The 72,089-nt window shown below is 34.1% G+C and overlaps 3 protein-coding genes and 1 long non-coding RNA gene across 4 annotated transcripts; 2 read left to right on the top strand and 2 right to left on the bottom strand.

The window, feature by feature from the left end:
• Positions 1–31,471: 31,471 nt before the first annotated feature.
• Positions 31,472–32,583, bottom strand: LOC145002834 (uncharacterized). Its single transcript, XM_078962024.1, has 4 exons — positions 32,103–32,583; positions 31,950–32,038; positions 31,620–31,701; positions 31,472–31,554 (listed from the first exon to the last, which is right to left on the bottom strand). Exons 1-4 carry the CDS (start codon positions 32,581–32,583, stop codon positions 31,472–31,474), a joined length of 735 nt encoding a protein of 244 aa, XP_078818150.1.
• A 3,348-nt stretch (positions 32,584–35,931) lies between these two features.
• On the bottom strand, positions 35,932–39,136 carry PDK (pyruvate dehydrogenase kinase). The gene is made up of 6 exons (XM_078960219.1): positions 38,725–39,136; positions 37,898–38,156; positions 37,640–37,820; positions 37,408–37,555; positions 36,598–36,811; positions 35,932–36,282 (listed from the first exon to the last, which is right to left on the bottom strand). The coding sequence occupies exons 1-6, from the start codon at positions 38,971–38,973 to the stop codon at positions 36,224–36,226; spliced, it is 1,110 nt and encodes a 369-aa protein (XP_078816345.1). The 5' UTR covers positions 38,974–39,136; the 3' UTR covers positions 35,932–36,223.
• Positions 39,137–56,466: 17,330 nt separating this feature from the next.
• LOC145003406 (uncharacterized) lies at positions 56,467–58,163 on the top strand. Its single transcript, XR_013661955.1, has 3 exons — positions 56,467–56,798; positions 57,267–57,595; positions 57,879–58,163. It is a non-coding gene; the product is annotated as an uncharacterized LOC145003406 (long non-coding RNA).
• Positions 58,164–67,999: 9,836 nt separating this feature from the next.
• On the top strand, positions 68,000–70,264 carry LOC145000777 (S-adenosylmethionine synthase 2-like). The gene is made up of 3 exons (XM_078960054.1): positions 68,000–68,199; positions 68,446–69,315; positions 69,707–70,264. Exons 2-3 carry the CDS (start codon positions 68,456–68,458, stop codon positions 70,026–70,028), a joined length of 1,182 nt encoding a protein of 393 aa, XP_078816180.1. The 5' UTR covers positions 68,000–68,199; positions 68,446–68,455; the 3' UTR covers positions 70,029–70,264.
• The last annotated feature ends 1,825 nt before the right edge of the window (positions 70,265–72,089 follow it).

Raw genomic sequence — 72,089 nt, 5'->3', positions numbered from 1 at the left:
GATGACTTAATAACAACAAGAAAATGCAGCAACGTGTTCAGCATCAACTATGTTTCAACTCCGGAACGAAGTTAGGATATTCAACACACCTATAAACACGATCCCCATTTGTGATCCTTTCCTTTCTTCCTTCCCTCAAAGGAAACATGCTCTCAATTAAGGCTCTGAATGTAATGTAGTTAAGAGATGTCTCCTATCATGTGCCTGCAACAACAACTATCAACAAACCGAAGTCTGATGATATTCCTCCATAGCAGCCTAGACATATAGTGCGGGATTAGTTGGTATTTGGAACCCAGTCCATTTTGAAGCTGGGTTGACCATTATCATCTACACAAGGTACTCTCTCCCATGACATATCCTGTTTGTCACATACAGAAGATGAAGAAGTATTAGAATCATTAGATGATTTTTGGACTTTAGTACCCATCTATAGTCAGGTTTAACCCATTTCCTATTTGATCGGATGGATGCCTTATCACTTGCTTTAGAACTTAAAATTGATTGTCGAGATGACTTTGAACTAACCGATCTTTGTCTAACAGAACCATCTCTTGAATATGGCTTATTATCCGACATTTCATTCCTGTCCTTGGTAGTTTGATTCTTTCCCTTCTTAGCATTCCAGTTACCATTGCGCGATTGTGACCTCGAAGGATTTCTTTTGGAGGATCTCCCTCTTGGCGTGGTTTGCCAACCGTGTCTGTAGTAAGGAGCATATGCACGAAGTGGGAAATTTCTGGAAATGTGTCCATGTGTTCCACAGTGAAAACAAGTCTGTTTTTTCACATAGAAGTTGTTTCTGCATGTCCGTGCTAGCATGCCCATGCCTAGTCTCTGATTGTTCCCACAAGCACACTTACAACAAGCAATCTGTTTTGCTTGTTTTGGTGACCTATACTTACCAACAATAGGTTTATTTGAAGTAACTGAATTAGAATCAACAGATTCTGAGTTCAAGGAGGCACTGGTGTGACAATCAACAGAATTATAATTATTTATGTTCTCCATGTTCTCATCTTCCATAGCTTTACCTGCACATGAAGTAGAAGCATCAGTATCGTTCACCTCAATATTTTCAGTTAGGCCTGATTGTTCAATCTTAACTAAAGTTAGCACAGGGGGGGGCAAACTGAGAGGTGTCTTTTCCTCATTGATTTCCAAGGGTTGGGTATAGTTATCATTGAAGGGAGGTGGAACACTGTGATACCCTAGACCCTTATTCTGATTATCTTTAAATTTTAATTGTTTTTTATCATGGACTTAACTTTCTTACTTGCCACATCAAACTTTTTAAAATAAAAGTTTGGATTTTCAAACTTATTTTTCAATGTGTCAAGCTCGGCAGTTAGACTAGTAATCTCTACATGAGCCTAATTATATAGTTCATATTTAATATTATTATCTTCCTTAATCCTCTTCAGGTCTTTGGTTTAGGCTTCTAATTTTTGTTTTAAGGGTTTTTGAGCCTTCCTAAGAGTGTATCCTTCATATTTAAGGTCCTCAATTTCCCTAATTAATATATCAATTTGATCACGAAGAAATTTAATTGTATCTTCACAGAACTGAGAACAGGGAGTTTCATTAACCTTGGTGATTGAAGAACTCATTATTCACTAAAAAGAGTAATTTACCAAAGCCAAAAATGATTGTGAAACCAAGAAAAATGCCCTTTGACTTGAAACCTCAAAAGTTAAGCTTAAAAGTCAATCTTGAAAAGTCAAACTTAAAAGGTCAAACTTGAAAGTCAAAATTAAAAGTCAAAACTAAAGTCAAACTTAAAAACTTGAAAGTTAAACAAGAAAGTCAAAGTTAAAGGTCAAAGGTCAAACTTGAAAGTCAAAAGTCAACTTTGAAAGTCATAGGTGAAAGTCAAAATTCTTTGTCCAAAAAGAATAACCTTGACCAAAAAAAAAAGTTTCTAAATCGAAAACAAAATTTATAGACCAAAACGAGAGTATTTGACCAAACACGGTCCTTTTTTTACCAAAAACGAAGCTTTAATATAAAAAACGAGGCTTTAACACCGAAAACTTGATTTTTGGACCAAAAATGTCAAAATCCAAAATTAGCACCGCAATTGTGAGGGTTAAAGATTCAAATCTTAGAGTAGGAATGAGAAGTTGAAGATCCGAACCGAAGACACGAGGCCAAGAAGTCTCGCACAGAGAATCGCTCTGCCCGAACACGCGAGACCGAAAACCTGCTAGTCGAGGTCAGCGGACCGAGAACATGCGAGACCGAGTACTGCTGGAGCGAGAATCCTCACTGCTAACCCAGAACCTCGTACCAACCAAGAGTTGTTGCTGCTGACCGAAGAATGAAGCTAGCCGCCGAGAACCTCCTAGGGTTTGACTGAATGCGAGGATATCCACCTAGATTTCACAAATCTTGACCTAAACTGTCCAATACTTGACAAAAACATAGGATTTTCAAATCTTGAAGGCCAAACTCGATCAAAACTCCAAAATTACGAAGAACACGAAGAACAATGGCCAAAATTTCATAAAAAATAAATCAAAAACACCAAGAAACTCCAAGAAAAACGTTTGCAATGACCCGATTGATACCGATCCAAGCTCTGATACCACTTGTAGGTCCCGAATTCTCCTAGAAATCAATCGGATTCACTTTGATGGTGCGGAATCCCAATAAAAGTGTATAATGCAAGATATAAGATGAATAAAACAAGACAATTAATCTTCAATGCACATGATGTATTGATTAATCGTCCGGTACATAAGATTCCGATTACACACTATTTTCTCTCTAGATCTCTCCAACTCACGTCCCAAGCAATATGACAGCCCCTTGAACGTCCAACCCTCTATTTTAGGCTTAGATAACACTATTTATACCTGGATATAATAACCAAGCCCAAGCCCAAAGCTCAAACAAAACAATATAAGGCCTAACCGAAATCACATGTGATTTCGGTCCAATCAACACCAAAACATGGTGTTTTCTATCCTAGACCTAGATCTCTAATAGATTAAGAAAAGCGAAGTATAAACCACAATTTATGACCTAACAGACGCTCTGAGTCACAACTCAACTGGATCTTCTACTCCAGTGACATGTATGAGGATATCGGTGGATTCTCCACTTGTGGGTTTGATCTGAAGCTCAGGTTGAGGGTATGCGTTAGGAGAATTGGAAGCTTGAGAAGATTAAGGGTGAGAACACCCGATTTTTGCAAGATAGTCGGGGGCTTTGATCTCCTATGGTCAGGTCTAGGTTCTGATGTCTGGTAGGGTTAGACAGAATGTATTGGAGGAGGCTCATAAGTCTTGCTTCTCTATTCACCCGGGGGCACCAAGATGTACCGGAAATTACATTTGAGTTATTGGTGGCCAGGCATGAAGAGGGAGATTGCATGGTACATTGAGAGGTGATTGACCTGTCAGCTGGTCAAGACAAAGCATCAGAGACCACATGGTCAGCTATAGCCCCTAGAGATTCCCATATGGAAGTGGGAATAGGTCACGATGGATTTCATCACTAAGCTGTCGAGGATGGCAAGGGGCTTCGATGCTATTTGGGTCATCGTGGATCGATTGACTAAGAGCACCCACTTTTTAGCGATACAGGAGAGTTCATTGGCCGAGAAGCGGGGCGACTTATATATCCGCAAGATCGTTGCCCACCATGGGGTAACAGTCTCTATTGTTTCAGACCGTGACATTTGGTTCACCTCCCGTTTCTGGCAGAAGTTCCATGAGGAATTGGGCATGTGGTTGCACTTCAGTACAACCTAGCATCCATAGACAGATGGCCAAAGTGAGCGGACCATACAGACTCTCTAGGATATGCTGAGATCCTACGTTATTGACTTCGGTGGGATCTAGCACTATAACAAAAAGACCCTTTTACGACGCGCAAACCACGACACTCTTTGATTTATGTTACACAAAAGAGAGTGACATTAAAAATGTGTCATCTCTTCAAAAAATTTAAGGATTTAGGTCACGCATTGTTGCATGCAGTGGCTCATGTAAAAAAAATTAAAAACACGGAGTGCATTTTATCTAAAATGTGTGACATCTGTGAATGTTGCTCTGTATTTTTTTAAGAAACGTGTGTCGCTCTTCTTAGAGGGAAAATGAAATCCCTAAAAATTTTGAACCTCGCTTTTTCTCCTACATTTGTATCAATCTGTTCTCTAACATCTCCTCTCCTTCGTCTCAGCCCCCTCACCCACCTCCACTACCTCCAACCCATATCGAATCTTCAAGCCTGCATAACGTAGGCTAGAGCTTTTTTTGATTAGAGACTTACTCCCCATTTGCTTTGCTCTTGATTGCAATGTGGTTTAGTAACTTCTCCTCCACCACAATGGGGTTGTGACCCTCAGGCTACAACATCGGCGACTACATATCTATCAATTAATCTCTCTTATACTCGTCATAGAAGAACAACAATTAATATATCACCATTTGTACATAAGATATCAACTCCTTAGGCTCACCGTTCCACCTCTTCCCTACCCTACTGTATCTACTAAGATTCCCAGGTTTACAAGCCCAAGGTCTAATTGCATTAAGGTATGAAAATGATGCTTCTACCCTGCCCTGTTTCTTCAGTCGTTCAACAAATAAGGAGGCACACAATTTCTCATTCATATCTCGACTTCATCTTCTCAATCAAGAAAAAGGCTTATGATTTTTCCTTTCATGTGCGATTTCATCTAGTATCATCGATTTCTCCTTCATGGCTCTGATTTTTTCCTGCATCTACTTCTCATCTTTAAAACAATTGTATTTCACGTTTCAGCTTATAGCTATTGGCTTAGAACTAGCTGTTGTTTGGGAAGCTATCTATCAAGCACATGTAACAGGTATCCAATTATTAATATATACAGGGACTATTTCACATGTCTGCTCTGTTTTACCATTAACCAATTAATCGTATGTTTTCATCCTTCTCTTTTCTTTTGTTTTGAAGTTGTTTGAGTTTCTATTCACACCATTTTATGATGCTAGTAACCCTATCCTAGCTCAGGTAAAGATGTTTAAATTAAATCCCGTTATCTTTATTCCTAACATTAAAGAATCGGATAATCATAATCATACTGAAAACCCCTGTAATTTAGTGTTTACAATTTTAATTTGACTTTTTGGACTTAAATTTTTTTAGGCAGCTTTCCTTGCAACATTAACGAGAGTTGAGGTTGCAGAAGCAGCTGCTTCTGCAGCTGTAAAGGCTTTGACCGAAGTCACACTACTAGAAAAACAGCCTTTTACGACACTCATTGCGCGTCGTAAAACGCTCAAACGACGCGCAAATGCGCGTCAAGAAAGGCCCTGTCATAAAGAGAGACGACGCGTATTTATGACGCGCATTTACGACGCGCAGTTATGACACGCAATGCGTATCAAGGAAGGCCCTGTCATAAAGGAAGACGACACGCATGTGTGTGTCATAACCTTACGACGCGCGTGTTTATGACACGCAATGCGTATCAAGGAAGTCCCTGTGAAGAAAGGCCATGTCATAAATGAAGATGACACACAATTTTGCGTATCATAATTTTAAATGTTCTAAAAAATATATATATTTATATATTTTTAAAATTTTAAATTAAATTTGCATTTAGTGCCTCATAATAGAAATAAAATATCATATACAAAAAATACAATCCATTGCATAAAATTTAATGTCATATAATTCTATTTCTTACAATATCTAAATTTGCATCTAATCTACTCTGTACATCAAATTCCAACTAAGTAAAGTTGCATCTTGCTTTTCATAATTCTTTAAGACTAGTGCTCCAAGCAACTGATTATATGGATAAGCAGTTGTACATTGGCCCATCTCACTCAAGAATGACTTAGCCAAATTCAACTCCAAGTCTTTACTGTATGGAAAGATAAAACAAATCTATAAAAAACTTTATTTCATATTCATACATATGATTACATTATTCATTAAAATAACATATACCTATATATTCACCTAAAATGTTATTACATGATGCAAGTTGGCCACTTCATTGATGGATCACCAAGAGGAAGACCAACAACTACTGTTAAGTTTCACAGATATGATAATATTTAAGAAAACAGAAGGGCAGATTTGTAAATTGTAATTGAACCTTCTCTGTGGATTCAACTTTGTTCTTGGCTCCTAAAGTTTCAGTGGCGGTGCCTCTTGCTTGGCGCCATATACAAGCTTCATCTAGCGGCTCCACAAGCTCTGTATCTTGAGGGATTTCCACTTTCATCCGTATGTCTGTCCTGCCTATTTGTTTCATAACAACACACCATCATTTTACCTAATATTTTTTTACTAAAGAAAAATAGATACAATGGTGAAGTAAAAGAGCATGTAGATAGAGATAGTTAATTAATTACCTGGTAACAGGCTGAAATGTTGAATATGGTAACAAGCTGAAATGTTGAATATGATCCGCAGGAAGTCCCAAGACACCAAAATTTTAAGCAAACATTTACATCCTCCTATTAAAGATTCTATAAAACAAAATTTTATAAGAAAGAATGTTCAAAGAGAAGATGAAGATCAAATTCAACTCACTTTCCAAGATCTTTCTCATGTACAACAAGGCCAATTCCAGTTCCTTCCAACCCTATACAAAGTATTACATCCAATTAGTAAGTAAATATAAGCATATCTTGCAGGGGTAAAATGGTAATTTCTGTAATTATATAACCAAACACAAATTACCAGGCAAAGGCTAGGCAGGAGACAAATCTACCATTGAATATAGATGCATGACAAGAGTATAATGCTAACAATAATAGACACATCATGTCAAAGTTTATAAACCATGTCAAATTTATTTAGCAGTCAACTATGGCATTTCCAGTGAGTGACTCTGTATGGCCAAGGCAGTAACTTTGAATCTCATGAGCTCCATCTATAGGTTTCTTCGGGAGCATGGTGACCTATCATTTAGAAAGAAGATAAGAACACGCTTAAGAAAATAGTAATTGTAATAATAATAATAATAATAATAATAATAATAATAATAATAATAATAATAATAATAATAATAATAATAATAATAATATAATAATAATAATAATTATTATTATTATTATTATTATTATTATTATTATTATTATTATTATTATTTGGGTGTGAGAAGTTTATTATTACACGAATTTTGAAATCACGGTCAGCAGTAACAATGAACTTCCCATATGGTGAAAACTCCTGGAAGATTATAAATCTATTAGTAATATAACAAAAGAATAAAAAACTTGATGCTAGTCTTCTTCTTCAGCTGGCAAAGTCGGGCTGATTGCACAACTTTCCTTTTGATGAAGTTCCAACATTTTCTTTTCAAGATTACAAAGCCCTACAACATCAAATATTCATCACAATCATCAAATCTAAGTTGAATTTAAAGAAGATTGTTTAAGAGGAAAAAAATACTAACCTGAACACTTGGTTGTAAATTGTCTGTGGGCTATTCTCCAAGCTTGTGCACAACACATATTGCATCGTCTAACATAAAACAAATATAATAAACAAATATTCTTTTAATTAAATAAAACACAATTCAAATGAAATACTTACAACTAAGAATTTCATAGTGTGCAACGACACAACTCTATCATCATGATCATCTGTCAACAATAAAGTTGGTCGGTATTGTTGGGAATTATAGAAGATTGCTCCCATGGTCTTTTCACATTATGCAGTGGCGAATACCTGATGAAAATGTTTTTTTTTCTTAAAAAAAGTTATTATTAGTAAATAACTAATTAATATTTTGAATAAAAATTGAGAATTTAATCAGGATAAGATAATGTTAGTCTCACTTGATCAACCATTGGAACTCTTCTTCTTTGTCTGAACAACCATAGTCAGAAGTCCACACATGACCTACCAAAAAAAGAAAACAAAAACCATGAAACAAGGGTACAATTGTAATTTTAACTAAATAAAGTTACGTTGCAGTTTTAGAGAGGAAAGATCATACCTCTACTTTCATTCAACGACTATAATCTCATGACCAGACTCATTTTAGGTGTCACACCCCCGAACCAGACGGCGGAAACGTCCGAGGGCTATTGTGACTCATTGAATACCATCACAATGCATATACATGAAACATAACATAAAACATCACCAACATTTGGAATAATACAACCGATAGCGTTTACATTCGTTACATTGTTCAAACGTTACATTCTCAAAATAACTGTTCAACACCACTTAAACCACAGCAAACATCATAGAGTACAAATCATCCTTCACCTTATCTGTTACCTGAGAATACAAGTATTTTGAAAACGTCAACATATGAAATGTTGGTGAGTTTATAAGTAGTGTTTGAAATCCAATGTATTGTTTGAAACCCATCAGAAAATCCGATATTTTCTAAAAATAGAATAGTGTAAAAATATGTGTTGATCCATGAGTATGCTTGTTTGAATTCTATAGATGTAAGCGTAAGAGTTGTGAAAATTCGACCGGTAATTCATAATTGTAATTGTTGAAAACCCTAGGAAAACCCGACGTTTTCCTATCACTTTGCATTACTTAGTTTGTATACCGTTGTTTCGTTGCGTTACAGGAAATCGTTGAGCTCCGGAGGCATTGAGAATACAATGGGTGGTGAAGTGTTGTGACGTACGTTAATGAAAACGTCCAATCGACAACCTTACAAGCGATCCCTTAGGCGCCACTTGTAATTCTTCACATAACTCGATCCTCCCGGACTTGTGTAGTCCCACGACCGGAGGGAAGGAGAGAAGGTGCGAAACCCTCGGTATTTCCCCGCGTCGTTCAAGACTAATGCAATTGCGAAGGGCCCGAAGCCCAAACCGCAATCGTGAGTTACCGACTTTACTAGCAGCACTGAAGGACCCTTGGGGACCAGCAGCACGTTTGCCATTGAAAGTCCTTTTACGTTATGTCGGATCGGTAAAACCCAACACTTCGTAAGAGAGAGAGATCTTCGGGCCTTAAGATCAGGTCATTGAGCTAGCTAGGCTCAACGAACAAGATTTTACACTTTTGGGGCCCAAAGATGGTGCGTAGACGTCTGTGCACACTCGCATGTATAGTGAATTCTCCATCGTTATTAGTTATGAATCGTAATGTCGTAACGTCATCGTGTTAGTGGTTTCGGATTTTTATTGGTTCGAGACCGAACCAATTCGTTTAACAACGACTTTTGGTATTGTAATGTATTGTATTTCGTCGACAAGCGTGGTACCATCAATTTGTCAAATTGCATGTATTAACTAGCCTTGAAGATTTTCTGTTTTCAGCCCCTCCTTAATTGTAGAATTTACCCTTTTCACCCCTTTATTTAAAAACTTTCCGGTTTGGTCCTTAAATCAATTTTCTTGACATTTTTAACACCAAAAATTATTGAAATAAGTATTTTCCAGCATATTTATCATAGAAAACAGTTTAAGTCCTTGAAATTGCAGTTTTCTCGGTTATAACCCCTCTTTTTCGCAATTTTTACATTTTTGACCCAATTTGGAAAATTTTTGCAACTTTGGTCCTTTTTAAATTTGAAAAGCATTTTAAACCTTTGAAAAGTACATGGAACACTTATAGTCCACTGTTTTACAGAAAAATGCAGTTTTGGTCCTCCAAATTAGAAAATTTCGCATATTGGGCCTCATTGGGCCGAAAATGTCATATTTAGCCCAATAAGCTTGGAATTTATGTTTTTAACTCTCTAAATAGTATATTTTCAGAAAATACATTATGTAAATTGTTTTGACTCATCCCACCCATCAGATTTCGAAATATTTCATTTTAGGCCCTTTAACTTTGTATTTTCAACATTTTATGTCAAAAAAAATAAGTTTTTAGCCCAAATTAAGTGTTGTCAAGCCATTTGGCCATTTTTCTTAGTATCCTTTGCATGTAGTAGTATATTTTATGCTATAATAAAATACATGTCTCGGTTTTTAGCATTTCATACTAGATCTATCATCAAAATCATGCAAAACATACATATAAGCATAGAAATCAACCACAACATACACATAATGATGGATCTACACCTTTGCTTGTATTCTCCCCCACAAAAACTTATAAAAACCGAAAATAAGGGGGTATGAAACTCACCTTGGGTGTTGATTCGGTTTTTGAAGAAAGAATGGAAGAAATGAAGTGATTTTTGGCCTTTGCACTCCTTGATGAAGTTTTCGAGTTTATGGGGTTTTCTAGAGTGCAAGATCACGATTTTTGCATGGATTAGGAAGAGATTTTTGATAAAACAAGGAATACAAGTCATAGATCCAAGCAAAACCTTACCTTAGATGATGGTTTTTGTGGAAGAACTTCCTTGAATGCTTCCTAAATCCCGAGATTTTGGATGGAGAAGAAGAAAGAAGCCTTGAGTGATTTAGAGAGAGTTTGTGAGTGTTTTGTGTGTGTGTGGGTGTTGCTCTCGGCCGAGTTCAAGAAGAAGAGAAGAGAGAGAGTTGAGTTGACAATCCTAGATGCATGTTGGTCCATGCATGGAGATATGTGGGATATAAGTGAGGTGGCAAGGCTTTAAGTCAACTCTTCCTTCTTGGTTTTGGGCTTTTGGGCCGAGAATTTGAAATGGAAAGGAAAAAAAATTGGGCTTTAATGTCCTAACCCATGTAGATGTTAAGTTGGATAGTTTTTAGTCCCAAAAGAAATGTAGTATGATTTTTACACTTTGTTGGGCTAGTTTAGGTTAATCATGGTTCAAAATTTTGTGTTTATTTCATTCTAGGTCCAACATGGCCCAAAATGTTGAAATAAATAGATGTGGGTCCAATTAGAGCCCAATTAGGGTTCTAAGCCCATGATAGTCCAATTGGAAGCTTATTGGTCCATTTGGATCCAATAAGGAAGTTCTAGTCCAAAATGGACTTAACAAGAACTTCTAGGGTTTTCCAATTGTTTGATGTAGTGAATTGGGGTTTAGTTTCCCATTGAGTAAGCATCATACTTGTTTTTGAGTTTTTGATTTCAACATTTACTTGAGTATAGTGATTACAAGACATAGAATTTCTAGTTGTGACATCATCCCCCCGTTAGAGGGAATTTCGTCCCGAAATTCTGTTTGAAAGCTAGATTTGAGAAAGCTAGAATAGGTGAGGGTACTTTTGCTTCATTTGGTCTTCGCGTTCCCAAGTGAATTCTGGCCCACGCTTTGCGTTCCACCGTACTTTCACGATCGGGATGCGACTCTGCTTAGTACGCTTCACCTCCCTGTCCATGATTTCGATTGGTTCTTCAACGAACATGAGTTTCTCATTGATTTCGATTTCGTCAAGAGGAGTGATGAGTGTTTCATCTGAAAGACACTTCTTCAGATTAGATACGTGAAACACGGGGTGTACACCGTTTAGCTCTGCAGGTAGTTGCAGTCTGTATGCTACTGGACCAATTCGAGCGACGATTTCGAAAGGTCCAATGTATCGCGGGTTCAGCTTTCCCCGTTTTCCGAAACGTATAACCCCTTTCCAGGGCGAGACTTTTAACAGTACTCGATCACCGACCTGAAATTCTAAGGGCTTTCGCCGTTTGTCAGCGTAGCTCTTTTGTCGGTCACGGGATGCTTGCAATCGAGCTCTGATTTGAACGATCTTTTCCGTGGTTTCACGGATGATCTCCGGTCCCGTTAGTGCTTTGTCCGACGCATGTGTTTTTGCTAGTTGGGTGTCACCTACTTCAGCCCAACATAACGGTGATCTACATTTACGTCCGTAAAGTGCTTCGAAAGGAGCCACCTTGATGCTCGAATGGTAACTATTGTTGTATGAGAACTCGATTAAGGGTAGGTGGGTATCCCAAGACTTTCCAAAGTCTATCACGCACGCACGGAGCATATCTTCGAGCGTTTGGATAGTTCGCTCGCTTTGACCATCCGTTTGTGGATGATAAGCGGTGCTCATATCGAGGTTTGTTCCCATCGCCTTATGGAGTGATTGCCAAAATCGGGACGTAAACCTACTGTCCCTATCCGAGATAATAGATTTTGGCACTCCATGGAGTCTCACGATTTCTCGTAGGTACAACCGCGTCAGTCTCTCCATCTTGTACGATTCCTTGATTGGCAGGAAATGGGCAGATTTCGTCAGTCGATCGATGATTACCCATATGGTATCCAGTCCGTCCGACGTCTTGGGTAGCTTGGTAACGAAATCCATAGAAATCCCCTCCCATTTCCACTCGGGAATTTCCGGTTGCTGCAACAATCCTGAAGGTTTCTGGTATTCCACCTTTACTTTGGCGCATGTAAGGCACTTACTAACGTAGGTCGCGATTTCCGCCTTCATGTTAGGCCACCAATAGTGTTGTTTAATATCCAAATACATCTTATCAGAACCGGGGTGAATGCAGTATCGCGTCTTGTGGGCTTCCTTCATGACAACATCTCTAAACCCTCCAAATTTAGGGACCCAAATACGGTTCATGAAATAGTATACTCCATTCTCCTTTGCCTCCAGGTTCTTTTCCATTCCGCGCAATACTTCGCTTGCTCTATTTTCCGTCTTCATGGCCTCTGACTGGGCTACTGCAAGTTGAGTGGCCAGGTGTGACTGAATGGTTATCGAGAGAGTTTTTGTACAACGATTAGAGTACTCCTTCCGACTTAATGCATCAGCTACCACATTGGCCTTGCCTGGGTGGTACTTAATCTCGCACTCATAATCGTTTAGCAATTCAACCCATCTTCGTTGCCTCATGTTTAACTCCTTTTGGTTTAAGATGTGTTAGAGACTCTTGTGATCCGTGAAGACGGTGCACTTTGTATCGTAAAGGTAATGCCTCCAAATTTTTAGGGCAAAGACTACAGCTCCCAACTCTAGGTCATGGGTCGTGTAGTTTACTTCATGTGTCTTTAGCTGGCGGGATGCATAGGCTATCACTCTCCCACGTTGCATGAGAACGCAACCTAAACCCTGATTTGATGCGTCGCAGTAGACTACAAAGTCTTCCGTTCCTTCAGGCAGAGATAGTACAGGTGCGCTACAGAGAGCTTGCTTCAAGGTTCGAAATGCGATTTCTTGTTTGTCTGTCCATTTGAATGGTACGCCCTTTTGCGTAAGCGAGTTAAGTGGCTTGGCGATCTTAGAGAAGTTTTGAATGAACCTCCTATAGTAGCCTGCTAATCCCAAGAATTGACGAATTTCCGTGGGCGTTGTCGGGATTGCCCAACCTTCTACAGCTTTGACCTTAGAGGGATACACATGGATTCCATCTTGACTGACCACATGACCTAGGAAGTTCACGCTCCGCAGCCAGAACTCACACTTGGAGAGTTTGGCGTAAAGTTTTTCTGATCGTAGAGTTTCTAAGACTTGTCGGAGATGTTGGCCATGCTCTTCCTTGCTTCGAGAATAGACGAGGATGTCATCGATAAAAACAATGACAAAGTTGTCAAGAAACGGTCGGCAGATTCGATTCATTAGGTCCATAAATGCGGCAGGGGCATTCGTTAGACCGAAGGGCATTACGACAAATTCATAATGTCCGTAGCGAGTTCAGAAAGTGGTTTTTGGAATATCCTCTTCCTGGACTTTGAGTTGGTGGTATCCGGACCGTAGATCTATTTTAGAAAAATAACTAGCCCCTTGGAGCTGGTCAAATAGGTCATCGATTCGTGGGAGTGGGTAGCGGTTCTTGATTGTGAGTTTGTTTAACTCTCTGTAATCGATACACATTCTAAAAGATCCGTCTTTCTTTTTGACAAAGAGCACCGGAGCTCCCCATGGCGAGTAACTAGGTCGAATAAATCCCTTATCCAAAAGTTCGCTGAGTTGGCTGGATAATTCCTGCATCTCGGCAGGAGCCAACCGATAGGGTGATTTAGCAAGAGGAGTTGCTCCTGGGATAAGGTCAATTCGAAATTCAACCTGTCTCTCTAGGGGCACTCCCGGAAGATCTTCAGGAAACACATCCGAAAATTCACATACTATGGGAATGTCTCGAACGTTAATCTCCTCCTTGGTTTTGTCCACCACGTGAGCCAGGAACGCCAGATTGTTCCTTCGTAGATATTTTTGTGCCTTGACACACGAAACGAGGCGAAGGTTCATGCTAGATTTGTCTCCGTAAATTACTAGGGTTTCGTGATTTGGAAGGCGAAGACGGACGGCCTTCTCATGACACATAATTTCGGCATGGTGGGGGCTTAACCAGTCCATGCCGATGATCACGTCGAAGCTCCTAATTGACACTGGCATTAGGTCTATTCGAAAAACGTGTTGATTAAGAGTTAGGGTACATCCGGTGTAGATTTCCCCAGTGGACTCGGTTTTCCCATTGGCCATTTCCACCGTATAGGCTTCATTTAGCTTTTGGGGGAGTTGTTTTAATAAGTGCTTAAACTTATTGCTTACGAAACTTCGTTCCGCTCCGGTGTCAAATAAGATGCATGCATAAGCGTGGTTTAAGAGAAACGTACCGGTAACAACAGAGGGGTCTTGAATAGCCTCACTCTGACCCATGGTCAACATCCTTCCTGTTCCTCCATTTCTTAAATTGTTGTTGTTGGGACAGTCTCGACGGATGTGTCCAGTCTTCCTGCATCCGTAGCAGGTGTAGCTAGGCCCTGCGCTGTTGCCGCTGGCATGGGCGTTGTTGTTGTTGCGAGGGTTGTTGTTGTTGATTCCCTGATTTTGGTTATGGGGAGGGTAAGCCTTGCAGTACTTTGCGTTGTGACCCCTTCGGTTGCAACTGGTGCACTGAAAATCCTTGCATTCTCCATAGTGATGGAAACCGCACTTGTTGCATTTGGGAAGATTACCGGAATAAGGTTTGGAAGCATTTGAAGTGGCTGAGGTTGGAGCATGTGGTGCGGCTGGAGCCGATGTGGTAACGGCATTAACCGCCACTGTCTTCTGCTTCTTGGAGGTGTCGGGGCCCTGGCGCCCCTTCCTCTTATTGTTCTTTCCCCTCTTGCCATCTCCTTCCTTCGTCTTCTCAGCCTCCACTGGCTTCTCTCCCTTTTTGTTATTATGGTCGTACAACCTTTTTGCCAGTTTCTTTGCACTGTCAAATGTTTCGGGGTTTGCAGCTATCACATTCCCTTGAATTGGTGATGTGAGTCCCCAGATGAATCGCTCAATCTTCTTTCCTTCCGAGGTGATCATACCCGGGCACAGCAGAGATAGTTCGCTAAATCTCGATATGTAGGCATCGATATTCGCGTTTTGCACAGTGAGGTTCCACAGCTCTTGTTCCATCTTCTGTATTTCGCCTCGTGGGCAGTACTCTGCCATTAACATTTCTTTCATCTCCGTCCACGGCATAGAGTTGGCTACAGGGAGTGTCATGGATTCTACATGTCCGTTCCACCAGGTGAGTGCTTGATCCACAAAAGTGCAGGCTGCGAACTTCACCTTCATGTGCTCAGGGCAGTCGCATATCTCGAATACCGACTCCACCTTTTCGATCCATCGCTTCAGAGTGATCACTCCTCCAGTGCCATTAAAAGTTCGTGGTTTGGCGTTTGCGAAGTCCTTGTAGGTACATGCCTTGGTGGGTCCTTGATTCATTCCATTGTTTGAACTTCCGGCTCCTTGCCCATTGACTCCTCCATTGTTCCCTTGTTGAATTTGCGCAATCGCTGCAGTGACTGCTGCAGATACAGCTGCCTGGAAGGCGGCTGAGTCAACTTCAGGTGGGGTAGGTCCTGGGTTTCCGCGAGTAGGTCGGAGAGGCATCTTTCTGTGACAAGACGGAAAGATGTTGAGGGTATGTGGTTTTGGTGAGGTCGTGATCCTACTGACTAGGTGCATGGTACGAACTTAAACACTACTACCATTTACCAATCAATAATAATATCTCAACACATAGCAATTTGCAAACACGTAAAAATTTATTAATATTATCCGCATTTAATACATGAAAATTTGCTCGTAGGAGCATACATGAGTGATACTAGTTCGACAGCATAACGACTCTATGAGTAGTGTAGTCACTTAAACTTAGAGTCGGAGTACATAGCATATTTCCTAACGACCTACTATGATAAGTCTATCCCTAACCGCGATGAGTTGCGTCCTACTATAACGGTGAAATCATATGCCAAAGTGCTGAGTCAACAGCTGCGCCATCTCTGTCATGTCTACGATGACCTCATCCCTCTCAAGCTCTGCTTGCACGGCTCGTGCTTCCATGGCGAACAGTTGTTGCCGTAAGTCGGTAATCACGGCTTCTGGGGAGCGATTCTCTCTCGCGGAGTTCACTGGTGGGACGTGGGGATCCTGTTGCACTTCGCTAACAGGAGATACGACGTGACCCATGTCCGGGGCCTGATCCTCCTCCATGTCATCGTCGGTCTTCTCAAACTCGTAGTCGGTGTCCATGTACTCGTCAGGTTCAACGCCGTGGACTCCCTCTTGATTCCCCTCTGGTTCGTCTTCGAGTACCCCATGTGCCTCAGGGGCTTGGAAGAACTGAATTCCCTGATGCTCTCCCTCCATGACGATTGAGAGAAAGTATGCGAATAAGCTATCACTTTCCTATGATTCTAACGCTATGGCACAAGCTAAACAGACGTTCTCTTTTCGGTGGTAGGGGTATAGTTTTAGATTCCCTAGAAATCCCGATCTCATCAAGACGTGTATTAGTTTTACTTTGGAGAGAATGTAGTTGATCAGGCTACATTCACTCCTTGGTATTACTAAGAACAGTCCCAATTTAACCGAGACACCAGCATTATTGTGTTTGATTCGACGTTATGTTCTTATTCCTAATACAAGCAAGCGTGTTTTATTTACTTGTTTTGTTCAGAGTTATCTTAGTCCCTCTTTTTGGTTTATAGTTGCATATCCATGTGTGGCTAGATATGCTAGTTCACTATAAACAATGCTCTGATACCAACCTGTCACACCCCCGAACCAGACGGCGGAAACGTCCGAGGGCTATTGTGACTCATTGAATACCATCACAATGCATATACATGATACATAACATAAAACATCACCAACATTTGGAATAATACAACCGATAGCGTTTACATTTGTTACATTGTTCAAACGTTACATTCTCAAAATAACTGTTCAACACCACTTAAACCACAGCAAACATCATAGAGTACAAATCATCCTTCACCTTATCTGTTACCTGAGAATACAAGTATTTTGAAAACATCAACATATGAAATGTTGGTGAGTTCATAAGTAGTGTTTGAAATCCAATGTATTGTTTGAAACCCATCAGAAAATCCGATATTTTCTAAAAATAGAATAGTGTAAAAATATGTGTTGATCCATGAGTATGCTTGTTTGAATTCTATAGATGTAAGCGTAAGAGTTGTGAAAATTCGACCGGTAATTCATAATTGTAATTGTTGAAAACCCTAGGAAAACCCGACGTTTTCCTATCACTTTGCATTACTTAGTTTGTATACCATTGTTTCGTTGCGTTACAGGAAATCGTTGAGCTCCGGAGGCATTGAGAATACAATGGGTGGTGAAGTGTTGTGACGTACGTTAATGAAAACGTCCAATCGACAACCTTACAAGCGATCCCTTAGGCGCCACTCGTATGTCAAAAAAAATGAGTTTTTAGCCCAAATTAAGTGTTGTCAAGCCATTTGGCCATTTTTCTTAGTATACTTTTCATGTAGTAGTATATTTTATGCTATAATAAAATACATGTCTCTGTTTTTAGCATTTCATACTAGATCTATCATCAAAATCATACAAAACATACATATAAGCATAGAAATCAACCACAACATACACATAATGATGGATCTACACCTTTGCTTGTATTCTCCCCCACAAAAACTTATAAAAACCGAAAATAAGGGGGTATGAAACTCACCTTGGGTGTTGATTCGGTTTTTGAAGAAAGAATGGAAGAAATGAAGTGATTTTTGGCCTTTGCACTCCTTGATGAAGTTTTCGAGTTTATGGGGTTTTCTAGAGTGCAAGATCACGATTTTTGCATGGATTAGGAAGAGATTTTTGATAAAACAAGGAATACAAGTCATAGATCCAAGCAAAACCTTACCTTAGATGATGATTTTTGTGGAAGAACTTCCTTGAATGCTTCCTAAATCCCGAGATTTTGGATGGAGAAGAAGAAAGAAGCCTTGAGTGATTTAGAGAGAGTTTGTGAGTGTTTTGTGTGTGTGTGTGGGTGTTGCTCTCGGCCGAGTTCAAGAAGAAGAGAAGAGAGAGAGTTGAGTTGACAATCCTAGATGCATGTTGGTCCATGCATGGAGATATGTGGGATATAAGTGAGGTGGCAAGGCTTTAAGTCAACTCTTCCTTCTTGGTTTTGGGCTTTTGGACCGAGAATTTGAAATGGAAAGGAAAAAAAATTGGGCTTTAATGTCCTAACCCATGTAGATGTTAAGTTGGATGGTTTTTAGTCCCAAAAGAAATGTAGTATGATTTTTACACTTTGTTGGGCTAGTTTAGGTTAATCATGGTTCAAAATTTTGTATTTATTTCATTCTAGGTCCAACATGGCCCAAAATGTTGAAATAAATAGATGTGGGTCCAATTAGAGCCCAATTAGGGTTCTAAGCCCATGATAGTCCAATTGGAAGCTTATTGGTCCATTTGGATCCAATAAGGAAGTTCTAGTCCAAAATGGACTTAACAAGAACTTCTAGGGTTTTCCAATTGTTTGATGTAGTGAATTAGGGTTTAGTTTCCCATTGAGTAAGCATCATACTTGTTTTTGAGTTTTTGATTTCAACATTTACTTGAGTATAGTGATTACAAGACATAGAATTTCTAGTTGTGACATTAGGAGACCAAAGCTTTACACTATTGGCGTCTTTGATCAAAAGAGATGTCACATCGTCTTCTGACAAAGATTTTTAAAAAAAGCAATACTTGCAAAAATCTTTTAACATGGAAAACTAAACAATAGACGACATCTTTTTTTGCTCTAAATGATTTTCAATCAGTTTATGACCATCGCAAATGAGTTGTTAGCAAAAAAGAAAAAGAATTAAAGTTGGAGGTAAAAGTCAGACTGACTATATGAAGGGCAATCAAGACATTTTACTTGGGACTACGACAAGGACTAAAATTGTTATGAAAATCAAAAGTACAAACTGATTCCTTTAAGAACTTATTGGATGGAATAATCTTTTCGATTAATCTGTCAATTTCATATGTAATTCGATCATACTAAGTCAGGACCAAACATTGATCTCATCTGAAGTAGCAGCAGCAGGGGACGAGTACACAAGTAGCTTCTACTTTCTAAACTCAAGCATGCGATCTGAAAGGCCAAAAACAAGCTTTAGTGGGTTTACTATTTTTATCTCATAAAGTAACTAGTTAGATACAGAGAAAAAGGATTATTTGTTTGTTTAATAAGAGTTTTATGTGGAATCGTGATTTCTTAATCAAACGATAAATTTGACCAAGAAAAAAAACATTATACCTTCTGATACTGGCCAGTAGTAATAGTTGTCACATGGCAGCAAAAGAGACGTTGACTTTATCTCACACCACATTCATGTAAACAGCAACCACACTGGATTTAAGTTTTGGCTTTGTCTTCTTCATGAGCTCGGTTACAAGGGCAACATGTCCTAAACAATCCGTTGTCCCAAACCCTATATCAGATAACTTATCACAATCGATTGTTGAAGCAATCTTTTCAGCTTCTTCCGCTAATACCCCTGTTACAATTATTAAAAATGAAAAATGAAAAACTATATTTTAACTCTATGTCTCTATCAACAATTGAAAATGAGAAGGATAACAAACCAGCGTTGAGTACATTGGGAGGTGCATTTACAAGATCTTTTCCCAAAATTGCCCCTGAGCAAACATGCTCTGTGTACTTGAGTTTCTTTTCTACCTCGGGTCAACCTTCAAGGTTAAGAAAGCCAATTGACTTGAGAGAAGGTTTCTTTGACTCAGATTTAAATCTGTTATCTTCATATGTCCCTAACAATACACCTATAATCGAAAAAATGAAATTAAGAAGATATATAAATAAATAAAACTTTGAGTAACAGGAGGAGCATCAACAGGGTGAACTTCTGAACTGGATAACACTATAATTCTATAGAAAGAAAGACAGGTGCTAACTTCTTTAATGACCTTAATATGACAAAAAAAAACTATTTTATACCTCACCATAATCATCTTAGATAGTATGAATCTGTAAGCAATACTTAGATCAAAATTTGAGCATTCAGGTTGTTATTTCTTGAATGGAATATACCAGTTGCTATTGTTGAGGCAGTTGTAAGCTTCAATCCAGGAGTTAAGTCTTGTGAAGAAGCAAGAGCAACAACGACATTGTTAGCTTAAGAAGTTTTAGCAGATAAAGCAACAGATTCACCAAGACTTCGATAAGCAGAAACGGAAGAAGATGAAGTTATTAGGGCTTTTCCAAGCCCAATTAAGCTGACTCGTTTAGTTCCAAGACCTGAAAGAGATCTTTCGTGTTTCAGAAAGGAGAGAGATTATCATATTAGGATAGGAAATCATTCAAGTTATGAAATTAGGATAGTGTGTAATTGTGTATGTGTATTGTTTAATTTCTTAGATAGGTAGACGCACACAAAATGATAAGCAATTTGTCGAACAGTTTAAGGGCATTAATAATTTCTCGTCAATCTGGCCCCTCAGCCAAGAAAAAATCCCATACTGATAAGAAGAAATGAGGCCTCACCGATGATAACAAACGAGGCCCTAGTACTAAAAAGAAGAAACGCGACCTTACCGATGATAAGAAGCGAAACCCTAAGGTTTTTCGAATGTTTCTTGATTTTCCAGAACAAGATAAGAACAAGTGTGGTGTGGACTTACATGTAAGGCTGTAGAGGGGTGAATAGGAGGCTAAGATCGATCCCGAGCGATGACAGAAGTTCAGCTACCCAGGAAGATGCTAAGACCCGAGAAGAACTCTTTTACGAAGTTCAGTATCATGAGTGAACCTGATAATTACCTGATGGAAAACTGAGAAGATGAAGGAAGATGAGATGATCATAGAAGTGAAGAATAAAGAAAGGTCAGAGATAGTTAGAGACAGCGAGGGAGGGCGGCATACGACAATGACAAACTTCATCATCTTCTTCCACTGCCTAGCGGTGTGTGATTCGCGACCACAATGTGATTAGGGCAAGAGGGAAACAACCATCGAAATCGACAACGCCATCTCCGAAATTGACTAGAAAGCACCTCCGTTCATCATCACCGGCAAATCCATCCTAGTCTCCCTTCTTTCTGTCACTTCTCACAATAGAGAAACAAGAGGGGAGAGTCGGTTTTGAAGATGAATAAAAGAAGGTAGAAAAGAAAGGCGGGTTTTCAAAATTTTAGGGTTTCGTTTTCCCCCTTTATCTTCTCAAGGCACGTTTCACTAAAATTATAAAGCGACACCTACAGAAGATGCACGTTTAAGATAAAGCGTCGTCCGTGTTTTTTTTTGAGACACTAATTTAAGGGCACGCAAAAAATGTGTGTCCACTATCCTTCAAATTTTGGAAGTCTGACATTATTTTTAAGGACGCCCAAAAATGTGTAACGTGAATCAGAGAGTGTCACTGTTTGCGCATCATTAAAGGCTATTTTTCTTGTAGTGTCAACTATGAAACTAGTAAAGAAATTCTTGAATCATCTGTTGATTATGCAAAAGATCAAGGTAGTATATATTTTAGCACTATATATAAATCAACTTTTCTTTTTCTAAATCTCTCTAAATCATAATTGTTTTCTTTTTGGTAAAGATTCTGTAACAACAAATTGTAAGAACAAAAAAAATTCATTGGAAGGAAAATATCTTGAGGCAAAAATACAACTGGAGAAGGAAGAATAGGATTTGGTAAAAACAATTTCTAATATTGTTGAAGTTCAGGTATTTTTTATTTGAAATAAAAATTCTAAGACTTTTTAATACACCCATTTAACCCATTGGAGATGAAATATAAACCAAAGTGACCCTAGTTAATTGAAATTGAATTTCACTTTCAGTTTTTGGGATTAAAATGATTTCTTGTTTATGGGTTTTTATTATAGGTCCAGGAGATTCATGATAAGATTATTCGTTTTGAAGAGTTTGAATTACAAATGGGGAAAGAACGGCAACAACTCCAACAAATGCAGAATCTTCTGTGGATTCAGGTCTTGAAAAGTGAAAATGTATGTTTTCACTTTTCTTTAATCTTTATCTTTATCTTCCTTTTCTTTAATACTTAAATGTCTATTGTTGATGGTCAAAGGACGTCTTTCTTGCAGCTTCAACAACAAACATGAGAAAAATGATAGGAGATTTGGGATAGGCAAGTTCAAAACATGTCTGTTGTTGATGGTGAAGAAAAAAAGTGACATAGAAGCACATAGTAACCTTGATTCATTTGTAGAAGCTTAAGATTGGGAAGGCCGGTATCACAGAGGGGATCGTTAATGGAATCCATGAGAGGTGGAGAAGGATTGAGCTCGTAAAGATTATCTGTGAGGATTTGTGTAGATTGAACATGAGGAGAACGCATGATTTACTTGAGGTTAGATAAAAAAATGTCTATTCTCTTGTAGTATACAAATATTGTTTACAAACACCACTGAATACTCCTTCCTTCCAAACAACTAGTCCAAAATTCAAAATCAACTCAAATGCTTTACTTTTTCTTGACCTTGGATATTCTTTTTTGTCATAATGATCAACATTGGGGCTTTTTTCTCAGAGAAAGATTGGGGGTTTAGTTGTCTAGAGATCTAGAAGCATTATCATATTGTACAGAGGAACATACTACAAGTATCCTTAATTCTTTGTAAAACTAAATGATGCATCTATTGATGAACTAATAAGTTCATCTACAAACTCTGAAGATAATGGTGTTCAAACAAGAACAACAACTAAGCCAGAGCCACCTTTGATTCAAGGGTGGGTTCAAGAACCAGGGTTCGATTTCAACTACCTGGTGAGAAACAGCTCATGGAAGAATCCGATTAGTTTTTTGCAAGGATTGGGTCTAAGGTTCACTGATTGGTATGGATATGAACCTTTACCAATTGATGTTGATTTTCTACCTGTAAGTTGTTCTTGGATACAGGAAACCCTTCAGGCTTCTCCCCTTTGGATTTCAACCAAAGTTAACGAATGATGAGATGACAATTCTTAGAAGACTTGGAAGGCCTTTACCATGTCTTTTTTCTTTAGGTTAGTCAGTCTCACTCCAAATTCTAGTTCTATATGTTCTTATTTTAAAATATGTCTGTTTGGATAGTATCAGGTAGAAATAGGAAACATCACAGATTGGCTACAGCTATTCTAAAGCTTTGGGATAAATGTGAGATTGCAAAGATTGCTGCTAAGAAAGGAGTACAGAATACTAATAGTGAGTTAATGGCTAAAGAATTGTAGGTTATGTTAATTGGATTTGATACCAATATTAAAGCATCTTGAATATGGTATTTTTCTTTCAAATTAACATTAACACTGGCATATTTATTTTCTCCAACATGAAAATATTTCAGTGGTTAACTGGAGGAACCCTAATTACACACGATAAGGAGTATATTGTTCTTATATAGGTAAAGATTTCCTCCCATCTTCAGTTTCTTCAGCAATCAAACAGAGAAGTAACCCTGGAGTTGATGAGTTTTAAAGGAACAAAACTCCTAACTCATCATCAAATCCTCCACACTTTTTTTTTAAATAAAAATTATATAAATTTAACAATGGGTGTTGCTTGATATAGTACCCAATTCCTTTAACAAACACTTTTTTAAAGAACAAAGATCGGTTACTCTAGAGACTCATATCAGATATGTCGCTAAGAACCTTGTGTTCTTATACACATATAGATTTCAGTGTAAAATTATAGAGTCATCATAGCAGGTATAAGACAATATTATATCTTTCCGACTTGATTTGTTTTTATGATGGTTTTCCCCTCTCCTAATAAGCTTTATATTTATTCAGGGACTATACAAATCCTATGCTTCCTGTTGCATCTTCAGCAACAGATGCTACTGGTCAAGTAAAGTCATTATTCTTTATAACAACTTGAAGGATTGTTTTGTAAAATCACTCAAGTTTTTGTTGTATTTTATATTTATACTTGTATTATGCTTACTAGTTTGTTAATTTTGCAGTTTAGTTTAGGTTTAGATGGAAAGAAGATTGAATATGAGGGTAATGTTCTTCTTGCTTCTATTGAAAACATGCAGGTATTTTCTACTTTTGGGCTTGTTTTAAAGATAGAAATGTTTGACAAAGATGGTGGAGTTCAAGCTCTAATTCAATACCCTAGTGAGAGTTAATCAATATTTTTGATAACAAGTGTTGAGAAGCTTATTATATATAATATAATTTTGTAAAATGTTAAAAAAAAAGTATAAATTCAAGATGTTTAAACAGCTATTGTAGCCAAGGAAGCATTGGAAGGACATTGTATACATGATGGAGGGTTTTGCAGCTGAAGAAAGACTTTAATAAAAATTATATAAATTTACTAGAAGCCTGTATCAAGTCTGACTACACATGTGTCTTATTGGAGGAAGCTCAAGGTTATTTACTTCTCTTACATTGTAATAATCCATCTTCACACTTATTTTGTAGTTATGTTTTTTTTGCAGGCAATATAGATACTATGAGCAAGTTCATAGATTTAGTGTCCCTAAGTGGTGTTATTAAGGAAGAGTGGAGACAAGTGAGGCACACATTTAAAAAAAATCAGCACAAATATTGTTTACAGTGAGGCACACATTAGGTTATTAGAACTATTAGTTTGTAAATTTCTGTTACAACTTCTATTGATTTGTTTTATTTTTCCAGGGAACGATTATTTGTATTACATTAAATTTTATGTAGTGGATTGTATTTTTTGTATATGATATTTTATTTTCTATTATGAGACATTAAATGCAAATTTAATTTGAAAACTAGTAAATCTATAAATAATATTTTTTTTAAACATTTAAAATTATGATACGCAAAAAGGTGTGTCATCTTTGTTTATGACATGGCCTTTCTTGAAAGGGGCTTTAATGATACGCAATGTGAGTTGTAAGGTTACGACACACAAATGTGTGTTGTCTTCCTTTATGACAGGGCCTTCCTTGATATGCATTGCGTCTGGTAAATGAGCGTTGTAAATGTGTATCGTAATTACGCGTCGTAAATGCGCGTTGCCTATAGACGACGCGCAAAAGCATGTCGTCTCTCGTTATGACAGGGTCTTCCTTGACATGCATTTGCACGTCGTCTGAGTGCTTTACGACACGCATTGTGCGTCATAAAAGGCTATTTTTCTAGTAGTATGGGATTCCTACCTACCCCTTACAGAGTTCTCCTACAACAACAGCTTTCATTCCAGTATGGGTGCCCCACCATATGAGTTGTTGTATGGACGGAGATGTTGCACCCCAGTCTGTTGGGGTGAGATCGGTCACTGGATGATGGGACGGACAAAGGTAGTTTTGCACACTACCGAGAGGATTCAGCAAATCAGACAGCGGTTGCAGACCGCTCAGAGTTGACAGCAGAGTTACGCTGACAGACGCCAATCTAAGCTGGAGTTTCAGGTGGGTGACATGGTACTCCTGAAGGTCTCACCCTGGAAGGGTGTGATTCGATTCAAGAAGAGGGGGAAATTGGGTCCCCGATACATTGGGTCATTCATGATCATTGCCAAGGTTGACAAGGTGGCTTATAGACTAGATCTCCCGGAGGAGCTTAGTCAGGTCCATATTACTTTCCATGGCGGGCCCTTGCCCTTAGATCCCAAAGTACCTGAACACAACCAACAAAATTGTAAGCTAATTATTAGTGAGTTTTTCCCAAAATACCCAATACACATATTCACAGAAAACATACAACAGATATGCAACATAAATTGCCATGGACTTCCTCCATGGTCTTTACTTGAAATGTCATGGGCTCCCCAATGGTCTAACAACCAAGTGCCATGGGCTCCCCTGATGATCTTTACCTTAAATGCCCTAGGCTCCCCAAGAGTCTGATAACTAGGGCAATGGGCTCCCCCCATGGTCTTCATATAAATCAGTCAATACTACTAAGAATACAATGCATATCAACCACTCACTACACATAAGAAGATGGACTGGCATTGGCGCCTTCGACCCATTGGTATGATGAGAAAACTCACCTCAGTTAGCTGAACCCTAACGCTGCTTGCCTAACAATCTGAACTCACATACTGAACAATAATACCATAAAATCTAAATTAGGATTATAACATAATCTAATTAAAGATTCCAAACACCTAGGCCCAAGTTCTTCCATAGTGACCCAAAGGTCTTCCCTTTGATAATGGGCCTAAGGTCCATGATAAAACTATTAATGGGCCACATGGACCAATAAGGCCTCACTAATACAATTATGGCCCGATTCAGAATATTAGCTCACAAATCTAAATGGGACCAAGACCAACAATGATTAAAGCCCACTATGCCTACAAGCCCACACAATGCCCAAGATTCAATCTGGAGTGCGTACACCCTGCGTACCACTTCAGTATGTCCAACAGACTTGACTGAGAATCTGTACGTGCAGTGTACAACTAGCTACGCACGACGTACAAACAGGCTATGCACTAAACGACCATTAAGTGCTTCATACTTAAGTTCTCAACGTCCAACTTCATATCTAGGATTAATAAGATGTCCTAGGGCATAAAGTTGGCAACGTTATGCCCTTAAATCCCATGAATGACTCCAATAGTCCACACTTTCCTTTAAGACCTCATTTAAGACTTAAGTTGTGCATAGAGTCCAAACCATCATCAAGATGTCACCTTTATGCATCTAACATGTGACAACCAGCAAGCTTCTGGTCAAGTCAAATTCAAGTCAAGGTCAACAAGTCAATCTGGTCAACTCAACTAGTGTTTATATGTTAAGGATTTATTTATGTTACTAATGTACCACTATGAATCCTAATGCAAAGTAACACTTGGAATCCAAAATGTTCAAAATTTAAAACCCTAATCTAATTTAGAGAAGTAACAGCTCTATAAAGTACTATTAAGTACCCTTCGAGGGTATATACCACTCAAAAGAGGGAGTAACTAAGTCTAAAGTCCTTGCTCAATGAAGAAAAACATTAATAAATGCCTCCAACAAAGTCTCTCTCAATCTATCCCACTATATATATCTCTCTCCTAAATCTCTCCAAGTATGTGAAATCTCTCCCAAATCTCTCTAAGTATGTGAAATCTTTCCTAAACCTCTACAAGTAAGTTAAATCTCTCTTAAATCTCCCGATGTAACCCTTCCTTATTCAAATTTCAGCTTATATGAAAGAAGTAAAGCTTGAAAGAACATGCCCAAGGAACTCCTTAAATAAGCTTCGGAACACCCCTCCCCCTCACCCCCTTTTCGGAACCCTCTAAACTGACTTCGTTATAAAGATGCTCCGGAAAGACCTAATACCGGACAATCTCGCACCTCAGAGCTTCTTGGCTCTGGAAGATCTCGCCTAAGGCCGCTTCGCAAATTCCAGCCGGCTTCCCACCTCGTACCGGACCGCTGACTCCGCCTCCTGACTTCGAAATCGAGGAAATGCTCCAGAAATGTGAACCTGATTCCGGATCCGAGAGGAGCCTTTCGGAAATTGAAACTCAGCTTCAGAACTTCGCCTGTGACTCCGGAACTAGTTAGATGACTCCGGAAATTCAATATGGACTCCGAAATTCACTTCTAGGCTTCAGATTTTTGCTCATTTTGGACCATTTCTTCAGTTATGAACATTTTGACATCGAAAATTCCTCCAAACCAATATTTTTCATATCCTAAACCCCTTAAACTCCTATTTTATGCCAAAATTGATTATTTTAAACATATTTATATAAAAATAATACCTAAGGTTTTTGAATAGATTCTAAGTAGATAAGGGGTTTGACTTTATGATGTGATGTAAATCCCTCTTTTCACATGCAAATCTCAGTAAAACACACATTACCCATAGAAAATGAAGTTTATCCACCAGCCCTCCATGCAAATGTCAAGTCACCCTTATCCTCCCCATTTAGATATGTGAACCCTTCCTCCCCAAGTTCCACTTCCCATTTTCATTTCCAGAAAGCTCCTAAGGGTGCTCTCCACTTACTTAAGCTTCAACTCTCATCTTCTTCAAAGAAAATTTCCAAATTTATTTTGTAAGTATTTTATTCCTTTTGAATAATAATTCTTCACATTATTCTAAGATTCATTATATTTACACATAAAAATTATTCTTAGAGTACTCTAAAGATTTAAGAATCTTCCAAGTTTTGGAGCTTGGAAACTTCCTCACCTCTCTTCAAATCACCCAGCAAGTTAACCAAGGTGAGCTTCATACCCCACCTTTTTCAATGTTTTAGTATTTTTGGGGGAGAGTACAAGTCAACTCTTGCTTTAAATTTCTTGAATAATTACATGTGAACCTATGTTTGGTATGTGTGTTAAAATATTACTATTATTTTATTATAACTCCCATGAGCATGAAATTTCAACATCTTTGGAAGTATAAAATAATATTTCATGAATCACCTCATAAATAATACTTGTTTTCATAAGAGCCTCCCAAGTTTTTGGGTTTGTCCAACATACCCCCTTTATCCATGTCTTCATATCTAGAAACAAAAAGTGGTTGATATAAACCTTGAAATGTTAACAATATTTCTAGAATCTTCAAAAATTAGAGCCTTGTGTCCTAGTAAGGACTATTTGCAAACTATTAGGAATTATTTATAAATATTTGATATAAATTATTTCACCAAGGAAATACACAAATGGAGCCTTTATGATAGAAAAATCGCATGTCATAAAGTTGTTGTCATAACTTCACCCAAGTCATAGTTTTGATACAAATCATAACTTGGCATTTTTCGGCAAATTGAGTCGCGCTTAATATTTTATAAAGAAAAGGGCTGTTTGTCGGCTTCGATAATATTGGATCAATTTGATAAGTATTCAAAGTGGATTGATTCCAACAAACGAAACGAACGAAATGAAATATCTAGTTACGACTACAACTATTATTATTTATTTAGTAAATAATGGTTTTCATGATATGCTCAATGATCTGTTAGTATTCTAGTCAGACAAATCTTCACAGTACAAATATTAATAAAATATTTTACGCTTTAAGCCCTGTAAGAGTTATAACCAGAATCTCCTGGAGGGAGAGTGGGAGTTTGTGTATAGATCTATACAGGGTTGACACCCCACACCTTCATTGTTCGCTACAGCTAGACCGGCCAATCTAGGGTGACAAATGTCTTGAACAAAACCGACGCCTGAAGAACGTCATAACAGACACTCTGTCACATCAATATGGTTATAACGACTCACTAGAATATATCAGAAATGTGTTTATACAGAATTCACTTACGACTTACAATCAACTATGTTTTGATTACCTCAACGAAACCTTTTCCACACAAGTGTTATGTTTTTGTTAAAACTACTATATTTATATTTACATCAGAAAATATAGGGTTTTCTGGAGGAAAACGATTTAATACGATTTCGAAATGATGAACTAAGGGACACATGCAACTATACTCGATTTAAAACAAGACTCACAACTATTTTGATAAGAAAATATTGGATTTTCTGGATTTCTAAGCAATCATCAAAGTTTTATACAAAAATTCTTATGAACTCACCATCATATTTTATGTTGACACCTTTCAAACGGCTTGTATTCTCAGGAAATCAATAAGCAGGTTATGGATCGCGGACTCAAGATTATTTTGTTGTATTTTGGAATTTGCTTACTAACGTCTCTTTTGTGTAAACTTGAGAACATAAACATGATGTAAAACTATGTAAGCTTTTTATATTGATGTATGATGTTTGGGTTTGTTATTTTCATTTATATACAATTGTTATGATACTACACAATGACATCACCCGCCTCCGAACGTTTCCGCTGTTCTGGTTCAGGGGTGTGACATAACAAGCCCAAGGAGCTCATATCTATCTATTCTAGTATATGTAGTTTCTCACCTCACAAGATAATGTCCAAAAGCCAAAAAGGGACTCCATAGTGAAACCGTAGCTCAATATAATGAAAAGGATGAGAAGGTTATGACTTTTTACCTCCAAAAGTTCCTCAAGATGTTCTAGATGCAGGATCCAAAAGTTCAATGGCACCAAAGCTTGAACACCACCTTCTCATCCTTGAATGCTCTCTAAAATGGCCACCAACACACTTTCTAAGCTCAAAAACAACACTCATAAGGAAATATGAGGTTAAAGGACGATATGAGGCTATAGAGGCTGGTTAGGGTTTAGTCCCAATGACTTAAGGATGCTTAAATAGGTGTCAAATCCAAAAATTAGGGTTTTGACCATTAGTCACGTACGCCCTGCGTACCCCATGGTACGCCCAGCATATGTGCTAACCCTTCCCGATCATCCACCCTTAGTACGCTAAGTATACTCCTGGAGTACGCCCAACGTGCTAAGGGGCCATTATACACTAATTTTTATTTCAAGGGTATAAAGGGTAATTACCTAATTTGGAGTTTTACACGCACTAATAATAATTTTATTTTCTCATGGATTATATAACCGAATTCCTATCGAATTAGGTTCATTTCCAAAATATACCAATGGTCATGACCTATCATCAAGCTTCTTCGATGTTTTAAGACAACTCTTTCATATGCAACACAACCAAATACTTTCAAGTCTTCAAGGTTCGATTCTTTACCATAAAATTTCTTGAATAGTGTAGCACCTATCATTGCTCAAGTAGGTGTACAATTTATGATGAATGTTTCATGCCATACTGCATCACCCCAAAAGTGGTTTGGAATATCTTTCACTTTCATTAGGCACCGTGTCATCTTGAGTAAAGTCCGATTTCTCCGTTCGACTATACTGTTTTGTTGAGGTGCATATATAGCCGTCAACATAGATGAAATTCCTTCTTCATCACAAAAATGGTTCAACTCAATCATTGTGAATTTTCCACCTCTATCCGTATGGAAAGTCTTGATCTCTTTACCGGTTCGTTTTTCAATTAATGTCTTGAATCTTTTAATAATTCTGAATGCAACACTTTTGTGCTTCAAAAGAAAAGACCAAATATATCTAGAATAATCATCAAAAAGAACTAAAATATAAATATTACCCGCTAGGGTGGAGGGATCAACCAGTCCACAAATATCTCCATGCACCATCTCGAGAATATTTGTAGCTCTAAACTTGGCTTTCTTTGCAAATGATTGCTTTATTTGTTTTCCAATCATGCAAGATTCACAAAGTTGGTCTTGATGTTGGATTTTCGGTACCCTTTTACCTAGCTTGTGCATCAAGTTTACCGCGCCAAAGTTAATGTGTCCAAGTCGTGCATGTCGTAACCAAGCTTCCTCATTAAACTTGGATTGCAAGCAATGTGGTTTTCCAACTTTTAAAATTATTTTATAGATTCAGTTTTCACTTCTCGGGACTTCCATAGGCAATCTTCTGTCTCCATCTCACATGGTTAGAAAATCACCTCATATCTGAATATCACAACCAATAATTGTAGATTTCCCGAGGCTAATAACATTACTATGAAGTGATGAGATATAATAAATGTCTTTCACTAATTTTTACTCACCACTTTTCCCTTCGAACAAAATTAACCCTTTTCCTTTAATGCTAACACATGACTCATCTCCAAATCTCACTCTACCTGTTATGTTTTTATTTAATTCATAAAAAAAAAAGATTAGTTTCCGGTCATGTGGTTGGTCGCACCATTATCTAAATACTGAAATTCATCTTCATAGACATTTGCTTCAACTTTTGGATGAATGTATTTGGCTTCGTTCAAGAACACCTTTTTTTGAATTATATTCATCATAAACAATGTCCCTTCTCCATGATTTGTATCTCCTTTGTGTGTCTAATTAAGGTTAGCCTCATGATTTTTGATTTGGTACATGCATCTTGAAGCAAAGTGACCATACTTGTCACACCGGTAACATTGGATATTTGAGAGATCTCTTTGCCCGTGTTGTTTTCCCTTTTTGCTTTTGATCTTCATGGTTTTATAGGATTCTAAGTGACCGTGAGCTTGTGTGTTACCTTGACCACGTCCGCCGCCACCTCCTTCACCACATCCTCTTTATCAGTTATTTGAACCCTGACCTCTACCTCTTGATGATTCGGTGTTTCTGTTGAACGATTCAGTTTTGGAATAAAGTAATTTATTTCGTGTCTCGATTACTTTATCTTCACCCTTGATTCTTTTATCATAAGCTTTTAAGCGACCAACCATGTCTATAAAGCCTATCGTCTTAAGGTCTAAAACTTGTTCAAGGGCTACAACAATGTGAACAAAATGCCTAGGGAGGCTCGTATGAAACTTCTTCGCAAACTTCTGTTCATTCATGACCTCTCCTAGTGAAGCGGATTTCGAAGCAATTCTGGATAATTTTGCAGCAAACTCATCTATTATACTAGTATCACTCATCTTTAGATTTTCGAATTCAATGGTTAGAGTTTGGAGTCGGGCTTCCTTTACACGATCAACTCCTAGGTTATGAGTTTTATTCGCTTCCCACATCTCTCTTCCAGTTTTCAAATTACTGATTTGAATGATTAAATCCTCAGGAATCGATTGAAACAACAATCCTTTCATGATGTTGTTTTTCTTCACATCATCTAGTCCGGGATCAATCACATCCCAAACATCATGAATCACGAGTAGCACCTCCATGAGCATCCTCCAAATTGTGTAGTTCGTCTATGTCAAAGTCAGACATTAGAACGTGAACGACGTGTGTTCCTTAGCTGGTGGTTGGGACAATTCTCCTCCCCACATTGCAGTTGATTTCCTTAGCCGATTGATTTCTTATTGACCCACACGGGTCAACAAGATATATATATATATATATATATATATATATATATATATATATATATATATATATATATATATATATATATATATATATATATATATATATTAAAAGCTGATGAGATCTTTTTTTTTATTGAATTGGGCTAGAAACTCAAAGTCAAACGTTGATTGAAAAAGGGCCCAAAGTCAAAGAAAAACATGTTTATTAATTTTTCTTTACTCCTTGTTCCCGAGTTTTTATGTAAATTCATTAACGGAAAGGTAAGGAAAATTTTGACAAAAAGAAAGGGAGGTGAAGGAAAATATTCATTATTCTGTGTTCCCGAGTTCGAAGGAAATGAAAGGAAAGGAAAGGAAAATTTTTAGTTTTTATGTTCCCGAGTTAGAAGGAAAAAGAAAATAAACTTAAAATTTTCCTTCCCCTCTCTTTCTTCCCAAATCCGTCCAATTTAGGAGGAAAATTTGGAAGGAAAATATGACTCTAAAATCCTTCCCCTCCCCTCACTTTCCTTCCATTAATGAAACTCGGGAATACGATTTTCCTTCGACACCCCTCATTTTCCCTCTGTATCCTCCCATTTCTCTCCTTAAGTGGAACTCAGGAACAAGGCGTTAGGGCAAAACACGTCTTCTCAACACCACAGGAGGTAAACGTAAACGCTGAAGTACGAAGTTTTGAAAGGGATTTCACGAACAGGAAAAACGAGAATGTGCATGAACAGGACACAAAAAATCACTATTCCGATCACGTTTTTTGCTTGATATCTCCACACAGGGTCTCTCTATCGCAGGTATATCACAGAAGAATCACAGAGTTCTATGGGTTTTGCACACGAACTCCCTCTCTGAAATCATATTCTCTTATCCTGATGTTACCTTGTCTCTCATAGGCTCACGAAAACAGCAAAGTTGTTACACTCATAACTCTTCACACAAACAGACATGCTTCAAATTCAAGCAAAAGAATTCCCAGATGGTGTTCACCACAACAAAAATTCACAACACAGGTTCCTTGCATCCCTTTGCTCATACCAACTAAAATTAAAACGGAAAAGAGAAAAAATATGCAGCCTAATCTCGTTGGAAACTTTTATTAAAGAAACTCACACAAAACTTATATATATATATATATATATATATATATATATATATATATATATATATATATATATATATATATATATATATATATATATACACATTGAAAACAAGACCCTATCTCATTATATACTAAACAAAACATAATAGAATATAACTAGGATTCTATTATAAGAACATCGACACTTTCCTAATATACGTTTCCTTGTGACTCAAGGACTTTAGTACTTGGACAACACTCTGGGATTTGTGATCTGGACCAAACATGCATGACTTGCCACATTAGATTCAGATATTCACTAACAAATGATAGGGGCTTCGATAATGCCAATAAGTTCAAGAAATCTCTTCCCCGTGTTTATTGTTGTTGTAGTCAAGATTCAGTTTGATCCCTTTGGGCTCAAAAGCCGGTTGATGAAGATTATTGCATTTCTAGCAAACACCCACTGATTGTGTTTTTGTGTCTGGATACCTTTTACCAACCTTGTTTTTTAAAATTCCCATTTAAGGGGTGTTTCATATTGTTTTTCAAAATATCTTATTGACTTATTGGTTTTTTGAAAAATTAATAAACCAAAAAAAATGTTTGACAAACTCAAAAACACTTTTGAAAATAACTTTTCCATTAGCTTCAAAAAAACATTGTTTAAAAAGCATGTAAAACTTGGCAAACTGTTTTTGGCTTTTTCACAAAAATAATTTCAAAAATGAGTTTTTAAGTCAATCATTTTTTAATTTATTGACTTATTGACTTCTTCACCATAAAAGTTAATTCAAACACTTTTAAACAAACTCTTTTTACCACCACTATAAACTAATAAACACTTTTAAAAGTGATTTTAGAGTTCAAAAAACACTTCCAAATACCCCCTTACCTAGACTTAGTAAAGTTAGAAAATTTTTAAACCCCATTAAAAGTATTCTTGTTTCTACAAAACTTAGATTTGTTTAGTCATGGTTTTCTTTCTATATTTAATGATAATAAAATATTAAAATAAAAAATGAAAAAGAAATATATAAAAAGATATAATAGTATTTTTAGTTTTGATAAAGAATGAACAAAATCTACTATTTTTCAAAGGCAAACCCAACAATTTTTGTAATTTTATCAACAAAAAAAGGTCACAATCATTTTATCCGAAAAATATAACAAAAACGTTTTAACAGTCATATATGCTTAGGGAACCAAAAATATAATTTATTCTTTGTTAAATATAAAGCTTTCCAACTAAATCCTTCTTTTAGTTTTTATTCTACACCCTTATTCATTTCATTCTATTAAAGTTTACGTTTTTTACAAACACCTAAAACAAAGAAATTATTGTAATACGCTTTGCCACTAAGAAGATCTAGTCCGTACATCTAAAAATATACCAATATCGTTAAAGAAAAAAAAATGTACCATTAATTATACTTTTAGCAATGTCTCTTGAAATTTTTCTCGAATGAATAATCTCTTAAACATATTATTGGTAGTTCTAGTTGAAATTAACTTTTCACGATATTGTCATGTAACTAGTTGAATTTATTTGACACACTTATTTGTGAAAACTGTATAAAGATTTTCTAATAAAACTTTAGAAAAATACCTCTTTCCAAGAAATCAAAGGACTTAAACTATGAAAAATATATAAAACAACAAACATATTTACAAAAAGCATGAACATCATATAGTTTTTTCTAGACAAAACCTTAATTCAATCATCCATACATCCAATAACATTCTACTTTTCAAAACTTGGGTAGAACAAACAACATGTATTACCATTAGTCTGTATTGAATTGTGATTGTGACTATAACTGTGACTGATGTCAAGTGGACAAATATTTGCAATCTTTTTATCCCATCCAAAATGAAACGTGTATTACCATTAGTCTGTATTGAACTATGATTGTGACTGATGTCAAGTGAATAAATATTTGCAATCTTTTTATCCCATCCAAAATGAAAAGTGTATTACCATTAATTAGTCTGTATTGAACTATGATTGTGACTATAACTGTGACCGATGTCAAGTAGACAAATATTTGCAATCTTTTTATCCCATCCAAAATGATCGAACAAGTGGAATAGATACTCACTCTCGATCTCTCAACTATTCAAAAGACATAAATGCCCTTTTCATTCTCATAGTGTCAAAGTTGGAGGTCTTGTATACAATAATTAGAAAAATGACATTTGCTTGCTAGAAGAAGAGGCCACCCATCCATGGCTTCATGGAATTTGATGTCTACTTACATACAAAGGAAACAAGAAAGATCAAATTCGATAACTAGAATAGTCAATAGCAACATGTTTGAAAGAGATGCATCATCTTTCAATGACTACTACTCTTCTATCTTCATCTGCATTTCAATGATTTACATCTTTAAAGGAATTCGATTATTATTATTATTATTATGGAAGTGGTTCTTGCGAATCCCCCAAACGTGACAAATGAAGATACGCATCTGTTCCTGCAAAAACACAATATAGAAAGAACTTTATTTTTCTTTCCAAGTAAAGGATGATTGATTGATTACTCTTTCTTGTATTATGCATATATACATGACAACTAATAAAAGCAAATAAAAAAAATAAAATAAAATAAGAAACTACAATGCTATAATAGAAAGAAATAAAAGCAAGATGCTCCAACTCAAATACAAAAAAAAAAAAAAAAAAAAAAAAAAAAAAAAAAGTACGTTGCTACTTTTTGCATTTAGTCCTAAAATAAAAACATGATAGGAGTTATAATTTAGTGAAAGTAGTGGATATGTAGTTTGACATACCGTAGCCTTCCATGGAGATGATTTGAAGATCCCCTCCAAAATACCGAGCATATAACCGACTTATAGGAAGCCCATAACCATAACCTGCCATTGTTGCTATATCTGCAGTTCCAAGATCCGATCGCTCATCAAGTGGATTTTTTGCCGTACTGTAGAGGTATGTAAATATCTTAGGCAGACCGCTTCTTGGAATCCCACCTCCCTCGTCAGACACCTGTCATACACATCCATTTTCCAAATTAATTTATTGAAAATTAAAAAAAACGGAAATTCAACCAAATAAAATACATTTCTCGCTTGTTTGCCACACAGGACATGACGGATTTGTACTGTGTTTGACATGCATTGAACCGACGTCAATGGGATAAAAATTGCAACCTTTTGTTTCACCCAGAGAGGTGGGACAAGGACTCTCTCTCGATTTCCCGTTTGTGGAAAAAGACGTGAACGCCCTCCTCATCCTCATCATCAAAAATATCCCTAGAAATCTTGTTCAGTTATGTCCAATCCAGTACAGCAGAGGCAGCCTACGGCTGCCTCTGTAGTCTGTTACACTCACACATGATTGGATATGAGTGAACAAGCTTTTTACGGCTGTTTTTGATGATGAGAATGAGGAGGGCGTTTACGTCTTTTTCCACAAACAGGAAATCGAGAGAGAGTCCCAGTCCCACCTCTCTGGGTGAAACAAAAAGTTGCAATTTTTATCCCATTGACATCAGTTCAATGCATGCCAAACACAGTACAACATGTTTTGCCCTGTATGTATACAAACAGGGTCTTTACTCTTAAGCATGAAACCAAACATGCCTTAATTGTAACATCTTCCAACCCATCTGCAACTATTATCCGAATAGGAGGTGCAAGTTTTTCCAAATCCATAAACCGTTCTTCAACAGCACGCAATGAATTTTTAACCAACTCAAACACCATCAAATGCAAATGCGTAGGGACATAACTGTCATTAACATGTCATAACATGAAATTTGATATCAAAAATCAAAATCTCACGAATTTTTCAAAGAAACACATGACAACTTACGGGAATGTGAAATCAGGATCACCATAGACCTTAACATCAGGTGCAGTGCCATACTCACGTAAACAAACAGATCTTGCATCTTCACTAGCATGCCTTGCTACTTCTACTGGAGACATTTTTGCATGTATGTAACCAATTCGATCTGGTGGGGGATTTGGTTCATGCAGTGCCACATGTTGACCTGAGATTTGACCGAATTTTAAACAAGAAAAATTACTTTAACATGATAATAATTGTAATGAGTATTATGATACTAACCAATTAGCATACGAATGCCAATTCTTGACATGTAAAAGCGATCTAGAAACTGGTGAATGTCATCGAGGTCTTTGTAATCAAGTTTTGGGTTGAGATCTTTCTTCAACTGTTGGACACCAAGAGCCATGGTAGGGACAACGTTATTGTGTCTCACCTTGATTAAATTAATCATTTTTGTGAAGTCTTGTTCGTCGTTCATGTCTTTGATATCAGGAAAGGATCTAAGGTCACGAAAGGAATCCAGGTACCAATCTCGCACCTTGCATGTCGCAAACAGATGGAATCAATTTTTAAATTTTGAATTCTTACAGGAATCAAGAGTATAAAACGTAGTCGAAGGAAAAGAGTGGTGAAGTTCTACAAAGCAAATGGATAAGGTAGTAGTTATTTCTCAATTCTTACAAGAACCAGATCCCTAATTTGCGATAATCATTAAGAAGTTTAATGTGATCATGAAATATGATGAAATTGGAGTAATTCAGATGAAATTTGAAGTTAAAAGTAGCTTTATCACCATCAATTCAACAAGCATAAGGAATATACACACACACAATGGAATTTGAAGAATTTGAACAACACCCAATTTGCAGATCACGTAATCTATGAAGTAACTATGGCCTAATTCTGTCACCAAGAAACCGAATGTTTCCTCTTTGAAGAAAACCTCCCTCAATTGACAACAATACAACACTCCGATAAACCAGATAACAAAAATAGGGCGAGTTATCGGAAATCAAAGTAAGAAAAGTGAAATTATCCAGAAAGAAAACCTAAAATCGTATCGAGGTGAATTATTGGAAACGAAAAGAAATGGGGTTATAACATACTTTGAGGATAGCAGGCTTTTCGGATAAGCCATATGGAAGAGACTCGAGCTCAATGGCACGCCTAGCAATCCTTATGGGGAGCTCCTTGTGAAGAAATTGAGCACCAAGGAGGAGATTACGTTCACTGAATTTGGAGCCGAACTCCATCATGTAACGGAGGCTGACGCCGTTCTGTTTCATAGCACCCCATCGGTGCACCTCGTCGATCAGAGACTTGGAGAAGGAATCGTATAGCTTCTTGGCAGCCATGGCTGTGTGGAATTTGAGGAGCAGCGTAGTCCACAAGGGGAAACTGACATATCACGATCAGACACACTCACACCCCATACCAATGAATTATGATGCTTCACATAAAGTTTTGTTTGAGAACGAGAGGATTGCGTTGGCGTTATCTTCCTGGAAGTCGGAGGTATTTAGGCTTCATATAAATATTCCCAAAAATGGGTCTAAAAGTCTAAACAATGTGATTATTTAGCAGTAATTCTTGTTAAAATAGTATATAGAATTAGAAACCACGGGGTATATATTTTCTTAAGACTAAAACTATAAATTTAGTCTAAAAAGTTTTTTAAAAAAGACCCCAACAACTTTAAAAAAAGACCCCAACAACCATTGAAATCGCAATTAATTCTTATTGGGCTGTTGGAAAAGTCCATTTGTGATATCTTAAAGTCCACTTAGGATTTTTTTCCTAGGATATTTTAGCTTTTTTTTTCCCTGATATTTAACCTTTTAAGTTTTAACTACGATTTCAAGATATTTAGATTACGATTTTTTTGACCCTTTGACTTTGTTTTTACGGTTTTGCTGCGAAAAAAAATACATATTATATATATATATATATATATATATATATATATATATATATATATATATATATATATATATATATATATATATATATATATATATATATAATAGAAAAATCAACTTATCTATATTAAAAGTTTTAAAATATTAGATTTGTATTTTATAAAACCATGAGTTCACATTTTAATCAATTTTTTTTTGTTTCTGTTTGCACATATGAGAAATAGCAGATCCTTGATATCAACCAAAATATGTTTGGTTCCGAGGGAGTATTCATTTACCATACTACCGGTTTATTGCTACAACTCAGAGAGGTATAATCTTGGTATCGTGACATACATTTTAAACAAATATTAAGGAGCGGTTCTAGTTTCTTTTTATTTCTTGTGGTTGCTCGGTAAGCTTTATTTTTTATAAATCAACTCTGGATGTAGTATATTTTCTACATGAGTAGTTTTAAATAATTTTTCTATGTTTTGTTGCTACGTTTATTCCGTAAGTGTAGAAGAAGTTCGGTAGCAATAGAAGCTCCCCACCTAAAGGGAGAGTTCAAGGATACATGTTACTAGGGAGTATCATAGTGTTCTTGAAATTATACATATTCACTATGTGGATCTTGAAAATTTTAAATATATTGGTAATGAAGGTGTTACTACATGTATGAATGCTATTGGTATACATGATGATAATCCTCTTCCAAACAATGTCAATCTAGTACCTTACTGAGAAGCCCTTCGTCTTCTAAACAATGCCAATCTAGTACCTTACGATGATCTAATAGATGCTTGTTAAAGGGATATTGACCTAAAGAAATTAATTCTTGTATTAAATGGTCGGATGATAAACATATAAAACAAAATACAAAACTTTATTGTATGGTATGTACAATATACATCGTGTCCAAACCTGGATAAAGCTCAGACTCCATCACGGAACCAACACCCAAGTCAAAGGACCAAAATCTTTTATATCTTCATAAGCAAATAACTGTTTCAATCGGCACTTGGAGTGAAAATTGTTGAAGAATGTTTTCAATACAAAACAAATAGATGTTCAGAAGAAACGTTTGAGGTTGTTTGTTATCAAGAAAACTTTACTTTATTTATTAATGTTGTGCTACTTAGAGAGTGTTTGGTGTTCATTTTCAAATAACTTTTTGAACTTCTAATTTTTTCAAACAGTCAAAAGTTTAAAAAATTATTTGGTAACTTCAAAAGTTCTGTTAAGTTAACTTTTTGAGAAAAGGGAAAAGAAATTGTTTAAGAGGTCATTGATTTGTGACTTTTAGGAACTTTTAACTTTTTTTTCCCTTTGCACCCTCAAAAGTTCTTACAAACATATTTTAAAATTTTCTTTTGGAAAAAGACATAAATCATAAAGTCATTTTCTAAAACGGACTTGTTATTTTAAAAAGCAATCCAAAACACCCTCTTAAGCCTACTAGGGGCCTTTTCCAAGTCAGAAAACTTGTTGAGGGATACATATGTTCATCAACAGAATTAAATTCAATTCATCGGAAAACCTACACAAAGTGTTGGCCACTTAATTTCAAGGCTATGGTTGGTATTAATAAAGTATACCGAGGAAGTGACTTCATAAGCGATATTAATTCAAAATACAGAATTGATATTACCTACAAATAAGCATGGCGGTCGAAACAACATACACTTGTATTGATAAGGGATACCCAATAGATTTCATTTAGCACACTCTCGATTTATTACTACAACTTGGAGAAGCATAATCTAGGCATTGTGACATACATTTTAATCAAATGTTAATCTCGTTCCTTGTTATTCTCACTTGGTTGTTTGGTAAGATTTACTTTTTATAAATAACTCTAGATGTAGTATACCTTCCACATGAGTAACTTTAAAAAAAATCTATGTTGTGCAACTAAGTTTATTTCGTAACTGGTGCAAACGAACCCTAGTAATAGATTATCCCTACCTAAATAGAGACTTCAAGGATACTATGTTACTTGCAGTTACTATTGATTGGAACAACCAAATATTGCAAGTTGCCTTTAGAATATCTAAAAGTGAGTGTACAGATTTATGGAGATGTTTTTTTATAGAAAAAGCATGATCGTGTAGGCGACTTGGAATAACTTACATTCATATATGACAGAGTTGCAGTGATAGCGGTAACCCTTGAAATTATATTTCCTGATGCCCATCGTGAAATTTTTCATCATCATCTATAGTCCAATATAACACCTAAATACATTTTAAAAAAAAAAAAAAAAAAAAAAAAAAAAAAAAAAAAAAAGACTAAAATTCTTTTTATGGGAAGCTTTTAGAGCCTACACAATCTCAAATTTCGATGAATGCATAGAAAAAAAATGATGTAAAATTAGAAGTATGAAACTACTCAAGCAGAGCATAATCCAAAAAAATAGACTTTATCTCATTTTTGTGGTCTGTAGTATAATCCTATAACATCTAATAGTGTCAAGTCCGTAAATGCATTATCCATATATACATGGAAGATGCAAGTGTTGATGTTGATTGACTTCTCTCATGCAACAAGGCAATAATGATATTTTTGTTGAATTAGGTGTCTAAGCCCATAACTATAATTAGTATATACTTGAATTGATAGTAGCACAGTCCTTTTTGGTTGCCCTCAAACCTAGCAATAGATAAGATATTTTTTAGAGAGAGAAAATGATTTATTATTTGATTAATAAATTGAAATAGATAATTTGTTAATATATTATGGAAATAATATATTAATTAGAAATAGTAATATTTAATTAATATTTAATTAGAAATTAATTTGAAATAATTTGGTGATTAAAAGAATTAATTCAAAGTGCAGGGGCTGAAGTGAAATTGTTTAATAGTTGAGCAAGAGGCATTCTAGAACCCTCCATCAGGCTATAGACTATTTTAAGGAGCCTTTAGGATTTCTAGAATTATCCTTGGTGGATAATTAGGAAACTGGATAATTACCAGGTTCAAGATTATATTATTATATTAAGTTTGGGCTTATCTAGGGTTTCGTGAGTGCACTATATAAATGCCCCTAGGGCTATGATTTTTGGCTACTCATACATTAGAAGATTTAGGCTGAAATTATGATCTATTTCCCCTCTATCCTCAATATCCTTCTTGCTTGTGTTAGGTGTGAACCACTAGAGGCACGACGTTTTTGGTGCTTGCTTCTAAATGATCAACAAAAGGGTTTCTTGAGTGTTTGCTTACATAATCAATAAGGTATGTATTTCATCTTGTGAATTCAAATTTAGACAATGAAGTTTTGTAGTTTTGATGGTTCATAGTATGTTGCCTTTACGTGAAAGACATAGATCCTTCTTAGGTTGCATGTGCCCTAATCATTTAATTGTTAAATGTTTTTTCTGCTTAGTGCATAGAATTTTGTAACCTACGTTTTCCATCAATGGTATCAAAACTTATGGCTATTTTTCATGTATTTTCACATTGGTGAATCGATCAAAAGAAAAGAAATCAGGTTTTCTGATTTATCGCAGCTCACGGTGTGAGCTCAGTCAGATTCGGATTTTTGATGCTTATTTGCCTAATCTGCTTACATGTGATAATTATCTGCTATATTTATTTGCCGAATCCAATTTTACTGAATATATCAAGATAAAATAAAAGCCTAGAAGTTAGGAGATTAGTATTTGACTTGATTGCTTATTTTGTTGATTAATATGATTGATTTTTTAAGTGTATAAATAACTAATTTTGATATTAATGGAACTTAATAATTAATGTCAAATATTATTTGGTTTATTTTAAATTCAAATTTATTGTTTAATTTTCGAAATTTAAACTATAAACTAGTATGTTTGAATTTTTTTAATAATACACCTTACACTATATCTAGAATTAAATGTTTAATTATTATTATACGTATAAGACTAAGTCAATCGAACTGATAGCACGCCTCATTCACGAAGCCGATATATAAAGGGGGTATATGGAAACTATCTATAAAACGGTAGTTGAATGGATGTGCACTCTCACCCACCACTTCATTCATTGGTGGAGGATCGTTAGCCGAACGGGTTTGATAGGACAATTAATTCTCATTGATAAGTATAATGCGATTAAAGTAACTACACATTTTTTTATTTTAAATCTCAATATTAGTTACTTTAGGAAAATGTGAATTTGTATGCTAACCCATGAAATTGTACATTATACTTTATAGTGGTTAGTGGAGCACGTATGGTTAACCGACATACTAATAGTGACTATAAAGAGTGATAATGGTCATCTTGAAAATTATCATTGATTAATGGAGCGTGTGTGGTTAACCGACACATTAAAATAAGATGATAAATGACATCGAGAGTGCCAAGCTAAGTTGCATGGTTATTCAAATCTTGTTAGTGATCATCGGTATCCCAGTTACAAATAAAAGAACAAAATTTGAGATTAAACATGTCATTGAATTGTTTCAATGAGTCTTAAAAGATCTATGATTCACTTAACTTAATTTTCCTCAAATTTTGTTTTCGATGATGGAATTGGTAAATCGTCATTTACCTACTTTTATATAATTTACAATTAGATTATGACATCCCTTTTCTAAGTTTGAATTATTTACTTGGATCATAGCCTTGATATTTCATTTTGATTGTTATATTGATGATCCTCCCATAACTTTTCCTTGTTGAGCATCTGCTCCAATGTGGAATTATATGGCACCAACTACAATGATCGGATGCGCGACATAAAAATGGCCCTTCGTGTAAAATCCCAAAATAAGAAGGTACAAATTTCATTTTTAAAATGACCAAAACACCCATTTATCATTTACTTAAACACTTAAAAGTATTTTATAAGAAAAACAGTTGTCAAAGTACAATCTCAAAATCACACAGTTGCGAAAAAGCATGTTGCCCTTCCCTTTCAAACCGAAAGTACCTGAAACCATAAACAACAACTGTAAGCACAAAGTTTAGTGAGTTCCCCAAATACCTACCACATACCATACATAACATACGAGTAGGGGTGTCAATTTATAACACGACACGATAAAAATACACGAAACGAAACGAAATGGGGACGAAATCAAAATTCGAATTCGTGTTCGTGTCAAGATTAAAAAACACGATGTCGTGTCGTGTTCGTTTTCATTAAGCAACACGAAATTGACACGATTAAGCATGTGATTGTCAGGTTTTTCGTGTTTATCGTTTTTATCGTGTTATGTATCTTTAAGTATGAATGAAATACACTAATAGTTATATAATATTATATTTGTTGTGTCGTGTCGTGTTGTCGTGTTTTAGTTGGTTCATTTTCATGTTAATGAAAAAAACGACATCGTGTGGTGTTCGTGTTATACAAAACATTGTCGTGTCGTGTCGTGTCAGACAAAAACATGACACGACTGCCCAATTTGACAGCCCTACATACGAGCCATACATAACATACATATCCAACATCCAATAGGAGGTGCTATGTGCCAACCATAGTCTTGCCATTATGCTGTGAGCCGTATCATGGTCTTTCCTTTCCAAGCCAAGAGGCAAAACCTTGGGTCTTATAGACAAGTGCAAGAAGCCACCTCCCGGTCTTCCATTCAAACATCACAAAGACAACTAGCATACAATGTACAACTACTTATCTACTTAACTGTCAGAGTCCAAACTCTAGTCTTGCATATAGATTTGCCACGGTCCACCTTCTGGTCTACCATATAAATGCCATTGGTCTTCCTATAATACATAAACCAAATGGGCCAGCATTAGTGCTTTCGACCCATAGTACAGTGAGGAGACTCACCTCAACGGCTGAACCAACGAATAAATCTATAACTGTAGATCCACTAAAATCCACGTGTTATCCAATACTAAAATGACAACCCATTAATAACTAGCTCCTAACTCACACTTGTTGGATTTAGTGTCTAAGTCCATAACTATAATTGGGATGTACTTGACCCGATTGTAGCATGGTCCTTTTGGGTTGCCTTCATCAGTGCAATTTGATAGGATGGACTTTTGAGAATAAGGTTATTTATAATTTATTAATATATTACAAGTATAATATATTAATATAAAATCATATTATTTAATTAGTATTGAATCAAGAATTAATTAGGAATTAATTTTGTGATCAAAAGAGACTAATTATATATATGGGGATTGATTATGTAAATCAATGATTCTTATAGTGTGGGCTAATGATCCATGGTTATTTAATATGGGATAAACCAATGTGATAGTCCATGGATAGTCCATGGAGGTTTTAACCCATGGAGCCTAAGTAATATGAAAGGTCATTAGGGTTTGCAAATATGTAACCCTAGCACTATAAAAGGAACCCCTCATGGCCAAAATCGGTTACACGTATAAACACAATATTCTTGAAGAGTATGAAGTTGATTTTGTGCAAGTAACCTATTCTCTCAAGCCTCCTCTTGCATATTGGTGTTTATGAACCATTAGAGGCATCACACTTGGGGTGCTCAAGCTTTCAAAGGCCAAGAACTACAAGTCCTTCTAAAAGGTAAGTCATCTAACTAGTTGTATCATTCAGTTGTTCAAATGTATGCTAGTTAGGACAATGCTTTGGAGAATTGAAAATATGCATGTAAAATTAGAGAAAAAAATATATCCAAAGCATTTAGGATTGCATGTGCACCATAGGAGTGTTATAGTACTTAAAAACCAATAGTGGTATCAGAGCCTATGATAGTTTTCTATTATACTTGATGCTTGGTATTTTTCAAAGTTGAAAAAGTCAAATTTTTGGCCTCTGACTGATGAACTCGCTAAGTCCACTGGCTGACTCGACGAGTCCACTCAGTAACAAGGGAAACTCAATGAGTCAGTTCATGCACTCGTGGAGTCCATGGCTCTGGATGCAGAATTTTGAGTTTTCTTGGCCTAGATTGGATTGGAATCACTACTACTGTAACGACCCAATTTTCATGTCCAAAAATTTCATTCTAAAATATCACTTTAGAAAACATTAATAAATAAAAACATTGTTTGATCACACCATAACACATCGCAAACCATGTTTTAAAAGTCAAACCATACATCCCATCAAATATCAGAGTACAATCCCAGTGAATCTCGTAAATGCGGAAACCGAAGAGTGTGTGTGTGACATGCTGCTACCGTGCCGGCTCCTTTCCCCTAGCTGAGGAGGTACCTGAAACCAAAACTGAAACCGTAAGCACAAAGCTTAGTGAGCTCCCCCATACCATACAAGCATTTAACATATAACATGCAATTAGGAGATACGGGCCTCGCCCACACTCATGAAGATACGGGCCCCGCCCACACCTCACTTTCTGAGAGATACGGGTCCCGCCCACACTCGTGAAGATACGGGCCCCGCCCACACTTCGCTACCTGGGAGGTACGGGCCTAGCCCACACTCCATTCTCGGAGAGATACGGGCCCCGCCCACACTCAACCGCCAACTCATATCATACAAGTATCGTACGGACAACAAGTGTAAACAGTTCTATCATGCTGGTGTATAACACCATTAACTCAACTAATAGATACGGGCTCGACCCACACTATAATACTAACGTCTCATCTATACGGGCCGGTCTTGGTGCCTTAGACCCGTTACTACTGGAAGGAAACTCACCTCGAAATAGCTGCTGGTCTGTGTGGGAATTGATCACCTACTACTGCTGCTGCTGCTCCGGAAACTCCCCGGCTGTAATTCCCACAATATACTTAATCATACACTGCTAACTGTCCTTTGGGTAAAAAGACCATTTTACCCCTGGTCTAGCCCTAAGTCAAATCGAAGTCAACTTTTAGTTGACCTAACTCGCCGAGTGGATCTCCACTCGCCAAGTCCCTAGCAAACTATTGTCTTGGGTCCCTGATTCTACTCGTCGAGTTGGGCTATGACTCGACGAGTTCATCTTCTAAACTGTCATTCAACTCCTTCATCCTACTCGCCGAGTTGTATGAACAACTCGTCGAGTTCATCTTCATCCGAAGAACACATATGCTAAGACTCGCCGAGTTGTATGAACAACTCGGCGAGTTTGTTCTTGATCTATGAAGATTGCCTTGGACTCGCCGAGTCAGGGCATTGACTCGCCGAGTCCTATCATGAGTGAGTTCAGCTTCCAACTCACCGAGTCACCCCCTGTGACTCACGGCTCAACTCGATACATCTTAAAGGGACCAGTTCAGTGACTCGCGACCAGACTCGTCGAGTCACATATATGACTCGCCGAGTCGCAGCCATGCATCCATCAAATACACCGATTTGCTCGATTCCAGTCCATGCCATTCACAGATCTGGGCTTCTAGGACACAATTCACACGTAAAGTTTCCAACTTTACGTGTAGATATTCACCAATATGGATTTTAAGGCTCAAAGTGCACCAAAAGAGGTAGATCTAGGGCTTTCATGCAATATGACCCCATAAAGGCAATAGATCCAAGCTCCAGGAACTAAATCATGCCTAGATCTAAAGGCTAACAACTTATTATCACCCACAAAGCACAAACAAGCTTGGGGAAGAGCCCAAGAAGGACTCCAATGAAGCAAAAAGGGATTACAAGCTTGAAAACAGAGGGGAAACGAGCTATACCTCAAGGAATATGTTGAAATGACACAAAGATGCCTGATCTCCTTCTCCTCTTCTTGATCTACACCTCTTTCTCCTCAAAACCTTCAAGAACACACCAAGAGCACTTCAATCTCTCAAGGAAATAACGGAAAAACGATGTTGGGGAGTTCGGGGGGGGGGGGGGGGGTGAATGGGGACGAGTTGGGGCGGAATGAGGGTTTAAATAGGGTGCAAACCCTTGAAACTTAGGGTTTCATCCAGCAGCGGTGACTCGCCGAGTCCAGGATATGGACTCGCCGAGTCGCCCACTTAAACGTGTCCTGAGTCTCGTCCCTACTCGGCGAGTCGGACCTTATGACTCGCCGAGTCCAAGGCTAAAATAGGGCAATGCTCAAATAAAATTCACATACCGGAAACCAGGTGCTACAACTACAAACTGTTTTACATCATTAAATATGACTTTTATGATATGGTAGTGATTATGCTCATCCAATTACAAGATAATTTTCAAAGTTTTAAGATAATTGTTGATTTATATGATAAACAAAGTTGCTTGCAAATTGTTGACTTGATATTATCTTGTTTATTAGTTGGAAACTTTACCCTTTTATTTGACATTTTGGTTTAGATATGAGTGGTGGACCTTTTATTTTTGAGATTGGTAACTTAATAGATTAAGAGGTGTAATTCCTGAAGAAAGTCGACGAGTTCATGGGTGAACTCGACGAGTTGGATCGATTTTTCCCGATTCTGCTGATTAAAGGGGAAACTTGGCGAGTTGGATCGACTTTTCATGATTATGTTGATTAATGCGGAAACTCAATGAGTTAAGTCAACTCGGAATGTTGACTTTGACTTTGACTTTGACCAAGTTTGACCTTTAAGGGGTTTTGAATTATTGATCGGTATCTAAGGGATTGTTTCTGTTTAGGGGTTGAGTAGAGCTGATTTTCAGGGTCGGGATTTATCCAGTTATCATTCAACATTCGAGGTGAGTTTCCTCACTAGGTTCTGCGGGTCTAAGGCACCAAGATCGTCCCTTGTTTGATCATGTTGTTATACTTGTTGTCTGTGTGATACTTGTACGTGCTTGTATATGTATGTCGTTTGGGCGAGGCTCGTTATATAAGTGTGGGCGGGGCCCGTATCTCATTCCTATCTGAGTGTGGGTAGGGCCCGTATCTCATTATTACCCGAGTGCGGGCGGGGCTCGTATCTCGTTGGGCGAGGCCTGTTACCCGAGTGTGGGCGGCGCCCATATCTCATTATTATTTGAGTGTGGGTAGGGCCCGTATCTCATTATTGCATGATATGTATGGTATGTGGTATTTTGGGGGAACTCACTAAGCTTTGTGCTTACAGTTTTCAGTTTATGTTTCAGCTACTTCTAGTTCCAAGGGAAGAGCTCGGAATGACTGCATCACACACACCATTAGGATTTTGTTATAATGTTTTACTCTGATTTATGACAAATTGATATACTGGTTTTTTTCAAATGTTTGGATGATATGGAAAATTACTATTTTATTTATTATTAAAATTGAAAATTTTTGGGACCATATTTTTGGATGTTACACATATGTATATGTATATGTATATGTATATGTATATGTATATGCATATACATATACATATAATTATTCATATGTATTTGTATATGTTTACTCTTATGCGTACATATAGAAGCATAAAAAATGTTTTTAAAAAATATGCATGTGCATACGTACATGCTTTTTACAAATATAAATATACAAAAAAATATTAATATGCATTAAAAATGCATTTTCTTGAAGTTTCTAAAATATTAATTTCGAAATATAAGGAATATCGTTTCTAATTTTAAAAAATAAAAATAAATAATTTTTTTTTCAAATAAGTGAAAATATACTTTATATTTCCAGATAAAGATTTAAAAAAAAATCTAAAAAATGCATTTTTAATGCATATTCATATTTTTTTGTGCAAATATACATTTTCAAAAAAATTAATATTTTTTATCAATTTTTTTTTGTAACCCTGTTAGATATATGTATTAACATGCACAAGTGAAATTTGATAACTAACTTCATTGTAGAATCTAGTTCAAGATGGATGTTGATCCATATACCATTAATGTAATATATGAGGAAAAGATGAATTGTTGGATACAAATATATTTTAACCTGATTTCTTGTGTTTGGAAGTGTTGTAAATGTGATTGAACATTGCTATTGAATCTATTTCATTGTTTTAGCATGGGTATGTAATCTAACAATTACCACCTCCTGTCAAACATGAAGCTCATAAAACAGTGCCTTCACTTTCACTCGATGAATTGAATCTAAGGCATTGATTGGTGAAAGTTCAAATAAAATGGTTAATGTTGCATAACTTAAATAATAGAAAAAGTTACTATGAAAAAACTTGATGGTTTCTCTGGTGGCAAAATCAAATTCAGAGTTTTTGACTCAGGTAAAGTTAACTTATCTGTTTTGAATATACTTTTTTATTTTCATTTCTTACTATAACAACATTGTACATTGAACAATCTACATAATCAGTGTTAGATGAAAGTATATTGTTAATTTTTTTAAAATATTATTTTCGTCATTTATTTTATCCAAAGAAATTAAAAAAATACCGTTTTTTAAACATATGTGAAATATTCTAATAGAATATTATACTGTAAATATTCAAATCAAAATTTTAGAATGTTAGAATATTCTACTAGAATATTAAACTATAAATATTCAAAAAAATCTAATAGAATATTAGAATATTCTAACAAATCCAACAATTCAAGTAAAATATTATAATACTTTAGAATATCTACCAATTTTAGTAGAATATTAAAATATTCTAACATTCTAAAATTTTAATTTGATTATTTAATAGTGTAATATTTTATTAGAATATTTCACTCATATTTCGAAAAAACGGTGATTTTTTATTGGATAAATTAAATAACGAAAATAATATTAATAAAAAGAAGAAGAAGTTTGGATTTTTCTTATAATAAGTATAATTTTTTTATCTCCAAGATTAGTGGCTACAATTGCATCCTCATGTCTCATATATATATATATATATATATATATATATATATATATATATATATATATATATATATATATATATATATATATATATATATATATATATATATATATATATATATATATATATATATATGTATATTAAATTCACCAGCCCTTATGAACAATAATGTTTGATTAATGTCTCTTCTGCCCTAATTTTCTTTTATTTTGACACTAGGTGTGAGACCCGTGTATTACATGTGTTTATTTAAAAGAAAAACTAAATAAAAAATTATAAACATTTAAGAAGTATGAATTTATAAGAAAACTGAAAAATATTGAATTATAAAAATTAAAGTGATTTTTTCTCTTTTAAATTTAAACAAATAATTTAGATAAATAAATAAAGAAAATTAATAAATCTTTAATTTAGTAATTTTGAAATTAGAAAAAAAATTCATTAATGAAATTGATATGTATTTATTATTGCATTTAAATAATATCCAGAATTTAATAAAATGAAAAAAAAACAATAAAATGACATGTGGCATAAAAATTAATTTAAAATAATCAAAAAAATTACATGTAGCAAAATAAATAAAGAAAACTACAATAAAGTCCCTACATATTGACGTCATAATTGATTTAGTCCTTATATATTTTTTTTATTCAATTAAGTCCCAAATACCGGTAATCGTATCCAATTTAACCCTTTAACCCGGTCAACAGGTCATCTAACTTTCAAAAATTATATTTTTCGCCCAGATTTCAAAATGTATTACAAATTTGGTCCAAAATTTACACTTTTGGCCCAGATTTTAAATTTTTTTGCAAATTTGGTCTAAAATTTACCCTTTTTGCCTAAATTTTAGAACTTTATTATGAATTCATCCTAAATTTAGTTTTTTTACAACTTTTTTTTCTTAAAATTTTGTTTTTAATATGTTTTTTCTTTTTAAACTCATATTTATACAAAAAAAACATATTTTCACATAAAAATCTTATTTTTTCAATATAAAAACCTTTTTTAAAAAGTTTTTTGTGTATAAAATATCTAGTTATAAATATAGGTTTGGATTATTTTTGTGATATCTCTTAAAAAATCAATTAAGAAATTAAAAGTAAGCTTAAATTATAAAAACAAGTTTGGATTATTTGTTCTTTTATCACATTTATATGAAATTTGAAACTAGTTACATTATATATGAAAGTTTAAAATATATATAATATAATAATATTATATTTTATTCGTAAGAATTTTTTAAAGAAAAAAGTTAAAATCATAACTTTAATATATATTTTATAACTTTTTAATAAATATATTATCTAAATAAAACATATCCATTCATGACACGTGTCCGATCTAGGTTGTGATTTTTTTATTGCCAATCAACCTCTTCTTACTTGGATTATTTATAATCTTGTATTTCCTATATTTTTTAATGTCTGTTATACGGAATACCGATTGCAATTTATTATCGATAAACATGTTTTTAGGGGAGTGAGAAATGAGCAAAAATACAATAGCAACATAAATATATAAAATATTATAACTATCAATAACACAATAGAATACTTCAACTAAAGTTCTAAAGAATTTACACATGAGTTTGGTTAAAAAAATTACTCAAACACCTAAAACATGCTTGAGTTGAGCTTCACACGGAAAGTATCACAACCTATTCAAAAATATGATGTCAACTTTTTTTAATAAAATGGTTTTTTTTCTATGAACTACAATTAAGAACTGGCAATATTTTTCCTATATATGTGATTAAAGAACAAATAAATAATATTAAAATGAGTGTAACTAGTTTTTGACAAACTATAACTTTATAGTATGATTTAGGGTTACTTTTAATTTCTTAATTGATTTTTTAAAAGAAATCACACAAATAATCCAAACCTATTTTTTAAGTAGAAATTTCATATACAAAAACTTTAAAAAAAAAAGTTTTATATAGAAAAAATAAGATTTTTATGTGAAAATATGTTTTTTTTTGTATAAATATGAGTTTATAAAGAAAAAGCATATTAGAAACAAATTTTTGAGAAAAAATGTTGTAAAAAAACTAAAGTTAGGATGAATTCATAATAAAATTCTAAAATTTGGGCAAAAAGAGTAAATTTTGGATCAAATTTGTAATATATATATATATATATAATCTGGGCCAAAAGTGTAAATTTTGGACCAAATTTGTAATAAATTTTGAAATCTGGGCCAAAAATGTAATTTTTGAAAGTTGGATGACCTGTTCACCGGGTCAAAGGATTAAATTGAATACGCTTACCGATATTTGGGACTTAATTGAATAAAAAATATATATATAAGGACTAAATCGATTATCAGGCTAATATATAGAGACTTTATTGCAGTTTTCCCAAATAAATAAGATTGTGATATGTGGTAAAAAAATCTTTATTTATTAGACAGGATTAGAAAGGATATTCGATCCCTTTTTTCTTAATCTTGCTTTTTTATCTTTCACTTGTGTTGACTATTGATCGAATAACCAACATACTTCGTCGACTTAAACGATATATGTTGTGCCTCCATTCTTCCTCATCATCACAGTGCCTCTCCCACCCAATTGCACCATTTATCTGCCGATCGATTAGCTTACTTATTTTGTTGAAATATCAGGTTTTGTTTCACATCTACATTTGATTTTAGGGAAAAATTGGCTTTATTCTCAAGTATTGTCAAATATTATCACCTTAATAAACTCCTTCTACCTGTTTAGTATGTGCCAAACTTTTATATTCTGAATCTAATAATTACAATGAAGTATTTGTGTAAGTGGAGATTTGATAAGAGATTTCTTGGTGTATTAAAGGAGTTATATTGAGAGTTTTTTTGCAAAAAGATAGCAGTTTTCAAAAAGCTTTGTAAAAATGGAGTTGTTTTGAACGAGTTTGTAGAAATAGGGTTCCTGACCCACTAATCAATACGTAAATGCAATGAGCCCTCATAAACTTATAACATTGGTCATTTGTCTTTTAAAATATGTTAAAATTTTATCCTTTTATATATATATATATATATATATATATATATATATATATATATATATATATATATATATATATATATATATATATATAGGGTTAGGTTCATGTAAGACGGCCTAATTTTGTGAGATCCTGAGATGTATTTTTTTTATTTTTTTATTTTTTTTAGTTAATTCAAGTTCCGAAAATAATATTTAAATTTTTGTTTTTGGATTTTTCCATTTATTTTGTATTTTAAAATTATTTTTTTAGAATATGTACAATGTAATATTCTATTAGAATATTTCACGTATTTTTCAAAAAAAAAAAAAAAAAAAAAACGGGATTTTTTATTTATTTATTTTATTTATTTTTTTAGTTAATTCAAGTTCCGAAAATATTATCTAAAAAAAGAATTTTTAGATTTTTCCATTTATTTTGCATTTTAAAATTATTTTTTAGAATATGTCAGTGTAATATTCTATTAGAATATTTCACGTATTTTTCAAAAAAAAAAAAAAAAAAACGGTAATTTTTTTTTAAAATTTTTTTTAGTTAATTCAAGTTCCGAAAATAATATTTAAAATTTTTTTTTTGGATTTTTCTATTTATTTTGCATTTTAAAATTATTTTTAGATTTGGTTTCACGGTCTCACAAAATTAGAATGGTCTCAATTGAAACTGAACACACACACACACACACACATATATATATATATATATATATATATATATATATATATATATATATATATATATATATATATATATATATATATATATATATATATATATATATATATATATATATATATCTTTACTATTTTATAAAAGAAATCTCACTATTTCTAAAAATAGATTGAATATAATAATATTATTTTTTTAAGACGTTCAAATCATTAAGCTAATAGTACAAGTAGTCATCAATAAAATAATATTAAATTTTAACCTGTGTTTTGAATCCTTATATTTCTCAACAAATTCTATCTCCTTCCCTAAATTCCGGATAATTCAAAATTTAAAACCATCAGAAAATGCATGTTGATTCAAATATCCCTCCTGCAGATGGCTCTTTCTTAACAGGTTTTTATTTTAATCCTTACTTGTAATTGATTTCATCATTTTTAACTCTTTGTATTTTTATCTTATAAATATATTGGGTGAAGGCTTTATTATATCAGGTTTGTTCCTAAAAAGGTTTTTATTATGTTTCTTTAATGTGTTAGCTTTGCATGTTCAAAGAACTCAACCAAGAGGGCCAGTTAGAGCATTGTATTATCCTTAGTTTGTATATTTTGGCTTCTTACTTTTGTAATAAAGAACGTTTAAACACAAGATTTGACATGATTAAGGTAGTTTGTATATTTTTCATCTTGTTTAGTCTAAAACTGAAACCTTTTTCATCATTGGTCCTTATAATATCAAGTTTCATCACATGGACTTCCTGATTACGGTGATTATTGTTCTTATTATAAGGTTCTATATAGATTGTGTTCAATATTTTAAGGTTTCGAGAACCTAAATCAATATGAATCATTGAATTATATTCCATCGTTGAAAATGTTTTAATTTGTGACCAAACTTGGTTTAAAATCACAATGAACAAGTTGACATCTGAATATTTTGGCCTTCTCAAAGGCCTATTTATCGACTTTTAAATCACAACACCAGATATTCTAAAGGTTTATTTTTATAAACTATTATTTATATATTTTAACATTTAACTTAGCAGGACACTAAATTAATAAAGGAATTAAGGAAAACGAAAAAAAAAGGACGATAAACAGTACAAGTGGTTTGGGTATGTATAAATGGAAGTAATAACCATTTAGGGGGTGTATGGCAAAAAAGCTTATTGCTTATTAGTTTATTAGCTTATAAGTTAATAAGTAAGTGTAGGGTAACTTATGAAAAATGACGTATTAGAGGTTCCCCACCGGAATAAGTTATTTTAATCCAAACACTTTTTTAACTTATAGTGATGTGGAACCTAATAAGTTGTTTTAAAAAAGCTTAGTCAAACATCCCATTAATACGGTATGGTAATTCTCTTGAAAAATAAATGTCATTTAATATTCATTTCTAGAAGTGAATGCAAAATGGTTTTAACTCTAAAGAGATCAAATTATTCGCCGCCTGCCGCTTTGTGCGGGTAGACGGCTATATATATATATATATATATATATATATATATATATATATATATATATATATATATATATATATATATATAAGAGTATGATCAAATAAGAACACCTAAAAGGTTGAAAACACGAAAATAGATCTAAACCATTTAAATCTTTAGATGTTATTATTAAACGAACGATTTATGAAAAATTCTAAAGTTAGTGGCATAAGGGCATAATAGAAATTGCAAATTTATCTATTTCCTAAAATTTCTCACCAACTATCGTCTTTCCTTTTATATTCCCGTATCTCTCTCTCTATCTCTCTCTCTCTAGGGTTTCATAATAAACTGCCTCCCTCTATGAATTCAGTTCCATGTTCTTTCCTCTCTTCAGCCGCCCACACCGTATTCACCAACATGGGTGATGCTGATGGTAAAGACGAGAAGCATGTAGCACCACCATCTGGATTTGCAGTTCGTGACGATGAATGCATCTGAATCCTTTTGTTATGCAACGGAAGATGATGAAGAAACCCAAATACATTTGGGTCCCAAAATTAGCATCAACGAAAACCTCGAAAAGGATAAGGTCATCCAAAAATTAATATATTATCAGTATCTTCTAATCTTTTTGTTCATATTTCTCATTCTCATCGCATCTTAATTCTTTCGTGTTTCTTGATTGATTGGGCTGTGAATCGGAATCGTTGTTCAATTTGTAAATCATATTTTTCATCTGAATCATATGTGCGTTTAAATCATTTGCTGATTCATGATTTGATTTCAGATTAATTTCATGTTCTTCTTTGATCGATTCCAAAATTTTTGTATAATTTCTAAATCTCAGTAGTTTTTTTCTTAATTGTGAAAATCAATTTCATGAAGTTCTAATTTGTATGAGGTCTTAATTCCATTGACTAATTTCAATTAGTATTTCTCATCATTCACGGAGATATGAAGATTTACCGATTATTGAATGATTAGAGATTATGTTGTAAATTTTTATTAATGAATGACCGAGATTAGATAAAGAATAGAATGTTTATTGTGAAATTAGGTGTTTGATCAGAAAAATGGTTTGGATTCAAAATTTGAAGAACATAATGAAGAACTGATGAAGAACAATATGAACGAAAATGAAGAACATGAAAGAACTTGTTGAAGTTGGGTGTTTTTTTCTAATATTATAGACAGTAAAGGAGAAAGGGAAGTTTACCTCATTGGAAGGAGAATCACGCAAAGAGGTTCACATGTCTAAATATCATATGCACCTCAAGTAATCTCAAGAAAAATAGAGACCCATCGAATCTTGATTGAAAATTTTGATATTCAATTCCTTCATCAGCGAAGCTTCAAGTATCAATACGATTACCATTAAAAATCAATGTTAGCCTTTGATCATTAACACTTTACTGTCGAATTCCTTAATCAAAAAAAGAATGTTTGATTATTTTTGTTATAATCATTTATGATAATAAATAATGTTGTCCAGATGATTAGAAGACACCGATAAGAATCGTTTATGATTATAACTATTTGCAATATAAACAACTAGATAACCCGTTATAATTATTTATGATTGTAACACTATATGATTTTGCTACCAATCATTTATTTTAATATTTCTTTTATCATATTATAGTATTTACATAATATTGTCATTTTGTAGATATTGATCAAAGAAAAAGGAATGTTCGAATTTTTTTAGGCATCACTACTGCTTACACAAGCTCACGAGCCATTTGATTCAAACAGAAGAATGAGGATACAACTGATTCAAGAAAATGATTGACACAATGATGAATTTTGTAATTTTTTCCATTGAAGTGGTTTAATCATTACCGAATGTAATTATGTATAAGTGTTAGAAATTAGTTTAAACATTCATTTATAAATATAAAATATTGTAGAAACTCAATCTTTGAAAGATTTATTTATCAATATAATAGTGTTTGGAAGGATAATGAATTATTAATGTATTGATTTTTTTTATTTGTCAATATATTCATGTATGATTAGTAGTTAATTTTTTTATTCATTTAAAAATATAAAATTATCTTTAAATTGTGTTGTATTCATTTACGATTGCAACCGTATATTTTTATAATTACAAATGTGTTTAATTCATACATATTTGATAATATTATGATGAATTATAAATAAAAAAAAATCAATTTTTTTATTTAACGAAAAAATGAATACAAATTATTTTTATCATCCACTAATATAAAAACGTTTAATTTTTTTAGGTAATTGTAATCAATATCGCTAAATTTTAGGAAATTAATATTTGAATTTAATTTGTTTTAATTTAAATTAAATATACAATTACTAATATACCCTTGCAAAATGATTGGTCCAGAAGTGTCATCGCGTTCTCAACCTTTTTGTTCTCATTTGATCCTTACCCTATATATATATATATATATATATATATATATATATATATATATATATATATATATATATATATATATATATATATATATATATATATATATATATATATATATATATATATATATATGGTGAGGTTCAATAGAGAACCATAATTAACCATGGAACCAATCTTTTATTCAACTTTTAGAACTTATTTTTTATCAAAAAAAAAAAAAAAAAAAAAAAGAAATTCATAACTTTTTATCCTTTTTCCAATGTGAATTTTCGAAAATTCACAACGTGAATCTAGATTCACATTCACAATGTTAATACATGAATTTAGATATTTTTAGATTATTTTTTCGATAAATAATAAGTTCTAGAAATTGAAAAAAAGATTTGGTTCCTTGAAGAACCCATAATTATGGTTCTCTATTGAACTTTTCCATATATATATATATATATATATATATATATATATATATATATATATATATATATATATATATATATATATATATATAGCTTAAATATATTATTAAATTTAATAGATAGCATTTAATTGTTCTTACGACACAAACGATCTCATTTATATTCCAAAATTTTGTAATATTAAATATTAGTTTAATTATACAAATACAATTAACATATAAATATAGTTAGAATCATATATATATATATATATATATATATATATATATATATATATAATAAATAAACATTAATATTTATATATAAATTGTCCAATAAAATAGTTAAACCTATAAAAGCTAACACTCTATCCAAAACAAGAATGTCACTGTTTATTGAAAACTCTTAAAATAAAGCTGCATGAATTGTCATATCTAAATTTTTTAGTTGAATTCATTTTACTTTTTTTATGTTATAAATTTGATCTTATTAGCTAAGGTTCTTCATCATTCTTTCAAAATTGTTTCCACTCAGTTACACATTTCTGAGTACACATTTCTCAGTTCTTTCATCCTTCCATATTATTTACATAATTAGATCTTTCATACATAATTAATTATTTCATATATTTAACATAAGGTATGTATAGTTTTTAAATATTTTGCATATATTTTGTGTGAAACTATGTATGTGTGTATATATATATATATATATATATATATATATATATATATATATATATATATGTACATACTAATTTGCATTTGTTATTGTACGATTTGTCTTGCAGTTACATTTATGGCTCTAAATCGTCCATTTATGATTAGTATCTATTGGGGTCGTAATGTTGAATATGAGAATGGAATCATCAAGGGAGACGAATCAACTTTGTGTGCTTCTGACATTATTAGGCAAAAAATACGGTACAAACAATTTCAAGATTTGGTTTATGCACTTGTTGGAGTCGAAAAATCTTTATATAAGTTAAATATGTCATTATGTTACTAATATTGTAGGAGATGTAATATTGAACCACTTATAAATGATTCAACCTTAGACATGTTATATTATTTAGCAGAGACTGATGAAAATTATTGGGGTCAAGTTCGTGTTGAATTTAATGAAATATTGCCACCTATAAATACTAGTTTGGTAGATCTCCTTTGTAATTTTGAAGTACCATTTCTTTTGTCGAGCGATGATAGATTTGAGCCAAATAATGAGTTTGGAGTTGATGATCCCAACTTAAAATCCAACAGTGAGTCATTAAGCCATATTGAGGAAGACTTTAATGACGTGAGTGACAATCCAGTTGTAGACTATATGAATGATGTTGGAAATATAGGAGATGATGTCATAGAAAATTTATAGGAAAACATTCATATAGATGTTTGGAAGGAAACAGAAAACAAAATCAGTTTAGGAATGCAATTTGAAAGTAAGCAGCATGTGAAAAATGCAGTAATACTTTGGTCTATCAGTCAAAATAGATAGTTTAAAGTGTATGAAAATAAACATAACAAATGGGAAGCAAAATGTAAGACTGATGTGGGTGAAGGAGAAAGCTATAGTTCTATGCACCATCCACAACCTTGTCAATGGTATATCCATGCAATTAAGTAGAAAAATGATCATATGTGGCTGATTACGCGTTGGGTGGATGCACACAATTGTTTTGGATCTTGTACCGATGATAATAATAGAAATTTAAACTCTAGAGTTATTGCCTCATACATTCTCCATTCCATTCAAAAGGATGTTGCTTATCCGGTGAAACATGTACAGTCAGATATAAAAGATCATTTTCATGTTGACGTTACTTATTTGAAGGCATGACATGGAAGAAGAAAAGCCATAAAGACTATTTATGGAACTTGGGAAAGTAACTTTGTTGAGTTGCCCAAGTATGTTGCAGCCTTGCAGGCTTAAAACCCTGATACAGTTGTCAAGTGGTTTCATAACCAAAATAGCTCATCACAAGTGGCAAAATTCAAATATATTTTTTTGGGCTTTTGGACCAACTATTAAAGCATTTCATCTGTGTCGCCCTGTAATTTCTATCAATGGTGCTCATTTGAAGGGTTCTTACAAAGGAAAATTGCTTGTTGTTGTTTCAAAATGTTGTGCATTTCATCTGTGTCGCCCTGTAATTTCTATCGATGCCATTGTTGATAACGAGACAATTAATAGTTGGTGTTGGTTTTTGGATCATTTTAGAAATTTTGTTGCTTCGAATAGGTAGTTATTTGTTCTTTCTGATAGGCACAAATGAATCATTCATGCAATCGAAAATCTAGAGGAGTGGAAAGAGCCATTAGCATACCATCGTTTTTGTCTGAGGCATGTCAGAAGTAATCTCATGAAAAGTTACAAGAATGTGAGCGTTAAAAAAATTGTTGGTCTATTGGTAGCACCACATAAAAAAGGCAGTTCGCTAAGTATATAAGGGAAATAAAAGCAATCAACATAGAAGATTGGCAGTATTTTAGGGAAATTAAAAGAAGTCAATTGTGACTTTTATATGATGAAAATCATCGATAGGGTTTCTTAACGACCAGTATCTCTGAGAGTATGAACAATGCATTATGAGGAGCGAGACAATTGCCAATTAGGGCGTGTATTGACCTTCAATTCAATAGAACTGTGCAAATTTTCAGAAAGCATAGTGCTATTGCAATGAACTGTATTACACCTCTACCAAAATGTTTGTGGCGTCTATTTCTTAAACGTGACACTCATGCACAAAGTCATGTTTTATTTGAGTTTCACTACAATGAAGGTGTTTACAGAATTGTCACAAGGTCACAAATATAAATGGAACTAAAGGAAATACATAAACTGATAATTACTTTCAACATATGTGTACTTGTGGTAAGTGGCAAATAGAGATATTTTCATGTTCACATGCACTTGCAGTTTTTCGGAATAGAGGGGACAACCCTCGTTCTTTTGTGAATAATGTGTACACTACTATGACATACAGACGACAATACAATTTTTTGCTTTGTATCACTTCCTCATGTTGATTATTGGTTAGATTCAAATTAGACGATTATGACGTACAAACAACAATAAAATTTTGGGTTTGTACCACTTCCTCATGCTGATTATTGGTTGGATTCAAACTGGACGATTGAAGCAGATTACTCAAAACTTTCCGTTCATCGAGGACGAAGGCGTGCAAACCGAATTCGTAATGAGATGGACATTCGTCATCCTGATGAACCTCGCAGATGTACACTATGCCACCAACCAGGTCACAATAGAAGAAATTGTTCAAATTCTCAACCAAGATTCAATGAGTAGTAAACTATGTTTTTGGTTGATTGTGTTGTAATTTCATGTTTAGTTGATCTTGTATTTTCCTGTGTGATTTTGTACTATGATTTCTGAATTTAAGTAATGTAATATCAATTGTGTTTTCTTATTTCTTATTATTACAATATTAAACATTAGTATTAATGGAAATGTATAAATGAGATATTTTGGTATTGAAAACTAATAAGCGTCACTTATAAATTAAATAATATATTTATGCTAAATATTATTAAAATTAAGTAAATATACAAAATACATATAAAAATATAGTAGAAATTAGTAGTAACATATTTCATAAAATAAGGGTCAATGTTAAATATTTTTATGAACTATTTTGTAAATTTAATAAGATGTAGTAGTAACATATTTTTATAAGATAAGGGACCAATGTTGTAAGTTATAAGAGACTATAAGTGTGTTGATATTATATAAATTAGGTAAATGTAGAAAAAATATATTTAAAAGGATAACAACATATTTTAAAAGACAAATGAGCAATATTATAAGTTTTGGAGATCTTTTTTAAGTATTGATTTAGTGGCGAGAAACCCCATTTCTACAAATACAATTAAAAAAGTTTCATTTCCACAAAGCTTTTGATATCAAAACTGTCCCTTTTTGCAAATAACTTGTTGTATAGACTAGCTTACCATTTAATGTTATAAATATTTGTCTATAAAGATTCTAATTTTGAAAACTAAGTATAATTTCCTTCAATTGATTTGTAATTAGATTAACCATCTGATGTTATAAATATTTGTCTATAAAGATTTTAATTTTGAAAACTAAGTATAATTTCCTTCGATTGGTTTGTAATTTGATTTAATTTGAAAATGATCCACATATTTACTTTTGGTTGCAAAAAAAAAAAGGATTCTGAAGATGAGTATTATTTTTCATAGTTTCCATTTGAATATTTGTTTGTTTTGAAGGATTTATGTATATTTGGCAGAACGTAAAATTGGAAATTATGGTTTAAAGGCATTATTCCTTAGGCAATACCCTAATTGGAATGGTTGCTAAATAATGTTTTAGAATTTATTTTAAAAGATCTCTATTTGATTTATTTATGTGCATTATTAATTTTTGCATGTTATCATACATGAAAGATTTGTTTGAACATTTAGGGAATGTTTGTTTTTTCTACCGTATTTGATTTTTCATTTTTGATCAGGGACGGTTCTACTATGGTGCCTATAGTGATTATAGACACTGGCAACCTCTGTTTTTTCGGATACAGTTTAAAATTTTTTGAATTTTTCGTTTTTTTTTTTTTTTTTTAATATTTGTGTCATTATGTAAAAAGAAAAACGTGCCGCTGACAACACCTATTATGAAATCTTGGGTTCATCCCTGGTTTTGACCACTTCTTGTTCTGTCGTGGAGCACATGCACACCACTTGATCATTTGTAACCGATTAATTTTCATAAGACTTCTGACTTAAAAATTAATGGGTATGTGTTTTGTGACATAACATTGGACTCTCATCTTTAAACATCTTCACATCTTACTTTAAATTATATTATTTTATATAAATTTGTTTTATTATTTTTTTTCAACAATATTTTATTATTTTAATAATATTATGAAGAATATTATCAACAATTCGAGTATATTTTACATAATTTCAAAATCGTTTGATAAATTTCATATAAATAATTTTTTTTTTGTTACATTGTCTATAACTAAATATTAATAAATTATAAGGTTAATTATTAAAGTTACCAAATTTATCGAAGCTAATTGGAAAAATAATCATCGTCTTCGAAAAATTAACAAAATAAATACGTTTTTCGTTAAAATAACAATTTTATTTATTGTTATTTAGCAAATATTAAGCTTAATTATTTTATATACACGTTTTTAAAAATTGTATTATCATAATGATATTTGTATTGATTTCCATATGATTAACTAAATAAAATTTTGATTTAGAATTAGGGAAAAATGACATAAAAGCCCTTAAGTTTTCACAAAAATATCGATTTTACTTTTGGACGTGTTTTATGTCCAGTAAAGACCAAAGTTTTGTTTAATTTGTTCATTTTTACCCTTGTATTCGGTTTTCAGGTAACTTACCGGCTACCTAATGCCATTAAAGCCCTTGAATTTTCAAAAATGTTTGGATTTACCCTTAAGTTTTTCAAAAATATTCAGATTTACCCTTACATTGATTGTTGTTGTTTGTTGTTGTTGTTGTTGTTGTTATTATTATTATTATTATTATTATTATTATTATTATTATTATTATTATTAATTTTATAAAAAAAAAAATTATACATACATTTTTAAATGTATAAAAATATTTTTTATACATTTTTAAATGTATAAAAATATTTATACACACATTTTTAAATATATAAAAATATTTTTACTAACATAAATATGATTTTAAAAAGATATGTACTTGTATTTTGTATTTGTATACATTTGAAAACCCTAAATCTTCATCTATAATTGTTGAATCGAACAGAAAAAGTTTGATAAATTAAAAAATATCGTCAATGACTGATTTTACAAAAACAAATGTTTCAGATCAATATAAAAGTGGATGCATTTCGTGATCTTTTTGTGAACTTACAACAATCATAAATGAAGTTTACACTCGTATTTGACATTTCGTTATCAATTTTTGAGATAAAAACAGTTAATGAATGATTTTAAGTTGATAATACTTAATTTTTATAGCGATCAAGTGTTTTTGTCGATGTTTTTTTGAATTATATTCTGTATATTTTCCATTTACGAGTGTTATTTGTAGATCATTTATTATTATCTACTCACTATTAACCAAATATAGTTGAATAATATAGGTTTTTTCAAATTTTATACTAAATCTTATCTGTAATCGAGTGTTTTTATTGAGGTTTTCTAATTAGGAGGGTTTTATAATTGTTACGTTATGTTTTTAATTAATTAATATTTATTTTGCTTATCTATTTAGTATGATGTTTGATAATAAATACATATTTATACTTGGTAATATGTACAAATATAGATAATTAGATCTTTTATATAATATAAACCATATAAATACACATTTTTATATTTATATGTACATAACATATTTTTATATAAAATAAATATATATTTATACTTATACCTACTAAATACAAATAAATACATTTTAAATATATAAATACATTTCTATAGGAATACATGGGCTTTCAAATGTATATATAAATATTAAATACAAGTATATATATTTTTAAAAATATATTTATATTAGTAAAAATATTTTTATACATTTAAAAATATGTGTATAAAATATTTTTATACATTTAAAAATGTATTAATAATAATAATAATAATAATAATAATAATAATAAGAAGAAGAAGAAGAATCATCAAAATAACTATCAAGGTAACGGTAAATTCGAACATTTTTGAAAAAATTAAAGGTAAATCCGAATATTTTTGAAAATTCAAGGGCTTTACTAGTATTAGGTAACCTAGGTAACCGGCACAAGGGTAAAAATGAACAAATTAAACAAAACTTCGGGCTTTATTGGACATAAAACACGTCCAAGGGTAAAACCGACATTTTTGTGAAAACTTAAGGGTTTTTATGTCATTTCCTTTTAGAATTATTTTTAACTATTATATGGTTAATTTCAACCTTATTGCAGCAGTCTTTAGATGTTAAAAAATAAACAGTAATGCAGATGTTTAGTCCACTTCTTCTGTTGGTCCATAAACATTTTTGTTTAAAAAAGACAAAATTGCAAAAATGATCCCTGTGGTATGCATTTTTTTTGGGGTTTTAGTCCAAACATCGACTTTTTTGGATTCATGGTTCTTTTGGCTTAGTTTGTACGGAAATTTGGTCCCCCGACTTAACTGCCATTAAGTTTTTGCTGTTAACCTCCTCATGTGCATCTCACATGAGGGTATATTTGTCTTTTCACTTCTAAATGACCATTTTTGCACCTAATTTTTTTTAAAAAGTATTACTTTTTTATTTATTTTAATAATGAAAAAATAAAAGATTTCTCTCTCTCTCTCTCTCTCTCTCTCTCTCTCTTTCTCTCTCTTTCTCTCAAAAGCACACAGTCCCAGATGACGTTATGATGTTATCCCTCCTCTTCATATATAAATCAGTTTTTACATTCATGTACAAGGAGATGTAATAGTGCTTCTGTTTACATAAAACGTCTGCATAAAGATTTCTTAGCTGCCTAAGTTCAAAACTAAACACCATGCCCACTATCAACTTCACTTTGAAGTATCTACTAGAAGTCCATGTGCAATCCAATTTCAATCACGAAGAAAAACTTATCTCAATAACCTTGCTCATAAGTTGAGCTATCAACCAATGCCTACATATGCCTCCAACTTATCTCCTCTCTTATCTCCCTATTTGCAGCCTTCTAAGCCCTAAAAATGATGTCAACATATGCCTCCAACATCGACTTCCTCATGAAAGGAATTTGAGACCTAATCATTGCTAGTGATTCCTTCACAAGTTGTCTAGATAACATAAATGAGAATGTTAAAAATCATCTTTCTTGACCTATTTTCAAATATAATGGGGATATTAAGCATTTGATGAGCATTAATTTCAAGTCCTATATACTCTCATCCTCAAAATCGAACAACATGAATGCTTTACGAAGAGCAAACACTCTATGAACATTCACTTTGTTCTTCAAAGCAAAGAAAAAGGCGATCGAATCAGAAGTTTATCAAAGATCAAACCCTCAATTTGGAAGAATCAGAAGAAATCAATAGAATGAGAACAAATTGACAATCAATCGATAGCAATCAGCAAAGTAGAAATCGATTTTAATTTTGTGAAATTAAGCCAATCGATAACCAATATCTTGCTGTTAAAATAAAGAACCCATCTCAGGAAGAAGACGGCGCGGAGGATGAATCCGACAGCATCGACATCGGTGGAACAGCGAACGAAGTGCTTGAGTAGGGGAAAAGGTGGCTGAAGAATGTGATGGTCAATGGTCTCGTTTCAACGACTGGTTGAGGAAGAAGATGAAGTGTAAATGCATATGGGTAACAGAGGGCAAAGTTGTTTATATGGAAAAACCCTTGACCGAATTTAAAGTATTCAAAGCTTCAAATGTAGGGAATTTTCGTAGAATCTGAAGGCTGAGTGTAATTTCTTCATATTGGGTTTTTGATTGATTGAACTTCTATGGGTGTTCGCAGGTGATGTGGTTTGAGCTAGCTGAAGTGGTGAAGAAATGAAGATGGAGCAGTACCTGGTGAGATCGATTCCCAATAGTGGGGAAGGTTGTGGAGAGAAAGAGAGAGAGATCTTTTATTTTTTCATTATTAAAATAAATAAAAAAAGGTATTACTTTTTAAAGGTGCAAAAATAATCCTTTAGAAGTGAAAAGACAAATATACGCTCATGTGAAATGCACATGATGAGGTTAACAACAAAAACTTAACGGTAGTTAAGTTGGGGGGCCAATTTTGCGTACAAACTATACCAAAAGGACCATGAATCCAAAAAAATTGAGGTTTAAACTGAAACCCAAAAAAAATACATACCACAGAGACCATTTTTGCAATTTTGTCTTTAAAAAAACAAAAAACAAACTTATGTAATTTTGGAAAATAAGTTAAGAGAAAATCACAATAAATTAACCAAAAAGAACCCCTGCCATTTTAGCAGGAGAAGTCGATAACGAGAAAGTACTGAAGGTGTTTATCTAAAATCACAATAAATTAACCAAAAAAAAACCCAGTGAAACCGACTATCAAATGAACGACTAAGATCACATGATGCCATTATGCCGATGAATCTTTTATGTTATAATCTCTGTTCCCCATATTTTTAATCTCTTGAAATCGTCTCGTTAGTGTTTTCAAAAGAGAGGAAATCCACAGCAGCTCATCATCCTCTTCGTTTCTCAAGGTATTTCAGGCTATACACTTTCTCCGATTCAATTTTACTGCTTTGAACCACAAATATCGCCAAAAAACGATCCGATTTTTGTGTTTTCATACAACTTCCTATACCCATAGCTGTATATACTCATATGAAAATCGATGTTTGATAATTATATGGTGTTTCGAAATGTGTTTTCTGAGTTAATATCACTTCTGAATCAAGTTCAATACGTTTTAGCAGATTTTAAAAGCAAATATACTTGACTGACAGGTCTGCAACAATGGAGACGTTTTTGTTCACATCCGAATCCGTTAACGAAGGCCACCCAGACAAGCTCAGCGACCAGATCTCCGACGCCGTCCTTGACGCCTGCCTAGCACAGGACCCAGACAGCAAGGTTGCTTGTGAAACTTGCACCAAAACGAACATGGTAATGGTTTTTGGTGAAATTACAACCAAAGCTAACATCGATTACGAGAAAATCGTCCGTGATACTTGTCGCGAGATCGGATTTGTTTCCGATGATGTGGGTTTAGACGCCGACAACTGCAAAGTACTCGTCAATATTGAGCAACAAAGCCCCGATATCGCCCAGGGTGTCCATGGTCACTTAACAAAGAAGCCGGAAGAAATCGGCGCCGGTGACCAAGGTCATATGTTTGGTTACGCCACCGATGAGACCCCTGAGCTCATGCCGCTCAGCCATGTTCTTGCGACCAAACTTGGAGCCCGATTAACTGAAGTTCGGAAAAACGGGACCTGCACCTGGCTCCGCCCCGACGGGAAAACCCAGGTCACCGTCGAGTACTTCAACGACAAAGGAGCCATGGTTCCGATACGCGTCCACACCATTCTGATATCGACGCAGCATGATGAAACGGTCACCAACGATGAGATTGCCGCTGATCTGGAAGAGCATGTGATCAAACCGGTGGTTCCGACGAATTATCTCGACGAGAAGACAATCTACCATTTGAACCCGTCTGGACGTTTTGTAATCGGTGGACCTCACGGTGACGCTGGTCTTACCGGTCGGAAAATCATCGTTGACACCTACGGTGGTTGGGGTGCTCATGGCGGTGGTGCTTTCTCCGGGAAGGACCCAACCAAGGTGGACCGCAGCGGTGCTTACATTGTCAGGTGACACTTTCTCTCTCTTAATAATCTGGAAACAACAGAAAATCATGAACTGCAAATTGGAAAATAATATTAAATATTATCTTTTCAAAACTTTCACTTTACACCTTGGAGTATGTTTTTATTACTATGGTAACCCTAAAGCGAAATCCAGACTTCAGCCCCCATATATTTTAACATATAACCCTCTAAATTAAATGCAAGATACAAAAAGTTTTAAGTAATAATGAGTTGAAGTTGATTAAGGTATTATTGATTTAGGACTTTTTTCTTCTCTATTAAACCATGTTCAAGAAGTAAAAAAGGAAACAACCCTCTAATATGTACAAGAAGTAAAAAAGGAAACAACCCTCTAATATGTAACTCTGGGTCTGAAGTGTTATGGTTAAATTAGGCAAGCTGCCAAGAGCATTGTGGCTTGTGGGGTCGCAAGAAGGGCCATTGTTCAAGTCTCGTATGCTATTGGTATCCCTGAGCCATTGTCGGTTTTTGTGGACACATATGGAACAGGGAAGATTCATGACAAAGAGATTTTGAAGATTGTGAATGAGAACTTTGATTTTAGGCCTGGAATGATCTCGATTGATCTTGATTTAAAAAGAGGTGGTAATGGGAGGTTCTTGAAGACCGCTGCTTATGGACATTTTGGTAGGGATGATCCCGACTTCACGTGGGAGGTGGTGAAGGACCTTAAGTGGGTTAACCCTCAAGCTTAAGATAATATTGATTCGATGAACTCCCTAAAACTAAAACTAATCAATGTTGTCTTGAAGGTTTACTTATCTTATGGGTTTAGGATATAGCATTTTATTTGGTCTTATTAACTTATTTGGTTTGTGGCATTCTATGCTTGTTTACTATATGGTTTGGTTTGGTTTTGTTTGTTGCTTTATAATATGAATCTTAGAATCAATGGTGATCCCTTATAGTATATCTAGAATCTTTATTATTATTTTTTTTGGAATGCATATGCTAGGAAAAAACATAAATAATGACATGGATATAGCGGATTGTATTTTATAACCAAGAGAGCCAACCGGCTTTAACTATGTTTTTCTATGACATCTTTAATGGGTTATAGTGACATGGTGTGCTTTAGCAGTTGAAAATTGATATATGGGTCGGTCTTTGGTCTTAATGCCATAAGGCAACAAATGGAGCAATCAAATACACATACTTATTAAAATCAATAGATAATAGAAAACGGAAGTATCTTAAATAATTGATTATAAACGGAAGTTAGATATGTTAGACCATCATCTACATATCACAAGCTATGCTAAACTATGCTTATAGTGGATGTGGTGATTATATGGTTGTTGGATAAGGTGTCTAAGTCCATAACTTATTTGGTATATACTTGACCCGACCCGGCATGGTCCATTTGGGTTGCATCTCATTCAAACTATTTATGGATAATTTTATGAGAGTTATACACATATGATTATTAATATATTATAAGTTATAATATATTAATATGAAGTCATGTTATTTAATTAGTCTTAGTCTTAAATTAATTATGAATTAATTTAGAGATTAAAAGGAAGACTAATTAATTGTGGGCTATTATATTTTATATAGTGTGGGCTAATACTCATTTGTTAATGGGCTAAGCTAATATGGAAGTCCATGGATGATCCATGGAGCTTTTAACCCATGGATCCTTGGAAAAGGAAAGGTCATGGGTTATTAGGGTTTCACCCTAACCATGCACACTATATAAGCATGCTTATGGAGCATGAAATGGAGCCTAAAGTGTAACTAGTGAACTAGTGTGTGTGAGCTTGTGTGTGGCCGAAATATACAAGTGTATACACTCTCTCAAAGTTTTCCAAGAGTTTGTGGTGTTTTGTGATTCCATTTGAGGCATTCACACTATTGGTGCTTGGCCCTCAAACTCCTCAAGAACCAAACTCATCAAAAATGTATGTAATCTTTTCTAACTCTTTATGTTGAAATGTTCCCCATGCCATGTTAGATAGGTTATAAACCTTGGAAAATTATTATTTTGCATGTATTTAGACAAACATAGATCCAAGGTTTATTAGGGTTGCATGCACACTTAGGAAGTGTTAGATTGCTCAAAACCCAACAGTGGTATCAGAGACTAGGCTTGCTTGTTTGATACTTGATGCAAAATAGTGAAAAAAGTCGAAATCGTTGCTGTCTGCATGATGGACTCGCCGAGTCCATGGGGGGGACTCGACGAGTCCAAGGAAAACTTCAACCTACTCGTCGAGTAGGTTCATGCACTCGACGAGTAGGATCGAGAGAGTGCATATTTTCGACTTTTGCTGCTGGAAATAGACTAGAAACATTACCCTAAATTGTTTTGGTGTTATAAAACTTATTTTAGTTGGTGTAATGGCTGTTTTAATCCATTTACAATAGCATATATCAAAATTCCATGATTTTATGTGTTCATATGATTCTTGAAATTTTGAAGATCATGTTCATGTTCTTATGAATTTAGGAATTATTTGCTGAATTGTTTAGAATTAATTCTTGATCATTTATGTGTTTTAATGGAGTCCATAATTTGTCCTCAAGTTATGGATTTCCAAAGGTCACTTTTATTTAACACACACTTAAAACACATAAGTTACATGAAAATGAAGAGTCTTCATTTTTATGAACCTTTAATTCATAAGTTATAAAATGAAAAGTTTTGGATGGTTACAAAAGATGAAGAGTCTTGTCCTTAAGTTATGGAGGTTCAAGAGTTACTTCATTAATAAATATATAAATAAAGTGTAACCTTAATTAATTCCATAAGT

This window comes from Lactuca saligna, chromosome 6, assembly GCF_052625555.1.
Source record: "Lactuca saligna cultivar CGN05327 chromosome 6, ASM5262555v1, whole genome shotgun sequence".
Lineage (NCBI taxonomy): Eukaryota > Viridiplantae > Streptophyta > Magnoliopsida > Asterales > Asteraceae > Lactuca > Lactuca saligna.
Note: the sequence above shows the minus strand (reverse complement) of the source record. Positions and strands in the feature narration are given on the sequence as shown.

What these genes read in the sequence shown, in the direction of transcription:
- PDK (XM_078960219.1), bottom strand. Translation starts at nt 38,973, where the DNA reads ATGGCTGCCAAGAAGCTATACGATTCCTTCTCCAAGTCTCTGATCGAC. An exon ending in GATCCTGATTTCACATTCCC is followed by an intron (nt 37,556 to 37,639) that starts GTAAGTTGTCAT and finishes TGTTAATGACAG; the next exon opens with TTATGTCCCTACGCATTTGC. An exon ending in CATCTCCATGGAAGGCTACG is followed by an intron (nt 36,283 to 36,597) that starts GTATGTCAAACT and finishes GTGTTTTTGCAG; the next exon opens with GAACAGATGCGTATCTTCAT.
- LOC145000777 (XM_078960054.1), top strand. Translation starts at nt 68,456, where the DNA reads ATGGAGACGTTTTTGTTCACATCCGAATCCGTTAACGAAGGCCACCCA. An exon ending in AGCGGTGCTTACATTGTCAG is followed by an intron (nt 69,316 to 69,706) that starts GTGACACTTTCT and finishes TGGTTAAATTAG; the next exon opens with GCAAGCTGCCAAGAGCATTG.
- LOC145002834 (XM_078962024.1), bottom strand. Translation starts at nt 32,583, where the DNA reads ATGGAGGTGCTACTCGTGATTCATGATGTTTGGGATGTGATTGATCCC. An exon ending in TTATGATAAAAGAATCAAGG is followed by an intron (nt 32,039 to 32,102) that starts GTGAAGATAAAG and finishes ATCGTTCAACAG; the next exon opens with AAACACCGAATCATCAAGAG. An exon ending in TGGCGGCGGACGTGGTCAAG is followed by an intron (nt 31,702 to 31,949) that starts GTAACACACAAG and finishes ATTCAAAAAAAG; the next exon opens with GTGTTCTTGAACGAAGCCAA.